This window comes from Panicum virgatum, chromosome 5N (assembly GCF_016808335.1).
Source record: "Panicum virgatum strain AP13 chromosome 5N, P.virgatum_v5, whole genome shotgun sequence".
NCBI classification, from domain to species: domain Eukaryota; kingdom Viridiplantae; phylum Streptophyta; class Magnoliopsida; order Poales; family Poaceae; genus Panicum; species Panicum virgatum.
In genome coordinates, this window is record NC_053149.1 from 3122800 (window position 1) to 3192615 (window position 69816).

General features: G+C 47.7%; 6 protein-coding genes and 1 long non-coding RNA gene across 7 annotated transcripts in view; 5 read left to right on the plus strand and 2 right to left on the minus strand.

Annotated features, from left to right (window-relative positions):
* LOC120673648 overlaps positions 1-433 on the plus strand; it is a 699-nt gene extending 266 nt beyond the window's left edge. Inside the window, exon 2 of the long non-coding RNA XR_005674711.1 lies at positions 1-433. This exon is cut by the window's left edge and continues 100 nt beyond it. This is a non-coding gene — a long non-coding RNA (uncharacterized LOC120673648).
* An 18258-nt stretch (positions 434-18691) lies between these two features.
* LOC120673647 lies at positions 18692-21676 on the plus strand. The gene is made up of 4 exons (XM_039954598.1): positions 18692-19524; positions 20482-20599; positions 20708-21030; positions 21295-21676. The coding sequence occupies exons 1-3, from the start codon at positions 19163-19165 to the stop codon at positions 20909-20911; spliced, it is 684 nt and encodes a 227-aa protein (XP_039810532.1). The 5' UTR covers positions 18692-19162; the 3' UTR covers positions 20912-21030; positions 21295-21676.
* A 4908-nt stretch (positions 21677-26584) lies between these two features.
* LOC120672292 (protein BZR1 homolog 2) lies at positions 26585-29273 on the plus strand. The gene is made up of 2 exons (XM_039952616.1): positions 26585-27026; positions 28167-29273. Exons 1-2 carry the CDS (start codon positions 26754-26756, stop codon positions 28944-28946), a joined length of 1053 nt encoding a protein of 350 aa, XP_039808550.1. The 5' UTR covers positions 26585-26753; the 3' UTR covers positions 28947-29273.
* Positions 29274-30380: 1107 nt separating this feature from the next.
* On the plus strand, positions 30381-32541 carry LOC120672293 (aquaporin NIP1-2-like). Its single transcript, XM_039952617.1, has 6 exons — positions 30381-30576; positions 30665-30831; positions 31319-31543; positions 31739-31942; positions 32026-32087; positions 32212-32541. Exons 2-6 carry the CDS (start codon positions 30673-30675, stop codon positions 32432-32434), a joined length of 873 nt encoding a protein of 290 aa, XP_039808551.1. The 5' UTR covers positions 30381-30576; positions 30665-30672; the 3' UTR covers positions 32435-32541.
* A 46-nt stretch (positions 32542-32587) lies between these two features.
* On the minus strand, positions 32588-38244 carry LOC120672294 (protein FLOWERING LOCUS T-like). The gene is made up of 4 exons (XM_039952618.1): positions 37519-38244; positions 37343-37404; positions 37165-37205; positions 32588-33149 (listed from the first exon to the last, which is right to left on the minus strand). Exons 1-4 carry the CDS (start codon positions 37720-37722, stop codon positions 32887-32889), a joined length of 570 nt encoding a protein of 189 aa, XP_039808552.1. The 5' UTR covers positions 37723-38244; the 3' UTR covers positions 32588-32886.
* An 11123-nt stretch (positions 38245-49367) lies between these two features.
* LOC120672936 lies at positions 49368-50483 on the plus strand. The gene is made up of 4 exons (XM_039953566.1): positions 49368-49548; positions 49624-50013; positions 50095-50316; positions 50394-50483. The coding sequence occupies exons 2-4, from the start codon at positions 49672-49674 to the stop codon at positions 50481-50483; spliced, it is 654 nt and encodes a 217-aa protein (XP_039809500.1). The 5' UTR covers positions 49368-49548; positions 49624-49671.
* A 12511-nt stretch (positions 50484-62994) lies between these two features.
* LOC120675197 (B-box zinc finger protein 22-like) lies at positions 62995-65035 on the minus strand. The gene is made up of 3 exons (XM_039956301.1): positions 64548-65035; positions 63893-64441; positions 62995-63678 (listed from the first exon to the last, which is right to left on the minus strand). The coding sequence occupies exons 1-3, from the start codon at positions 64731-64733 to the stop codon at positions 63382-63384; spliced, it is 1032 nt and encodes a 343-aa protein (XP_039812235.1). The 5' UTR covers positions 64734-65035; the 3' UTR covers positions 62995-63381.
* Between the last annotated feature and the right edge of the window lie 4781 nt (positions 65036-69816).

Genomic DNA, 69816 nt, shown 5'->3' on the forward strand with positions numbered 1-69816 from the left:
AGACCCAACAAACCAGCAATCCAACAGTCTGGTTGACTGAATGGGCTCCGGAACCTCGTGATGTTTACTAGAATAATCTATCAATCCCATTTGTTTCCCTCACCGTCAGGAGGTTGATAATTGCTGTGGCATTCTTCTTCCTTAACTTCTTTTATGTCATTCCAATAGCATTCGTACAGTCTCTTGCAAACCTTGAAGGAATAGAGAAGGCCCTTCCATTTGCCCATTATTTCCATTCTGTCACTTTATGTCTACTTTTCTTCCTGCTATGACACTAAATGATATTTGCCCATTATTTGTGTGTACTTATGTTAGCGATGGTAGCTTATTCAAAAATAGATAAAGTTGTTAGTACAAATATGTAGCTCTTGAACATCTTATTCACCTTCCTGTATTTATTAAGTTGCATACCTGTACATTATGTTTTATCAAATTGCATTGATGATTCTACTATTTTTTTTCTATGTCACAAAGAGTAAATGTGATGTGCATACCTGAAGGAAGTGCATACAGTTTTGTGAAATACCAAATATGACCAGTTTTGGTCTAGATGTAACCGCTTTTGGCACAATTAGCCTATCATAACATTGAGTTTAAGACCCACCATATCTTGCTTTAGTCACATGAGAGGTCTATGAAAGTTTCTATTTTGGCAAATTATATTTTCTTGGAATATCATCTTGAACATAAATAAGCTTTTATTTCGTCTTATTTGTCTCAGCCTAGGCTTTAATGCTTGCAAAGATGTGGTCACATCTTCAATGCCTTTTCACATGAGAGGAGCTATGTTTACTGATTATAATGGAATCTGAAATGCTCTATGATAGTGATCATGATGTCAGTGCCATGTTGACGCTCCTTAGCGCCCCCGATTTATATACCGCAAGCGCACGGTTTCGTGTAGCTTTTCCCTTAGAGTATTCCCCCAAGGTTTATCAATCCACGGAACCAAAGAGACAAGAAACAATCTACTAGCATAGAGATTCCTTTGTGTTGAGATGGTGAAAACGAATCTAATCTACTAAAAACGACAAACACCGAAGGTAGCAAGAGAAAGTTGGAGATAACCAATCTAGATCACCTAGATCATGCATATGTTGTAATTCCAGCTAGATGAAGTGAAGTAAGGTAGATGTGAATCTCAATAAAAAGCCTCTTTAAACCCAAAATCTCCAATCCGATCCCTCGATACTCCGCCTACTCTGTGGAGACGGCCTGTCACGACGCCCCCCCTTTTGAACGAAATACCCTGAAGCAAGTCGAACCCCCTTTGGTAGTTCCGTCATGAACCTCTAGCCACCATGACTACAAGATCATGCTAAGCGATCTATCTCGATAATAGATCTAGGATGAAGCAAACCCAAAGAAAAAACGAAATCGAAAGAGAGAACATGGTCGCTAAACATTCGGAATCACAAATAACTTCACCATGAATGATTGTACATCACAAGATCACAACCGACGCCCTACCTTGATCTTGATGATCCTAGCTCCAGAACTCCGACGTGATCTTCCTTGCAAGGTTCCCACGTCGGCTAGGGTGAACCCTAAACAACTAGCACGACCCTCGGCTCTCCGAGAGGTGTCCCTCTATCTTCTCTGCTCCTTGGCGTCGTCTCCCGAATTGATCTCTGCGTGAACCTTGGGGAGGGGTCTTTAAATAGCCTCAGGGAACCCTCGGTCAAAGGGGAGGTCGAACCGACCTAGAAAAGGGCTGGGCCGGCCGGCCCAATTAGCCTAGGCCGGCCGGCCTGGCTCTTTCCTTCGCCGGCTCGTGCTCATCTTTCTCCCCAAGTCTCCTGGAATCTTCTAGAGTTTATGTCTTTCACGATTGCACTGCATTAGACGTCGTTATCTTCGAGATTTCTTCGAGGAGAAGGATAGGATGGAAAATCCTTCCTTAAATATCTCTTTGCTTTGCTTAACCCCGAAGTATCTTGATCTTATCTTTTGGGCTTTGTCTTTTGGGCTTCATTGGAGGGTGGATGTGCATGAACGGGCCTCTAATCATCATGGCCTTTGATCCTTTGTTCGGGCTTTGGCCTTCGTCTTTCTTTGTGTGATCGCGTGATCGTGGGCCTCGCCATTTCATGCTCCAAAATTGGTCAAAAACCTGCAAAAACAAAGTACCTCCAAAATATATGTGCAAACGCGAAAACGACCAATAATTGGGCCGAGGTTAGGATGGTTAGTGATTCTGATATTAAATTCATGTCATTATCAAAGTTAAACAGGGGATAAAATGGATACTTAAGGAGCGCCAACATGCCATAACTATCATATTCAGTAATTATCCTTATTTTTATGCATTTGGTATTGTTATCATTATGAGTCTAAGAAACAAAGTGCTTATGGCCTATTGGCAATTAATTTTATTTCCGGTGGCTTCCTCCCTGCACTTGTGCATTAGGCACTTGAATATGATTGTCAGTGGTACATGGGAACCTACATTTTAAGTATTACCAATCATTTTCTCCCATGCATCTACTCAAATATCAAATTGTATTGTGTAGTTGAAAAGAACTTGATGCAAAATTGCTTGTAACATCCCGAAAACTCACTAATTTAAATCATGCTCTAAAACCATTTTTCGTCGTTGAGCTCGACTCCTCCTTAAACCCCGAACCCTAATTCCCAGGGTTTCTCCTGAACAACCCGACACCTGAATTCAATTCACGTCCGATCTTTTTCCCATCCAACGCGACGCGTCGCGTCCGGCCGCCGCGAATCTCGCCCCCTCTTTTTCCCTCTCTCCTTTTTCCTCCCTCCCCTCCTAGCCGCGTGCCCCACCTCCCGTGGCCCGCACACGCGTGACGACGCCACGGGTGGCCGACCGCGGCTGCGGTCGCCGCTGGCGCGCACCGCCCCCTCCTTTTCCTTTCCCTCTTTCCCTTTTTCCCATTTTCTTTTTCTTCATTTCTTTTTCCTATTTTTCCTTTTTCCTTCACCCTTTTCCTTTTTCCCCTTTTCTCTCTTTTCCTCCCTTCCCTCTTTCCTCTCTTCCTTCCCCGTCGCGCCTGCCCCGAGCCACCTCCCGCTCCCGGCCGCCCGTGTGCGCGTCTCCCCTTCCTCCCCGAGCGCTGCTCGACCATGCCGCCCGGCCTCGGCTGCAAGCCCGCGCACCCCACCCCGGCCTGCGGACCACGCGCCCACACACGCCGACCGTGCTCGTGCGCCCGCGCATGCACACGCACGCGGCGCTCGCCACGCTGAGCCACCGCCGCCCGTGCCGCGAGCCTCGGCGGCGCGCGTGGCCCACACGCTGTGACAAGCACCGCCCGTACGCACGCACCCTGCTCCCAGCCCCGCGACGCGCATACGCACACCGCACCACTCGCCTCTGGCGCCCTGCTCGGCCCGCATGCGCCCACGTGCGCCCGTAGCACCGCTCACCGTGCCCTGCCTCGCCGCTCGCATCGTCGCTGTGCCAAACAGCGTCGCCCGCCGCCGTCCCGCACGCCACCGCCTTCCCGCTCGCCCACGCGCCCCACGACGCGCGCCGCCCGCCGCTGGCGCCCTGCTCCGCTACTGCTCCACGTGCGGCGCCCCACCACCATCGCTGCCACCTCCCTGTGCGTGCACAGCGCCACCTGGGTCGCCCGCCGCTGGCCCGAGGCGTCATGTCACCGCTGTGCCGCATCGCCGCCCGCGCCGCCGTGTCGCGACGCCATTAATGCGTTCCGCACTGCTCGCCGGCCGACCTCACCGCCACAACCCCCGCACCGCCTTTCCTCGGCTATAAAGAGCCCCCCCCCCGAGCACCACATCCACCACCACGAGCCACCGCCGCCGCCCTAGCTCCTCCTCTGCTCCCCTAGCACCGCCGCCGCTTGCTTTGTAGCCCCGCCGCCACTGGCCGCCGTGGCCAGGCCGCCACACGCCACCACCGCTCGAGGTGAGATCGGGGATCAATCCCCCGCAGCTCCCTCTTCCTTTCCCCCTCAATCCCGACCGCCGTCGTGACCCAGGGAGCCCGAATCGGGCCGCCGCCAACGCGCCACCGCCTCCCCTGTTTCCTAGCGCAAGGGGGAGGAAGGGGATGGCAGTTTTGCCATTAGGCCCCCCTTCCTCTATTCTGTAAAGAACCCCTCCACCTTTGTGTTTCTTTCAAATAAAACCCCCTCTTTTATTATTTTTCCAAACAACTCCTCCACCGTATACAAACACTTTTAAATAGAACCCTGCCCTTTTATAAAATAACCCAAATACTTCTAATATTTCCAAACAGGCCCCTTTTTCCTATTTACCAACAAGTCCTTGGGCTCTCGTTTGGGCCCTGAACACCCATTAACCTATCATTTCATGCGCCAAAACAACTTCGATCAACCCCAAACGTTACCATACCATTTCTAATATAATTTTGGGATGTACCTTTAGCAAACCACTCGAAGATGTTACTTCTATCTCCATATTTTATGTGTCCCCGATTCGAGCTCAACGATAAACTTTTATTTCTGTGTCTTGATTGTGTGCTTGATTGTTTGCGTCATAGATCACGGTGTGAACGAAGGAGAGCCCGCTAGCGAGCAGTACTGCGAGCAAGGGAACGAGGACCAGTTCCGCGACCCCGAGCCCGAAGGACAGGACCTCCCCGAAGGCTACGAAGATGGCAAGTTCAATCCCATCCTTGATGCATGTTTCTGTCCTAGTTTTTATAAACACAACCCAATGGCCTGTTTTATAAAATTGCATATGTTTTGCTTGCATGAAAACACGGTTGGATAGCCACCCCTTGATTTGTGATGACCATTCCTTGACCACCTAGATTAGTGTCTGATTTTGCTTGGACGTTAATCGATATTAGAACACTTAGGACTTTACTCATAATACGATTTCTTTTATAAAGAAAATGTGTGCGTGTGGGATGGGATAAATGTGGTGTTTTTTTTGTAAAGAAAGTTTAGACGGGATGGATGGCATTTCTACGGATTTGCCATTTGGGGTGCTCGTGCCAATGTGGCAGGGCAAATAAGGGAGATATCCATCTTGTCGAGTCTAAGGACCGAGTTGATGTGTCATCTCACCTAACTCCTCTATCGTGCAAACCACTCGACCGTTGAATGGGCAACGGTGTAGCATGAATCCCACTAGTTGGTGTGATAGCCATCAGGAGGGCTGAGAACAACGGGTGACCAAGGAGAAGGGATATGCTCAGTGTGACTTATACCCCGGTTATACCTCAGAGTTAGGTCGATGACCCCTTGGTGAATCCCGTGATGGCTAGTCAGGCTTAGCTAAGGTGGGTAATGGCTATGTTGGGATCTACACCGACACGACGGTGTTCGAGATGTGGTATCCTACTTGTGGGTAAAGTTGCACACCTCTGTAGAGTTAAAAGCTATTCGAATAGCCGTGCCCACGGTATTGGGCGAGTTACGGTGTGGTCACATAACTAGTGTTTCTTGGGATGGGATAGTGTGAGTTGTTTTGGAATTGTGTCCGGCAGTTGTGCCGTGTGCTACGACGGACGGGGAGCCCGGTAGCAGTTTAAAACTTAAGCTCCGTGTTACTCAAAAACTGGTTTCCGAAATGTTTTCTGCTAAATAAACCCCCTGCATAAAATTTAGCTTTCAGCAAATGAAACCGTTTGCTGAGTACGTTTGTACTCACCCCATTCTTACTTTTTACAGAAAAAGACCCAGACTTCGTGCCAGACGACGCTGAGTAGGGTTATCGTTCTACACCCAACCTTGCCTGTGGAACCGGCCCTGTTCGAGATGTTTTCGCTGACGCACTACTCTGAGCCCGAGCTAGACCCCATGTGGGTTGTTGTCTGGTGTTATGTCGTAGCTTGGTTACTTATTATTATTATCTGTATCGAGTGTCCTCCAAGGTTTGTACGGTTTTGAACCATCTGATGTAATAAATGTGGCATCAGCCTCCTGGGACTGGTGTTTTGTATCACATTTAAGTCTTCTCTTATGAGGGGACGCTTCAGGTGGTATCAGAGCCGTAGGTTGGCCGTAGGACGTGACCCTAGGAGCGAAACCCGTTTTCAGACCCTTTACCTTAGGACTTTTCTATCCATAACTCTTTCTTGACACAAACACTTACCTTTGGTTCTTGCCCTGTTCTAGATGGCTGACAATGGATGGATTGGCGGAATCTGTCATGCAGAGCCCGGCCTTCCAAAGTTGTTGATACTCAGCCTGGAACGAATCGGAGTTGTGGACCCACCAGAGTTTCTCTATCGGGAGTACGACTCCAAGGGCACTCTTCGGTGTGACCTGATGATCTTCATAGCAAGAAGCACCCGCTAACCTGATGTGGACCCTTGGTTCATCTCCACCACTGGATTCTATTTCCCGGATACCTATCGGAAAGCCGCCCGTAAGGCCCTGCGACGGCTCCGAATGATCTACAAACATCACCTTCAGCGGACTCCTATGGGATTCTTCCCGCCAACTGAAGGAAGAGGACGCACCTGGATCGCCCGGATGAGAGGACTCGGAAGGGAAGAAGAAGACCTGGAAGACACAGTATCCCACCTATCCATCTATCTCACCGGCCTGGATGAGCTCTACCGCGAGCAAGCAGCACAACTGAAGCAACAAGTCCACAGAGCAGAAAAGGCAACCCAGGAGCTGGATGAACAACGGACAAGAACCATACACGCCGAGTATTCCCTAGCCGCCCTCCAAGTCCAAATGGAAGAAAAAGAGGCAGAGCTGGGAGAGCAACAGGCTAGAGCCACACGCGCCGAGAATTCCCTGGCCGCTCTCCAAGCCCGAATGCGAGAATACGAGGCTCGCAGAGGAATAGGTGGATGGATAGAGGAAGAAGAAGAAGAAGAACCCATGGAAACCCATTGGGATGTAGGTACTCAGACCGAAGAAGAAGAACCCGAGGAAACCCACTGGGATAAAGGAACTCAGACTGAAGAAGACATGATGGGTCAGTACCTTCCACTAAAGAAGCGCCCTCTTAGGATCTAGGGAGAGTTCCCATGATAGGAGTAGCACCTCAAGCTAGAACCTTGCCCTAATAATCGTGTATCCATGAAGTTTGTACCCCACCATGTTGTAATAATAAATATCACCTACTCCCTTTGTGTACCCCAAATAAATGTGCAAGTTTTTCACCCTATCTTTGTTTTCAGATGGCTGAGGAAGGATGGACCCAGGGCGACTGCCAAGCTGCACCTGGCTTCCCCAGCCTGGTGATCAACGCCCTGGAAAACCTTGGCATCACGGAATGCCCAAGGTACTACAGCAGAGAGTACGAGCACCATGGTACCCTCCACTGCAGGGTGATCATAGTCATCGCCAGGAGTGGTCGCTACCCCGACATCCAGCCATGGCGAGTAACCGCTACGGGATTTAGGCACCAAGACACCTATCCCTTGGCCATCAGAAAGACACTCCGCTACCTGTGCCGGATTTTCGAAGAACACCTAGTTCCCACGCCAATGAGGTTCTTTCCGCCGGCCATCAGAACCCTAGTTTGGGAAGCACGCATGAGAAGTCTGGAACGGCGCCGCCATGAAGTGGACCCTTTGTACCAAGTGGCTACCTACCTAGCCGCTTTGGATCAGCTCTTCGATGAACAAGCCCACCTGTTGAGGGAGCAGACCCATCACGCCGAGCAAGCAGAGCTCGCAGTGAGACTCCAACAGGTCCGAGCAGCTCAAGCCGAGGCAAGGGCCGCAGCCGCGATCAGTAGTGAAGCAGTTGCACAGGAGAGCCTCAGACAAGCCCGAGACCGGCGCATGCAAGAATGGACCAGGAGTGGAACCCCAGTCCCGGCCATCGGAGAAGACCAAATTCTACTCGGAACACCCGTCATAGGATGGGGACCACTCGTGATAACCCCGCAAGCCCCACCCGAGAACCCCGTAGGGTCTACTACCGTCGGTGAAGGAGAAGCTGCTATGCAGCATCAGGAGAACGGGAACTTAGAGGACGGCGAGCAAGGATTGCTCACAAACTCCGCCCCAGAAGAAGGCTCGCCCCGCAAGTAGAATGTCCGACCCTACCCTATTGTTGTACTCTTCTAGCCTTTCGGTTTAAGTTGTATCCCTAAGTATGAATCTGTACCCGGACGTGTAGTATGCGTACTAGTCGTGTCCCCGCGTTGTACCCCTACCTTGTTTTAATAAAGTTGTGTGTGCTTGTTTGCCATAATTGTGTGTTTGTTGTTGTGTGCTCCGGCAAAAGGTTGATTCTGCCTTGATTACACGAATTAAACAACTTAAACATCACCTAATCTTAACCCCAACCCACTTGTTCTACAGATGGTTTCCCGAAGCGTTACGAGGGCCTCCCGCGTTAGGGACCCTGCAGCCGCTGATGCAGGAGTACGTCCTAACGGGCAAAACCATCCTCAGGAAGAACAAGAAGTGAGTCAGGGCAGAGGAGAAAATCATGATGCACAGCTACCACCACCACCACCCTTCACGGACCTGGCACAAATAATCCATAACCAGACTCTCATACTGGAGACACTGGCCAATGCTCTAGTAAACAGGCAGCCACGAGGGCAGACCTTTAATGACAAGCTGACAGCTTTTCTGAGGGCCAAACCACCCACTTTTGCCGGATCCAGCAACCCCTTGGATGCAGATGATTGGATCCGCGTGATCCAGAGGAAGCTCGAGCCGTTTGGGTGCCAGGATCGAGATAAAGTCCTTCTGGCAGCACATCAACTCACCGGGACTGCCTTAGCTTGGTGGGAGAATTACTGCGCTGCTGCCAGAGATGCCTCCACCATCACTTGGAATGAATTCGTGAGGGAGTTCCGCCGTTATCACATCCCCTCGGCCACCATGAAGCGCAAGGCAGATGAATTCTGTGCACTTCAGCAGGGGAGTATGACGGTGGAAGAGTATACACACTAGTTTATGGAGCTGGCTCGCTATGCACCAGAAGAAAGTGAACGACGACCAGAAAAAGTAGGATATGTTCAAAAAGGGACTAAACCCAGAACTCAGGACCCTGCTCACCCCTCAGATCTATCCTGATTTCAACACCTTGATGAACAAAGCAATCCTCACCGAGAAGGCCAAGAGTGATGAAAGAAAAGATAACAAGCGTAAGTTCCTGGAGAGCAAGGCCCGCCAGCAGGATCGTTCCCAGAAGGCCAGAAGCTTCAGCTACAATGCACCAAGGTCCCAAGCCCCAATGCAGTACAGAACTCAGTCACAAGTGACGGGACCACGAGCCCCGAACACCTAGCCCAGAAGCCAGAGCACCATGAGGGCCCCACAGAGTAATGCGAGCCAGGTCACCACCAACAACAACAACAATGTAAGGGCCTGCTTCAACTGCCGTGAGACAGGTCACTTCATCGCCGACTGCCCCTATGCCAAGAACAAGCCGGCTACTTCAATTTTCTCCAACACTGTGAACGAACCCAAGCCAGTTCTGACCGGTGCCAACCGAGTGCCCCTCCGCGGCAACAGCAACAACAACAACAACCAGCAGAGGCAATCCCAGCAGTCTTTTGGACGAGCCCGCGTCAACCACATCGACGCGCAGGAAGCTCAAGGAGCTCAGGGCGTAGTACTCGGTGAGTACCTAGTCAGCTCAACTCTTGCAACAGTACTGTTTGATTCTGGAGCATCACACTCATTCATATCCTCGAGTTTTGTGGAGAAACATAAAATACCTACAGTACTACTAAAAACACCCCTATTAACCCGGATGCCCGGAGGAGACATCAGGTGTCAACTGGGTTGTCTACGGGTAAGGATTAATTTAAGTGGGGTAGAGTTTCTAGCAGATCTAGTAGTACTTAAGTCAGAGGGGATAGATGTGATCCTTGGAATGGACTGGCTAAGCAAACACAATGGCCTCATAGGTTGTACGGACAAGGTAGTACATCTAACAAACCCAGAAGGAGTCCGAGTGACCTGTCACACCCGAAAAAGTGGAGCAAACCCGATGGTATTCAGTATGGAAACCAAGAACTTGGAAGAAGTTCCAGTAGTGAATGAGTACCCCGATGTCTTTCCCGAAGAACTTCCCGGTATGCCACCAGATAGGGACGTAGAATTTGTCATTGATCTTGTTCCTGGAACCGCCCCCATAGCCAAGAGACCTTATAGGATGGCAGCCTCCGAGTTGGCAGAGTTAAAGAAACAACTAGAGGAGTTACAACGGATTGGCTTCATCAGACCAAGTTCGTCACCTTGGGGAGCCCCGGTTCTATTTATCAAAAAGAAGGACGGAAGTATGAGGTTGTGCGTTGATTACCGGGCACTGAACGAAGTCACTATCAAGAACAAGTACCCCCTCCCCAGGATCGATGATCTTTTTGACCAGTTAAAAGGAGCCAAGTACTTTTCCAAGATTGACCTGAGGTCTAGATATTTTCAGCTCAAGATTAGGGAGAGCGACATTCCGAAGACAGCCTTTGTCACCCGATATGGGCAGTTTGAGTTCACGGTGATGTCTTTCGGGCTGACAAATGCACCTGTCTATTTCATGAACCTCTTGAACAAAGTGTTTATGGACGAGTTAGATAAGTTTGTCATAGTCTTCATCGACGACATACTTATTTACTCGAAGAGTATCCAGGAGCACGAACAGCACCTGAGGGTAGTTCTGGAGAAGCTGAGAGTGCATAGGCTGTACGCCAAGTTCAGCAAGTGTGAGTTCTGGCTGGAGAAAGTAGCCTTCCTTGGTCATATTTTGACCGCGGAAGGGGTAGCAGTGGACCCCGAGAAGGTCGAGGCAGTCTCCAACTGGCAGCAACCAACTAATGTTAGTGAGATCAGGAGTTTTCTCGGATTAGCTGGGTATTATCGGAGATTCATTGAGAGATTTTCCAAAATAGCCCGGCCCATGACAGAGCTGCTCAAGAAGGAGAAGAAGTTCACCTGGACGGAGTCGTGTGAAAGGAGCTTCCAGGAGTTGAAGCGAAGATTGACGACCGCTCCAGTACTAACCCTACCATATATTCATCAGGATTTTGTCATCTATTGTGATGCGTCCCGACAAGGATTGGGTTGTGTACTAATGCAAGAAGGGAAAGTCGTTGCATATGCTTCCCGTCAGCTCAGGACCCATGAGCAAAACTACCCGACCCATGATTTGGAAATTGCAGTCGTAGTGCATGCACTTAAGATTTGGAGGCATTATTTGATTGGAAATAAGTGCGAAATCTTTACCGACCATAAAAGTCTGAAGTATATCTTTACCCAGCCAGACTTGAACTTGAGACAAAGAAGATGGCTGGAATTAATCAAATATTATAATCTGGAAATCCATTATCACCCTGGTAAAGCAAATGTAGTAGTCGACGCCCTAAGTCGGAAATCCTACGGGCCCAAGAATGACCATTTACGAGAGGAAATGGCACGATTAAATGTGCACATTGTCCCTCGAGGCTCCAGCCAAATGCTGAACGTTCAATCCACTCTAGAAGAAAGAATCAGGAAAGCCCAAAGATCGGACAAGGGACTGATGGAAATCCGGAGGTAGACCGGGGAAAATAAAGCACCAGACTTTAGAGTGGATAATAGGGGAACGTTGTGGTATAAAGATAGAATTTGTGTGCCCCAGAAGGGAGATTTCAGGCAAATAATCATGGATGAAGCCCACAACTCGGCCTACTCCATTCACCCAGGATCCACCAAAATGTATATGGACTTAAGACAGAAATATTGGTGGAATGGGATGAAGGCGGATATTGCACGATTTGTCGTCCGTTGTGATACTTGCCAAAGAATCAAAGCTGAACACCAGAAGCCGGCAGGATTGTTGCAATCCCTACCCATCCCAGTTTGGAAATGGGATGAAATAGGAATAGATTTTGTAGTAGGCTTGCCCAGAACACAGAAAGGACACGATTCCATATAGGTAATAGTGGACCGACTCACTAAAGCGGCTCACTTCATACCCGTACAGACCAGCTACGGCGGAGAGAAGCTAGCCAAACTCTATGTGGAAAATATAGTGAAGTTGCATGGTGTGCCCAGTCGAATCGTCTCAGATAGAGGAACCCAGTTCATCTCTAGATTCTGGAAGAGTCTACATAAAGCCATGGGCACAAAATTGGACTTTAGCTCCGCTTATCACCCATAGACAGATGGCTAGACAGAAAGGGTAAACCAGATTATGGAAGATATGTTGAGAGCATGTGTCCTCACTTATGGCAAGTATTGGGAGCAGAGTTTACCCTATGCCGAGTTCTCATACAACAACGGGTATCAAGCAAGCTTGGGCATGTCGCCGTTCGAAGCCCTTTACGGAAGAAAATGCAAGACCCCTCTGATGTGGTCAGAAGTTGGAGAACGTGCCCTAGTCGGGCCCGCCCTCATAAAGGAAGCAGAAGAAAGAGTTGCCGAGATTAGAGAAAAGCTGAAAGCAGCCCAGTCCCGACAGAAGAGCTACGTGGACAAAAAAAGACGGGAAATTTGTTTCAACCCGGGGGATTTCGTGTATCTCATGGTATCACCCATTCGAGGAACCCGAAGATTTCAGGTACAAGGAAAATTGGCCCCTCGGTAATTGGACCATACCGAGTTCTGAAGAAAGTTGGGGCAGTAGCATACCGTCTGGAGCTACCAGAAGAAATGTCCGATATACATCCAGTATTCCACATCTCGCAGCTAAGAAGATGCTTGAGGGTACCCGAAGCAGAGCATGTGCCAGTAGAAACGATTGATCTACAGCCAGACCTGCGATACCAGGAGATACCGGTCAAGATTCTAGACACTGTCACTAGGAGAACCAGAAACTCCGAAGTACGGATATGCAGAGTTCAGTGGAGCAGACACGGAGTAGAAGAAGCTACCTGGGAATGCGAAGACGCTCTAAAGAAGGAGTTTCCCCATCTATTTAGGAACCAGCCGAATCTCGATGACGAGATTCATTTTAAGTGGGGTAGGTTTGTAACATCCCGAAAACTCACTAATTTAAATCATGCGCTAAAACCGTTTTTCGTCGTTGAGCTCGACTCCTCCTTAAACCCCGAAACCTAATTCCCAGGGTTTCTCCTGAACAACCCGACACCCGAATTCAATTCACGTCCCATCTTTTTCCCATCCAACACGGCGCGGTGCGTCGCGTCCGGCCGCCGCGAATCTCGCCCCCTCTTTTTCCCTCTCTCCTTTTTCCTCCCTCCCCTCCTAGCCGCGTGCCCCACCTCCCGTGGCCCGCACACGTGTGATGACGCCACGCGTGGCCGACCGCGGCCGCGGTCGCCGCTGGCGCGCACCGCCCCCCTCCTTTTCCTTTCCCTCTTTCCCTTTTTCCCATTTTCTTTTTCTTCATTTCTTTTTCCTATTTTTCCTTTTTCCTTCACCCTTTTCCTTTTTCCTCTTTTCTCTCTTTTCCTCCCTTCCTTCTCTCTTTCCTCTCTTCCTTCCCCGTCGCGCCTGCCTCGAGCCGCCTCCCTCTCCCGGCCGCCCGTGCGCGCGTCTCCCCTTCCTCCCCGAGCGTTGCTCAACCACGCCGCCCGGCCTCGGCTCCAAGCCCGCGCACCCCGCCCCGGCTTGCGGACCACGCGCCCACACACGCCGACCGTGCCCGTGCGCCCGCACGTGCACACGCACGCGGCGATCGCCACGCTGAGCCGCCGCCGCCTGCGCCGCGAGCCTCGGCAGCGCGCGCGGCCCACACGCCGCGACAAGCACCGCCCGTACGCACGCGCCCTGCTCCCAGCCCCGCGACGCGCATACGCACGGCGCACCACTCGCCGCTGGCGCCCTGCTCGGCCCGCACACGCCCACGTGCGCCCGCAGCACCGCTTGCCGTGCCCTGCCTCGCCTCTCGCATCGTCGCTGTGCCAAACAGCGTCGCCCGCCGCCGTCCCGCACGCCACCGCATTCCCGCTCGCCCACGCGCCCCACGACGCGCGCCGCCCGCCGCTGTCGCCCTGCTCCGCTACTGCTCCACGTGCGGCGTCCCGCCACCATCGCTGCCACCTCCCTGTGCGTGCACAGCGCCGCCTGCGTCGCCCGCCGCTGGCCCGAGGTGTCATGTCACCGCTGTGCCGCATCGCCGCCCGCGCCGCCGTGTCGCGACGCCATTAAGGCGTTCCGCACTGCTCGCCGGCCGACCTCACCGCCACAACCCCCGCACCGCCTTTCCTCGGCTATAAATAGCCCCCCCGAGCACCACATCCACCACGACGAGCCACCACCGCCGCCCTAGCTCCTCCTCTGCTCCCCTAGCGCCGCCGCCGCCTGCTTTGTAGCCCCGCCGCCGCTGGCCGCCATGGCCAGGCCGCCACACGCCACCACCGCTCGAGGTGAGACCGGGGATCAATCCCCCGCAGCTCCCTCTTCCTTTCCCCCTCAATTCCGGCCGCCGTCGTGACCCAGGGAGCCCGAATCGGGCCGCCGCCACCGCGCCACCGCCTCCCCTGTTTCCTAGCGCGAGGGGGAGGAAGGGGATGGCAGTTTTGCCATTAGGCCCCCCTTCCTCTATTCTGTAAAGAACCCCTCCACCTTTGTGTTTCTTTCAAATAAAACCCTCTCTTTTATTATTTTTCCAAACAACTCCTCCACCGTATACAAACACTTTTAAATAGAACCCTGCCCTTTTATAAAATAACCCAAATACTTCTAATATTTCCAAACAGGCCCCTTTTTCCTATTTACCAACAAGTCCTTGGGCTCTCGTTTGGGCCCTGAACACCCATTAACCTATCATTTCATGCGCCAAAACAACTTCAATCAACCCCAAACGTTACCATACCATTTCTAATATAATTTTGGGACGTACCTTTAGCAAACCACTCGAAGATGTTACTTCTATCTCCATATTTTATGTGTCCCCGATTCGAGCTCAACGATAAACTTTTATTTCTGTGTCTTGATTGTGTGCTTGATTGTTTGCGTCATAGATCACGGTGTGAACGAAGGAGAGCCCGCTAGCGAGCAGTACTGCGAGCAAGGGAACGAGGACCAGTTCCGCGACCCCGAGCCCGAAGGACAGGACCTCCCCGAAGGCTACGAAGACGGCAAGTTCAATCCCATCCTTGATGCATGTTTCTGTCCTAGTTTTTATAAACACAACCCACTGGCCTATTTTATAAAATTGCATATGTTTTGCTTGCATGAAAACACGGTTGGATAGCCACCCCTTGATTTGTGATGACCATTCCTTGACCACCTAGATTAGTGTCTGATTTTGCTTGGACGTTAATCGATATTAGAACGCTTAGGACTTTACTCATAATATGATTTCTTTTATAAAGAAAATGTGTGCGTGTGGGATGGGATAAATGTGGTGCTTTTTTTGTAAAGAAAGTTTAGACGGGATGGATGGCATTTCTACGGATTTGCCATTTGGGGTGCTCGTGCCAATGTGGCAGGGCAAATAAGGGAGATATCCATCTTGTCGAGTCTAAGGACCGAGTTGATGTGTCATCTCACCTAACTCCTCTATCGTGCAAACCACTCGACCATTGAATGGGCAACGGTGTAGCATGAATCCCACTAGTTGGTGTGATAGCCATCAGGAGGGCTGAGAGCAACGGGTGACCAAGGAGAAGGGATATGCTCAGTGTGACTTATACCCCGGTTATACCTCAGAGTTAGGTCGATGACCCCTTGGTGAATCCCGTGATGGCTAGTCAGGCTTAGCTAAGGTGGGTAATGGCTATGTTGGGATCTACACCGACACGACGGTGTTCGAGATGTGGTATCCTACTTGTGGGTAAAGTTGCACACCTCTGCAGAGTTAAAAGCTATTCGAATAGCCGTGCCCATGGTATTGGGCGAGTTACGGTGTGGTCACATAACTAGTGTTTCTTGGGATGGGATGGTGTGAGATGTTTTGGAATTGTGTCCGGCAGTTGTGCCGTGTGCTACGACGGATGGGGAGTCCGGTAGCAGTTTAAAACTTAAGCTCTGTGTTACTCAAAAACTGTTTTCCGAAATGTTTTCTGCTAAATAAACCCCCTGCATAAAATTTAGCTTTCAGCAAATGAAACCGTAACCTTACCCTTGATTTACCTATGCATGTTATTCTGATATAATCCTCTCCGTGGGTGTGGTTGGACTTGCTGAGTACGTTTGTACTCACCCCATTCTTAGTTTTTACAGAAGAAGACCCAGACTTCGTGCCAGACGACGCTGAGTAGGGTTATCGGTCTACACCCAACCTTGCCTGTGGAACCGGCCCTGTTCGAGATGTTTTCGCTGACGCAGTACTCTGAGCCCGAGCTAGACCCATGTGGGTTGCTGTCTGGTGTTATTTCGTAGCTTGATTACTTATTATTATTATCATCTGTATCGAGTGTCCTCCAAGGTTTGTACGGTTTTGAACCATCTGATGTAATAAATGTGGCATCAGCCTCCTGGGACTGGTGTTTTGTATCACATTTAAGTCTTCTCTTATGAGGGGACGCTTCATTGCTTCAGGAAGGTAGATGCACATTCACTTTTGTCGTGGTGTGGAAAACCACAGCCATGCACCCGCCTAATCCTAAGTGTAGGATGTGCTTGGGGGCAGTCAAGGAATGCTCGATCTAGAGGCGTAAGAACACGAAAGCACACAAGGATTTAAAGTGCTTCGGGCCGCCGGAGCGTAATACCCTACGTCCACTGTGTGATGTATTGCCTGAGCTTGTGTAAAAGCTGGGGGAGGAGCTATGCCTGTCTCTGCATGTGTGAAGACTTGTGGAACCTCGTGGAACCTTCCTTTTTCTACCGTGCGTGCTCTCCCTTTTATAAGCCCAAGGGGAGCAGTACACTGAGCGGGACCCCGACAGGTGGGCCCGGTGATGTATTATAAACTACACTTTGGCCTTCAATGCCTCATATCCGGAGATCTTGTCGTCGGCTTCCGTGCGTAGCTTCTGACCAGGGATGGTCCTGGGCTGTCCTGTCGGAGTAGAGTCTAGCCTCTGGAGCCGCACGTCGAGGTCATGATGAAGTGCCGAACTGCTGACACAGTCTGCTGTAGCAGCGTGCACTGTTGCTCTAGTTAGACACTACTGCGTGCCTCGGTAACAGACGAGCCGCCTTGGAAACAGGTGGGCTTACTGTGTTGTCATGTCACGCCTATCCAACCCGTGAGTGGGTATCCGATGCCCTGCTCTGGCAGCGCACGCACCAACCACTAGCATTTAATGCGGCAGGAGGGCTGGCTTCAGGCAGAAGACTCGTGCCTGTGGGACACGTGGCGGCATCGAACCCGGGGGTCGGTAGCCGCGCCCACAGGGGCACGTGGCGGTTCTGGACCCCTGCCCAAGCGGGGAGCGGAGGTCCGGAGGTCGGCCCTGTGGGACACGTGGCGGCGCCGGACCCTGGGGTCGGCGGCCGCGCCCACAGGGGCTTGCGAGGGCTCCGGACTCCTACCCGAATAGGGTGCTGGGTCCGGGTCCCTTGGCTGGCTCGATGACTCAGGCCTCTTGGAGGTCCGGCTTCCACTTGTAGAGGCCCAGGTCCGGCCCGCGGAGGTTCGGGACCTGTCCGCGGGGGTCCGGACCCGTGGTCCGTGGTTGCCGCTCCTGAGCGCCTTCGTCCTTGTCTTGGAGGAGAGGGTACTCCTTTCTGAGTGTACCGACAGCTTTGCTCGATCTTATGTTTTTTATTACAAGTTGGTGTTGCCACTGTGTTACTATGTGATTAGAGCAGCCCATCTCCATTGTTTAATTTGATGTTGGGGGTTTGGCATTAGCATACTACTGAAAAGTTCATCTAACAATAGTTTGATCCTTGCTTATTTATTTGACTCAGTTCCATTAGTTGTGTATATTACAAGTTTGCATGTGCATTGTTGCAGGTTCATCAAAGGTAATTCATGATTCGATGTATCACTTGGACAAATTTAAATGACTATCATTTTTTGGAGTGTGATATATTTCCAGAATATGTTTGTGGTTATTTTAATTGATTTTGTTGTTACTACAAAGTGTTATAATTCCTACTTAGGATATCTCACAAAAATCTCACATTTGCTGCAGCCTTTTTTCTTTATATGTTGTGTTTTGCTAATCGGAGGCATAGAGTTCTTGCTTCAAGATAGTTTGTTGCATGTACCTTTTTTTCTTGCTTTAGATCAAGAATGTACGGAAACGATCATTTGCAGTATTTATTTCTGTTAAATGTCACCATCTATTAAGTTTGACGAGGTCACCTGCTGTCACGAACAAAAAACTACCACATTTATTTTCAATAGTACAAATTAGAGTTGTCCATTCATCATGGCAGTTTACTTACTGTCAGTCTACTTACTGCTATGTCCGGCACATTCTATGCTATAGCAAATGAGCCCTCACATGCTACACAACCATATACACGCACATTACCTGCAGGCGAGGCGTTAGCGCGGCAATATTTCTAGTTACCATCCTTGGCGACACTTTTCGACGTCCCTGGGAACTTGATTTTGCAGTCGCCCTTCCAAAAGCTGTCAAAGTTGACATGTTACTCCTGATCCATTGGCATATCTGGAAAACACGAAACGGACGGGTGTTTGAACGTCAAGTTTCGTCACCAGTGGACATCCTACGGAGGATTCTCAAGGATATTGATGCTTGAGCTGTCGCTACAAGAAGCTAAAACTGGAAGTGCAAGTGTGGCGTGGATGGCTTGCAAATTGTATTTCCTAATTTCTAACCCTTCTCTTTGCCTTCTCATGCATTTTCTTTGCCTTTGTATTCCGAGGCCCCTTCTTGTAACCAAACTCAAATTTCAATGAATAGTAGGTGGGACCCCCCACCACAATACCGTTCAATAAAAAAATATTTTTATTGGTATGTGCATTTTCCCAATACCATTCAACAAAAAAATATTTTTATTAGTATGTGCATTTTTTAAAACTTGACATGGCGAAGCCGACAGAAACATTTGCTTTATTTGTTCTTTATGGCGTTTGAAACATGGATCAGTAACTAGTTGAATCACGTTTCCTTTCACTGAGAAATAGGTAGCTTATGGACGTGGATGTTTGGCTTGTACAAATTCCACGAAAATTTTTCACGACCTGTGTTTGGTTCAGTCCAAATTGCAGTCTTCACGCCGAATCTTTACGCTGTGCCATTTTGTTGTGTATGAGCGATGTGGCGTGAAATTCGAGTCCTTCGAAACTTCAGACGATCCTCAATGTTCGAAAAAAAGGAAGAAGAAGAAAGTTAGAACACAATCATTCGTACCCCGTCCAATCTACACCGCGAATCCCCCGATCGGACGGTCGCAGATGCAGCCGCAGCTCACAGATTCCCCGCCTTCCTCTGCTCCCCAGGCTCCCGGAACCCTACAGCTATGGCGCTCTCCGCCGCTCGCCGACTCTCCTCCTCCGCCACAGCAGCCGCCGCGCCGAAACTCTCCTCGATCTTCCGCCACCGAAAGCGTCGATCACCAACAAATCTCTCCTCACTTTTCGGCGATCGGAAACATCCATCTACGCCGCCGGCCTCCGGCGACGAGCCGCCGTGGCGGAGGTCCACGCCCAGGCCCAAGCTGAGGGAGCCGTGGGAGGAAGAGGCGGGGGCGCTGCTCCGGCGACTCCACGAGGGTCGGTACCTGCCGGGGCCCGACTTCTCGTCGACGCCGCATGCCGTCCTCCCCGACACCGTCAAGGCCGCCGCCGAGCGGTTCGGGCACGACAACCAGGTGGTCGCAAAGTGAGTGCCGCCTCTCATGCTGCTGCAACTCTTTAATGTTCGGTGGCACCCTAGAGCGATTCGGTTAGTTAGTTTAGCCAGATTTGTTGACTGCGAACTGCACGAAAAGTTGATTTGTTATGGAACCAGAGCGAATTTTTCGAAATGTGTAGTTAGTTTTGTCGACGATGTTGGATTCGCACATAGCACTGTTGATCCCATCGCTTGGTAATATTAGGTATTTAGCTCTTACACCTCTAGGTTTGGAATCATTGGTACTGAATCTTGAGTTTGCAAGCTTGTTTATGCACTGACGATAGGGAAAGAGGTGTTTTTAACCTTCTCATACTGCATCATAACTTGTACACTGTCTTAGAAAATGGCGCGGTTTCGTAATGTAATGTCTGAAGTGGATTGTTTGCAAGTGGCGACTTGTAATTTGGGTGGCATCACTGTGAGCAGATGCTTCATGTTTTCAGTAGTTATGCTAAGCAAATGTCATGCTTGAAAGTAAATCCCTTGCAATTAGGACCCTTGAGGAGAACATTTGTGTTTCTGCTTCATAAATTGATTGCTTTTGTTAGTTCCATGCGTTTGGTTCAAGCTTGAATGCATTTGTATCATATGAGATTAGTTAAGCAAGCTAGTTGCAATGCATCAATATTATTGAAAACTGACGCATTGAATCTTTCTTCCTTTTGGATCCTGCGAAGTTATGATCAATCATTCTTTGGTGCAAAACCATTCTTGGTAAATGATAACATCCCATCTTCAATTTGATTCCTTGCTTAAATGTTGGAAGTCTGCAATATTGCTGTGTTACAGTAGTTAACAGGTCCTGGATAGCTATTCTGTTCTGTATGACCTTAATAGTTTCTATAAGCTAAATTGAGAAGAAAGGAAGATAATGTGGAGTGGCATAAGTATTTGCTGCCACTAAATCTATCTGTCGTTGATCATTTTGCCAATTGCTGGCAGATGGCTGTCAGGGAGCGACTTGAAGAAGGTCGCCTTGTTTGGGTGCCCTACTGTTGAACGAAGAACGGTTTTTGCATCAAAAAGATTGCGAGCTTTCTTCAACATCCAGGAAGATAAAGTAAGTGGACATATTCAGTTGCCTAGCTCTTAGCACATAATACTCGGAGAAAAACAGGAAGTAGTCTTTATACATGCTCAACTCTTTTAACATCTTGCCCCCTTTCAGATATGCAGCTCTTGTAAACTGAGAAGTTCGTGCAAGTTTGCTAACCAGGAAGTCACTAGGCATAATAAAGTGATTCTGTCTGATACAATGAGAATTATTAGTTTGTTTGTGCTGGATGCTTTCCCGAAGGAACTCCAGGTTACTGCTGAACTAAAAGCTAGCATTTGCAAGCTGCTAAAGGACACCATAAATCTTAGCAGTTAATTATCGAGCATCGGGAACGGAGCTTGGGGAGTTTTTCTGATCCTTCTAACCCACTGATGTCTGCATTTATTTGGAGCAATTTGAGGCTATGTTTGATACTTCAGTCACAATCACTCAAGGTTAGAGTGCTGACCTCTGTGGCTTCTCTCACTTGTTTTTTCTTTTGTGCAATTCTATGATGATGAATTATAGAGTATGTATAAAATCTCAGTGGCATTTGGCTGTAGCTCATAATTTTATTGATGTATCCTACCTTAAATTAGCTGATCTTTCTTGGACTTCTTTGTTAGATCAAACAAATAAGTTACATTACAGTACGTTTAATTTCTGGCTTTACTTACTTCCGTGGCATAAAACATTCCATTTTTCTTTTGTTTTGGCAGCTGTTTAAGCAGTGAAATTACACATCTGTCAACCGTACTCTGGGGTTATCAGGAGTGTAGGGGAAGCTAACATCCAGCAATCTGGGATAAGCACGGGGGCCTATGTTTGCTTGATATGTCAGACAATCTTTGCTATATCTGCTCTGAAGTATAGGAGCTCTGGCTGTTGACAGTGATGGGCCGATGGCAATACTGAAAGGAACAATTTGATGACATAATAGTTCATTCCCCTTGGATCCTGATGTGCACGTTTGTCAAGTTCCTTGTCTGTAAAGCATCACATGTTTGACAATTCCTTATCGAGATGATAATACTTGTTTAAGGTTACTTTGTATGGGAAGTCATTTGACTCTATTCGGCTGGCTTGTCGGCCAACCAGCTATCAACGTTTTTTTATCATACTAAATCAACACCAGTCAGTAATATTTTTTCTTACAACAAATCAGCACCAGCTATAGCGAACGGAGCCATTTGCACCTATTGCTGTTCCAATAACATTGCATATAAAGGAAAAACGTTGCTATTGTATTGTATCATATTTGCCATGACTTGTTCATCATTTGCCTGGACAGTAGCTGATGTGGGCAACACAAGTCACGGTGCCGCTACTTATTATATCATGGAGTATTTTATCTCGCTGAATTCCCGACAAATGTGATTTTTCCTCATGTGTTTTACTTATGTCAGAACTAATTGATTGATTGATTGATCCATGCAGTGCAGAAGCATATTTCTAGTTCATTTTGCGTTTTTCAAGGGAATCTTTAACATTTGATGTACTAAATGTAGACTAATCACAAAACTAATTACAGATCTCGTTTGTAAACTACGAGACGAATCTAATGAGGCTAACTAATCCATCATTATAGTATGGTTACTGTAGCACCACTGTAGCAATTTAGTGTCCAATCGAGTCATAATTAGGCTCATTAGATTCGTCTCGCGATTTACAGTTTATTTGTGAAATGCGATTTATTTTTCGACTACATTTAGTACACCATGCAAATGATTTATAAAAATTTTACGTTTTGTGTTTTTGCATCTAAACACGGCCTGAGATGAAGGTATGGCTCACCGGTATAGCGTTTCGCCTCAGCACAGCAGTCCATCATCAGTTTGACTTGCATGGGACCTGGTTTATCTTTTCTTTATTTTGCGAAGATGTGACGAGGTTGACCTACCTGCAGCTGCAGGTCATTTAGGCTGGACAAAAGCACGATTACATCTACTGTCACACTACTGAGGACAAATTTCAACCTCAATCTTCAACGATCCGTTTGTTCTTTTGTGTTCTTAGCCGGCAGTGCGTTTGGCTCAGCATTTTTATACTGGAAGCAGTGCCGTCGGCGTGCCCCGGCAGCTCCAATTGGCGACGGAGCGCCCGTGTCCAATCTCCCTGTGCGTGGCGGTAGCAACTGGAAACACGCCGGAAAGCTGGACGCCCTTTTCCGCAGGCAAATGCACCGTCACTTTCTCCTACCTTTTTTCCCGGAGGTCACGAGTGGACGGATGCTTTTCACACCCGTATCTTGCTGCTATGCTCGTCTCGTGGAACGCTGGATGATCCTGCAATCTGTGACGGTGCAGCGTGATGCTTGGCTGATCGATCGGATTGGAGCAGGCCCTATTTTTTTTTAACAGCGGTGAGTCAGTGCTTGGCGTGGCCGGAACGAGCTGCTCGGTTTCATACCGGCGGCGGCCTGTGCTCGGGAATCCGGACCGACCGGTGTGCCGGCGTCTTCAGACAATCAGATCCGTTTCAGACTGGTCACTTTCTTTCAGACCGGTGTGGCCGACGGTGATGACCGATGAGCGTGGCTGCCTCGCTCGTCCGTCGTAGCGCGCTCCCGTTCCGTTCGTTTCCGCTCCGCGTGAGCGGAAACGTAGGGGTCTGGAGCTTGGTTTCACGGCACGCGATGCTTTTGCTTTGCTTTCTCCCCCCCCCCCCCCCCCCCCCCCCCCCCCCCGATTTCTCGCCTCCTCGGGGGCCCGTTCCGTCTCGTCTGGGGGGGGGGCTCGCCCACGCCCATGGCGCCGAGCCTCGTGCCCGCGCCGCCGCCAGCGGGCTTCCTCGATTCCTTGCGTGCGTTGAAGCTTGTGGCCATCCTGCTGTGCTCCCGCTTCCAGTTGAGGACGTGAGCTGCGGCCTCTTTTTTTGATGAACAAAGGTGACCCTTTTTCTACGGGTTCACTCATGGAGCGCCGGAGGAGAAATGGGCAGGCACGTGCCTCCCTCCCGTGTTCCCTCTTGTACAGTAGTGGAGGCCAAGGCCTCGTTTGATTAGGCCTGAATTTTTTTTACTATTGACCATTAATTTAGAGTATTAAATAAAGTCTAATTATAAAATCACTTGTAGGATTTTTAGTAAATTCGCGAGACTAATCTAATGAGACCTCTGACGCATGATTAGAGGATGGTACTGTAGCATTACTGTAGCAAATCATGGATTACTTACCATTATTAGATTCGTCTCGAAAAATTACGCTCATCCGTAAAAAAACTTCGAAAATAAACTTTATTTAATATTCCATACATACATTCATTTTTTTTTGAAAAATTTTTGGCAACCAAACACGGCGCTGGATCCGTTTCGTCTGCCTCGGTTCCGGCCGGGTGCCCTCCCTCCGTCATCAGCAGAGCTCTGGCGGGCCTTGCTAGTACCCGGTGGCCCACCCGGCCCTGGCCGTCCCCATCCGGCGCCGTGCTCGATCCCTACGTACGAATACTACTGACTACTGTACGCCGGGACGCGACGCGAGGCTCGAGGGCATCCCGGAGCCCCCGCTGCAGCTGCTGGGGGACTGGGGCTGGGATTTCGATTTTCCGTGGGCAGGGCGGCCTGAAGGAAGGCAGCGACGCGACGGGCGGGCGTGACACTATCAAAATTTCTAGCCAAATGTCTCGCATGCGTAATAAATAAAATTTATTTATAAAATCTCTTTAGGGATGAGTGTAATTTTTCGCGATGAATCTAATAACGGTAATTAATCAATAATTGGCTATAGTGATATTACAGTAATTATTTTCTAATCATGCGATCAAAGATCTCATTAGATTCTTCAGGGTCACTAGAACGAGGTTCTGAAATTAATTTTGTAAACTAGTTTTATTTAATACTGTAATTAGTAGTCAAAGTATTAATTTTCTAGCATGATAGAAAACCAAGCAAGGCAACAAACGCGGCGTCACATGATTCCACAACTACGCATGCAGCGCAGGGCGCCAGCCTCTGCCAGTGCCACTGCACTCCGACCCGGCCGGCCTCGGCAGGCAGGCCACAGGGATCGGGCCGCAGCGGATGAGGGAGCCCGCTCCGCGCACAGGGAGAGCGGGGGCCTCCGGGTTCCGGGATCACGTGGTTGCATGTTGGCAGCGCTGCCGCGGCCTCCGTGCGCTGCTGCGCCTGCGCCGGATGGGGCCCCGCCGCTCACGTGCATCGCATGCTGCCGCTACGAGCCGGCCGGCTCGGCGGCCCCCGTCGCCGCACCGCACCGCGCGCCTGTCTGTCCCACCTGGCGTCACCACGCGCGGGGGTGGGGGAGCGGGACACAGCCCGCGCTGACGAGATGCCACCACCACACCAGCAGCTGCTGCGCCGCGCTGTGCCGCGACAGTGTACGTGCGGGCGCTCGCAACCCCGCACCGTGGCAGCGCTACGCGTACCATGGCCTCTCCCCACGGTCCAGTTGCACGGGCCAAAGGGCGCGACCATTTTTCTGAAAAAAAAGAAAATCATGGTACAAATTCGAGCTTACCGTTTTACAGGGCCTTTTTGGCTTTTTGCTAAGACAAGTACGGAGTAGTATTCGTTTACTGAGTGGCCTAGTCAAGCTTAGATTTTCTTTGGATTTGTTACGATAGAAAAATGTGATCTTTACGACGTTCCAGTGTTCCACGACGGGTGCGCGTAGGAGTAGAAAAAAAAAAGTCGCCCACGCCCTGACCTGCCTCGGCCCCGCGCCGCACACGGCACACGCCGTTCCCGACCCGAGACCCTGGCTGCCCCTGTTCCCATGCTGCCCGGGCCGCTGCTCGGCGGGGCCCGCAGCACCCCCACGTGTCGACCCCCGAGGGGTCTTCGCTCCCGCGTGCCTGCTGTCCGCGCGCTCGCAGCGCAGGCGTGCGGGCCCTGTTTGGTTTCAATAGTACTGTAGTACGCACAATTTCCGAATTTTTTTTTCAACACATGAAGTACTAAACGAAGTTTATTTGCAAAATTTTTTCACGGATGAATGTAAATTTTCACGACGAATCTAATGACAGTAATTAATCGATAATTGGCTGGCTACAGTGATGCTACAGTAGCCATCCACTAATCGTGCGATCAAAAACCTCATTAAGTTTGTCTCGCGAAGTAGTGCAGGATTGTGGAGTTAGTTTTACAAATTATCTTTATTTAGTACTTTTAATTATTAGTCAAAATTTTTGTACTAATCATGCTACTATAAACGGCCGCTGCTGCCATCGCCCCCGCCCGCACGCCGAGACGGGGCTTTAAAATAAGACGCTGGAGAGGTAGAAAAACATTAAAAAAAACTATATAAATAAACGGGACAAAGGAAAGAAAATAAAGACCTTGTTTGCATTCTATAAAAATAATGCGCACATTTCTCGATTTTTTTTTACTGAAGTACTAAATAAAATTTATTTGTAAAACTTTTTTAGGAATGTGTGTAATTTTTGGCGATGAATCTAATGACGGTAATTAATCGATAATTGACTACAGTGATGCTACAGTACCATCTTCTAATCGCGCGGTCAAAAACTTTATTAGATTATTTAAGGTTACTAGTGCGGAGTTCTGGAGTTGATTTTGTAAATTATTTTTGTTTGACACCGTACAGTTAAAATATCACTATTTATTATCACGCTACAATACTCGCGCGAAAAGGCCAAACGCGTGATCCCGAAAGCAAGCGGTGGGCCCGCTCACGTGTCCCTCTCTCCGCGGTGGGGCCGGTCACCCCAGCCCGAAAACCCCGGCCGCCAGGTGGGGCCCGGAGCCCACTGGCGCCCCACGTGCAGCGCCCTCGACGTGGACCGGGCCGCGCCGGGCGGGGTGGTCCCCGCGCGCGGCGGAGACACGCTTCGTGGGCTGCTGCTCTCCGGTCTACTACTTGCATGCTAGTGTGGGTTGGTGGTGGCGCTGCCGTTTCCCCGTTCTGCCCCCGCTCGCTCGCTTCACCCGCACGCCAGGGCCAGCCTCTCCGTCCGCGGCCCGCGCGCGGTGGCAGGCGCGTGGATACCCGGAAATCGAGGGGCCTTGTCACCCCACCCACCCCCCTCATCGCTCCAGGCGTGCGCTGCTGCCTTTCCGTGTGATCTCTTCTCGCCTCGCCTCACGCTTTCTCCCCCCCCTTCCCCACCTCGGCCGCCCGCTCTCCCACCCAACAAGCGAGGCGGCGACCCGGCCGGCCGGTCTCGTCCCCTTCCCCTTCCCTTCCTCAGCGAGCTCGGCATGGCGAGTGGCGGGGGAGGAGGAGGAGGAGGCGGCGGCGGCGGAGGGGCTCTGGGGGAGGCGGGGGCGGGGCGGATGCCCACGTGGAGGGAGCGGGAGAACAACAAGCGCCGGGAGCGGCGGCGTCGCGCGATCGCTGCCAAGATCTTCGCGGGCCTCCGCGCGCACGGCGGGTACAAGCTGCCCAAGCACTGCGACAACAACGAGGTGCTCAAGGCGCTCTGCAACGAGGCCGGATGGGTCGTCGAGCCCGACGGCACCACCTACCGCAAGGTACGCGCCGCCAGATCCCGTCTCCCCGCGGCTCCCCCCCCCCCCCCCCCCCACGCCCGCAGCTCCGGCTGATTCGCCCCCTCCTTCCCTCTCGATCTCGCCTCCCTGGCTCCATCCATCGATTCGCGGCGCCGCAGCTTCGCTTGCTAGGCTAGCGCGAGCGCTAGCTCGTCGGCGCATCGTAGGCCGGCGCGCACCGTGGATTGCGGGGGCGCTCGCTGCGCGGTGTGAACTGTGCAGCTAGCTAGCTTGCTGGTTTTTTCCTCTCTTTTTTGTGTCCATTTTTTTGGTGGGTGGGTGGGTGTTGCACGTGGCGCGGGGGCAAAAGGCGCGGGATGCCAGTCTGGGCCGCCGCGCACGGGTGGTGTGGTGGGTGGAGTGTTGACGCGTTCGTGGAATCCCGTTCGCGTCGCTACAGATTTTGCCGGAGATGGTGCCTGGTTCTCGTTCTCCTCCGGGGCTGCCGGGCTGGGTAGTGGACTGGATGGTCATTGGAAGGCGGAGGCATCTGCTACTCTGCTCCTCCAGCAGTTCGTGATGATATTCCAACATTTCGGTGCTGGTCCTGCAGCCTGCAGTCCTGTTCAGCCCTTCGGATCAGTACCCACCAATAGCCAATACGCTGAACCTATTTCAGTACCGAATTGCTTGTTTGGTTGGTGGAGTTCCACTAGTATGTTAGAGCAGGTTGACACCGTGTCATTGCTTTAAACTAGCTCGCAAGTCATCTGGCGCTAGGTTGTGTGTGCCCTGTACTGAGGCAAAATGTTGATCTTGCTTGGCACTTGTGTATTGTTTCTCTTTCGTATAAGGAGATATCACTGTAGAATTTTAGCAAATGGTCATCTCTGCATGTGTGTTTCAATCAATACTGGAGAATAGGATTCACTATTTTTATTAGAACTCCTTGAGATTTGCATTGCGAGCCTTGCACGAGCTGCTGCATGAGTGATCGTTCACTGAACTATTCTTCCTACTACTTGCTAGATAATATTTGATTCATAGCATTTCCAGCTATGCTAGTTCTGGCAGCAGATTGGTTCTGTTAGTCTATTCACCATGTTCTGCATTGAAACAAAGCTGAATGGTTTTAGTGAGTGACATAAGAAGTAATCATGTCTTTGTTTTTATGCCCCACAGGGAAGCAAGCCTCAAGAACGCATGGATGCTATTGGGTGTTCCGTATCACCAAGCCCATGTTCGTCCTACCAACTAAGTCCACGGGCATCATACAATGCGAGCCCTACTTCCTCCTCGTTCCCTAGCGGTGCATCTTCACCCTTCCTCCAGCCTAATGAAATGGCTAATGGTATCGATGGCAACCCTATCCTACCATGGCTCAAGACATTCTCCAATGGTACTCCATCAAAGAAACACCCGCTGCTACCACCCTTGTTGATCCATGGTGGCTCCATCAGTGCTCCAGTTACTCCACCACTAAGCTCACCATCTGCCCGAACACCTCGAATGAAGACAGACTGGGATGAATCAGCAGTCCAGCCTCCATGGCACGGTGCAAACAGCCCCTCTATAGTGAACTCCACCCCACCGAGCCCTGGGAGATCTATGGCGCCTGACCCGGCATGGCTTGCTGGTATCCAAATCTCATCGACCAGTCCAAATTCCCCTACATTTAGCCTTGTGTCCACTAATCCGTTCAGCGTCTTCAAAGAATCTATCCCAGTTGGCAGCTCATCAAGGATGTGCACGCCGGGGCAAAGCGGCACATGCTCCCCAGCGATCCCGGGCATGCCACGACCCTCGGATGTTCACATGATGGATGCCGTCTCGGATGAGTTTGCTTTCGGAAGCAGCACGAACGGCGCACAGCAGGCTGCTGGACTGGTGAGGGCGTGGGAAGGCGAGCGGATCCATGAGGACTCTGGATCGGACGACCTGGAGCTTACCCTGAAGCTCTAGGGCAGGCGCTGATGCTTAACTTCGCTAACTCGGAGGAATTGTTGCTGTGTTGTTAGTGTATTTCTTATTTTTCATTAGTCCTAATGTGGACCAATTGTGTGGTTCCATTCAGGTAGCTTCACTTGTTGTGGTGGTAATTGTGGTGTTAATTATTTATAGCAAGGGGAGAGAGCTTAGAGGTGAAGAAGGGCTTGCTAGGTTGGGGGGCGAATCAGCTCGGATGTACTGTATGAGCCCGGAGCCCTGAACAGCTTTCGGTTGTTGCATAAGCTTCCTTGTGCTGTTGTTGTGATAACTGTAAATTAATGTCAGAAGTCATTCAGAAAATCTGTGGAGCAAGTAACTCGATCAACAGCACATCGTGTTGTTGCCGTAACAACAATATCTTTCATCAGTCGTTAACGTCATGACAAAACGAGCGCTGTCAATCCGTCACGCGTGGGCGCACAAGCGCCACGCATCGTGTTGACCTCCCCCCGGAGCCCGGACGTCGCTCGCCGCTTGCCGTTGTCAGCGGGGTGCCGGTGCTCCCCCTTGCCGCGGCGACGGCGACGGGCGGCGGCCCCGCGTGCCCCGCGGTGTGCCAACAACAGAGTCGCCGGGGGCTGCCGCCTGTCGGCCGGCCGCGGCGGTGACCGGCCACTGGCGTCTGGCGAGGGGGTCTCCTCTCTCCGTCCAGCCTTGACCATTCCACCATGTCCTTGTACCCGCCCGCTGGTGCCGCCGCACGCGCTGCGCTTCGCCGTCGCTTTCTGAAATAACTGACCGGATCGTACCAAGTCAGAGCCAGCCGGTGCGCGATCCCAAAATTCCCCGCGGCGATCGTCCGCCCGCCCGGTCACCCATGGCCCTCGTGCGGCCGGACGACGCGTTCGCTTGCTCATCAAGGACCAACTGGGCTGTCGCCGATCAGGCCGAGCCGAGAGCTACGTGCTGGTGAAACGACTACGCGGCGCGGATTGCTTTGTTTGACCCGATCAAATTGGGGGAGGAGACAGGAGAGCTAGGTGCCCCGGTCACCAACCAGGCCTGCTGCGAGCAGGTTTGCAGGGAGACACAGAGGGGGTTGCTGGCCAAACTTGCCCAGGAATTTCAGCCGGGTGAGTCTCGGCTGAGAGCGACGCACGCGAATGGTGGTGCTGGTGGAGACTTGCGGTGCACCGCGAGCATCTCAGGTTGGGTCCAAGCACTGAACGTTGAGTGACGAGGTTGCGTCGGAAAGGACCTATCTTGACGATGCGGTTGCCCTGACTTCATCGATCAAGAGAAGCTGCAAAGTCTGCCAGCCATTTCTAGGATTGGTACACGCATGGGAATTTGTTCTGTCCCCCCCCCCCCCCCCCCCCCCCCCCTGGATGCTTCATATTTCAGGTACTGAAAACCTGAACACCTGTTACACTGACTGAAAACCTGTTCCACTGAGTCACTGACTGAAAGAGGACAGCAAAACCTGAAAAATGCTGAAACTCCACAAAATTTGACTTGAGATGGTCTCAGTTAGCCAGTTAGGTGAGAAAAAGGTGCCGCGATGAGCTTACCCGAATAATCTTAAAAACAATCCAGGTTTAGCTGTTGTTAGTTCGGTTCGGTTGTTGCTTTGTTTCGTTCTGGCACACGATACACATGTAGAGTAGGTGGTCAATCCGAGAAGATTTTGCAAGCTGTGCACCGCCATGCTGCTAGAGTGCTAGTATTAAATACTCTGGTCTTCGTTGTAGGGAGGGAGATGGCCGGCAGTGAGGACGGCGGAGGCGGCACCGGCGCCATGGAAGAAGGGCGCGACGCGGGGCGGCAGGCAAGGTACGAGAGCTCAGAGGATGGAGGCGGTGGCAGCGACAGATGCAGCGGCGGCAACGACATGATGTCCGTCCAGTTCATGCAGAAGGTACGGTCACCAATTCGATTGCAAAGTGCACTTTCCATCTGCTCTGAGCTCTGTATGACGTCGGGGATGCTAATGGTGGGTTACCAGTCCTGCGTAAGCTCTGCGGGCTTTTCATCCTTGTGGAGAAAAGATTGCTCTGCTCAGTATTCAGTACCAAAATTTTTGCCATCTTAGCTTTGCTGCTTATTGCTAGATGCATGCAAGCATAAATCCCATCATGGAGATAGCAATTCATGGAGCAGTTCAACAGTAGTTCTAGCTATGCAATGTATTGATCAACAGTCACAACACAGCACAAGGTGGTCAGCCTCACGTGTCCAACTTATTTGTACTCCGGGAGAAGTTTTCTGAAAGATTTTCAGTACAACCAACGCAGATCTGAAAGCTCAGAGCTGTAGATGCTACTAGTTCACAATGCATATATGAAGCCAAATTCAACTGAAAATGACGTTTTTTTTTTCGGATTGATGGATGGAAAAAAAATTAGATTATCGCGGAGATCCTGGGGACCTACTTCATGATCTTCGCCGGCTGCGGCTCGGTGGTGGTGAACCTGAGCACGGCGGGCACGGTGACGTTCCCGGGCATCTGCGCCGTATGGGGGCTGGTGGTGATGGTCCTCGTCTACTCCGTCGGCCACATCTCCGGCGCGCACTTCAACCCCGCCGTCACCGTCGCCTTCGCCACGTGTGGGCGCTTCCCCTGGAAGCAGGTAGGTACCCTACGCTGCGTAGCAACGTCCTCGTCCTCCTCTCGCATCGGTGCCACTCTTCACTATCTTATCTGTGATCTGACTGAACATGACGTCCCAACCAAACAACATCGGCTTCAGGTTTCAGCATCTCTCTGACAAAAACGGAAAATCAAAACAAATTCGGCAGGAATAATGCATCTTTGTGCTGCGCAGGTGCCGTCGTATGCGGTGGCCCAGGTGCTGGGATCGACGCTGGCCAGCCTGACGCTGCGCGTGGTGTTCGGCGGCGCCACGGCGCGCGAGCACTTCTTCGGGACGGCGCCGTCGGGGTCGGACGCGCAGGCGGTGGCGCTCGAGTTCGTCATCTCCTTCTACCTCATGTTCGTCGTCTCCGGCGTCGCCACCGACAACAGAGCGGTAACCACCGACGACATCACCGTCGACCCGTCCGTTTAAGTTCGCTCGAGAGAGCTGATGCTTTGACGGTCGTGCTCTCGCAGATCGGGGAACTGGCTGGGCTCGCTGTTGGCGCCACCGTCCTGCTCAACGTGCTCTTCGCCGGGTACATCCACCGCCAATATTTGCCTAAAGTTTCTTTTTTTAAAAAAAAAATCATCATCATCATCAATTCAGAAAATTGAAGTGGGCTGATGTTCTTAGTTGGGTTTTCCTGGCTTGGCCCACAGGCCCATTACGGGCGCGTCGATGAACCCGGCACGGACCTTGGGCCCAGCGATCGTGGCAGGCCGGTACAGGAGCGTCTGGGTGTACGTGGTTGGGCCGGTGTGCGGGACGGTGGCGGGCGCGTGGGCCTATAACCTAGTCCGCTTCACCGACAAGCCGCTCCGCGAGATCACCAAGAGCGGCTCATTCCTCAGGAGCGCGCGCATCAACGGCTCAACCACGTAGTAACAGTCAGCTAGTGCGCATAGCTGACAATGATTCCCTCAAGTTTGCATTGTACTATCAATTACTACACATAGTAATGGAATCATTGTGTTTTTATTTTGGATCTTTGAGTTAGAAAGCTCCTTTTCATTATTATTTCTCAGCAGTGATTACAGGTATTAATTGCGCACTATCTTGTATAACGTTGTATCTACTATACAAAAGCTAGCATGCAGCTCCATGAGAAATACAGCAGGTTAATTCGATCATACGCCATGATCAGTCACAAACACACCATATATGGACACAGCCTAAACCCTAGTACACACCATTTCATTCGTACAGTCGTCGAGCATGTCCTTGTTGCCTCCTGCATATATTCTGATGAGCAGGTCGTATACAATTCGCTATACGAGTCTGTCGTGACGACCATATATATATTCTACTGCAGTGGTAGACAAGTAGAGGAGCATTTAGGGCGCCGGCGGTGTCGTCCGCGGTGGCCGGATGACGAGGCGACGGCCGCCGGTGCCGCCCTCTGGCTGGCACGTGAGGAAGGCTGCGGCGACGGGGGCGCCCAGGCCGTGGGCCACGGCGAAGTTGCGGGTGCAGAAGTTGTGGCGGAGGACCGGCGCCACGTCCACGGAGCCGCGCGCCATCTGCCGGAAGAGCACGAACACCACGCGGTGGATCCCCGCCGGCGGCCGAGGGCTCTCGTAGCAGATCACCTCCCGACCTGCGTGCACGCATGCAATTGGAACGTACAATGATCCATCCACCACCCGTAATTTACTAGTAATTTTTCCCGATCGTGACTGAGCACCCGTGATGTATATATGCTATAAGCTTAATGATGTGTATCTAGCTAGCTTTAACCACTTGTACGCCAAACTGCGTTTCATTCCCTTAAATAGTATCTATTTTGTATGACAGGAGTAGTATTTTTTGCATGGAACATATTCTAGTACATTTGAAAAAAACAACAATTTGAATAAACTATCACCTCAACTAAAGAATGTTATCCAAACAAATCACATGTAAATGTTCAAAATATCGTTGCAGTGTGTTTATTATGTTTGAGGAGTTCTGCAGCTGCAGCCAAGTTTCTTTTGTAGAGCATTTCTAATGCTTGTTAGTTCACACTAGCTATTTATAGAGTGCACATGTTCATTTAATTAACATCTATACCAACTGGGCTTCAGTATTAATTCTATGCACATCTTCGTCATGTAACAAGTCTCACTACTACAAAAAAGGATCTAGAAACTGGTGCGACATTCGTTCCTAGTTCTCGCAACTAAAAATCGATTAATAGAGATGGATAACGTGTCCACCCCTACAAATGCATTTGTAGGGGTGGGTGAAGCTATGACCGCACCTACAAATTATTATCGAGAAAATAAAAAAGTTAGATAAAACTCTAAAATAGCAAATCGATTTGTAGGGGGGGTGAGGTCATGATCTGCCCCTACAAATCCATTTCTAGGGGCGGGTCACTCCGTCACCCGCCCTTAAAAATATTTTTTCCATTTTATTCCAAAAATTGATTTAAATCTTTAAATATAGCTGAACAAATAAAAAAAATCAAACTTCTACACTATGGTTATTGTAAACTATAGATACAGAAACAATATATCAAATATATTTAAGTGTATATAAAGATTAAGATAAAACTTGAAAAATATGATATGAGTTATATGAGATACTATATAGTCATAGCCATATGTAGGGCACGACTAGTAAATGATCTTGTGATACTAAATGTTCTCAAATGAATAATGCATATGCATAAACTTTTAGGTCTTGCCACTAAAATTTTGATATGGAACTACTGTACATTCTAGATCTGAGGTTGTTTGAAAACAAATCAAAACTTGTAGATTTTGAAACTAGAGAATTTATAATAGTTTTTGGACTGTTAAATTATCATAAATAAACAATTATGAACTACAACATTTTAGATCTCATCAAGCTCTACAATTTGGTATAAAGTTTGTCTTCATCCGAGATCACATGAAAAAGTTATGATTTTTTGCTTGAGAACATTTGTAACGACAGGCCATACCATATCACCCGCCCCTAGAAATGCATTTTTAGAGATGAGTGACGCCATCACTCGTCTCTAAAAATGACCACTATTTCCAAGATGGGTGATGACGTCACCTGCTCCAATCCTGAAAATAGGCTCATTTTCCGGGGCCGGTCAACTGCTATAGTAACATCGCTCCTTTTGTAGGAACTGGTTACATTTTGACCCGTCCCTAGAAAATAAAACAGGACGTTGCTACAAATTATATTTTAGTAGTGTCTATATTGTAATACTTTTACATTTAATATAAACAAGGTATATGGAATGCACTAAAAAAGGGAAGAAATATAATAATGTACTGCACAAATCCGATTGTACTGCAAAACGGTTGTATCTATATGTAGTAACCGTGATGTATAACTAGTAGAGGATCACACCCCTCTTGTTTCATTAAAAAAATATATATAAGCACCGACATATACATGCATTGAGTCAAAATAATGCAGAACACATCACCTTATACATGTATTTGGTATTTAAAGATAATCGTATATCTGGAACTTGTGTCATTTCTAGTTTTAGAACTATCTGGTGTTTTAAGCGTCAATTGACTATCCAAGCCCGTGTGTTACTTTAAATTATGGAAAATAATTTTGTATCAATAGAAGTCAACACACAAACCATGAAGTTTGCAGGCTTCAAGGGTCAGGAATAATGGTCGACGAGCTCGCTACAGATCATTGAAATGAATTTGTACGTAGAGATACTTGTACCAGTACGTCTCTTTTTTTTCTTAGAAAATCATCTATTATCTTATTATTTGGCCAACAAACAGAGCCTCCAGCCCTCCACGTTCGCTCACAAGGCCTAGAAATTCTCACGTTAATTGGAGAAAAATAGAAAAATAAAAATTACCCACCACTATCATTATGATAAAATTAGCCTAAAATACCCTTGTGCCTAATTAAAAATCACCCACCAATGCCATTATCAAAAAAATAAATATAAAATACCATTTAGCTATGTATCAGTTACAAACATATATTATTAATAAAAGCTAAATCTAACAACAATCAATCAAAATAAAATGAAAATAAAAATAATATATGCATAATATTATTAAAGCTAAAGCTCAACAAATCAAATTGTTATTATAGGTAGATCATATTTGAATTGTTTTAACCAACAATAAGGCATAATTTACAATAATGAACAGGGTGATGTATGGTATAGAAAAATAGTATAATTTTTAAGTAAGGATGCAACGACATGCAATTTTTTGAATTTTCAATACTAGCCGTGCAAATGCGCGGGCTATACGCCTAGTTCATATATAAAGTGAAGCGTCAAGCATTTTGAACTTTTGTTCGCAATTCGTCTATCCATAACACAACACAAACATAGCATATGTTTCTCCTTTTTTTTGAGCTGGTTTTCTAGAAGAGGCCATGCTTTATCCTTTTGAGTGCATTGTAAAATAGATGTGTGTGGCCCAACAATGAGGCGTGACACTTTTTTTTTCATGTTTTCCCTTGAATTCAAACACAGAATATTATCAAATTATCATGCGATAAGTAATGTATTAGTAAATGGTAGTTTATATAATTTATTTTAAGTTATCTTCCTCTCTGTCGAATTGAAAGTGGATAACAACCAATATGATATTGTGCTGCTGACGCAATACATTTCGAGTTCTTGACCGAAGTTTACATCATGATTTTCTCATCTACGCAGTAGGATCCAGGAAACAACTATCACTATCTAATGTTGACACTACTTTGTCGCTTTGTTCTTCGAGAGCTATCTTTATAGTATTTTAGTGCTAAAACTGTAAAAAAAATCATAATATAATTTATATTCGGAGAAATCATTAAACTATCATAGTTTACAATACATAAAGTACTATATCTAAGATAATGGATCACAATATTCTACATGATAGTATTCCATCATAAGAAGCATATATGAATGTTATAGTACATAAGAAAAAGGAATATATGGTGACATGTATGCTGTATTTCTTAAAAAAAACGCATTTTTGCCTTTGTAATAAAGTTTGAATTTTAAAATTAGCATGTCATTTTGGCTCATTGTCTTATGTACACTACTACAGAATAGGCCTTTATTCCAGGCCATTTGTCCCGGTTAACTTTGGACCAGGGACAAAATGTGGCTTTTGTCCCGGGTCCAATGGCTAGCCGGGCCAACGTGGGGGACGGGGGCTTTTTGTCCCGGGTGGAGCCACCAACCCGGACAAAAGGCCCCCCTTTTGTCCCGGTTGGTGGCTCTACCCGGGACAAAAGGCCCAACCCTTTTATCCCGGGTGGTAACACCAACCGGGACAAAAGGTGACCCTTTTGTCCCGGTTGGTGTTACCAACCCGGACAAAAGGCCCCTCCACGTGATAGTTTAAAAGGAAGTTATTCTATACTGAGTCACGTGTACTACTTAGGTGAGTTGGCAAGGAAACCATGCGCTAGGCAAGAGGTCTTGGGATCGAATCCCGTGGTGTGCAAATTTTTTTTAACGTCAGGCACCTTTTGTCCCGGTTCTGCCACCCGGGACAAAAGCCTCGAGGCTTTTGTCCCGGAAGCCTTGTCCCGGTTCCAAAACCAGGACAAAAGCCTGTTTGGAACCGGGACAAAAAACCGAATCTGTAGTAGTGGTAGATAGTCGAACTATTGTTTCGCAAAAAGAAAAGGATAGTCGAATTATTACTCACCATAGCCAACATCAGTTGTCCCAGGAATATCTGTCACCAACCTGCAAATGAAATGAATGGAGAAATCCGACTATAAACCATGCATATATTATGGAAAATCACCGTGTGTGTGTGTGTACGGCTATACGCATGTAAGTAATAAATAGAACGAGAAAATTCTAAAAAGATGATGAGTCACCAGTGCAAATACTCCCTCAATGTCGGGTTGCTCGGGTTGGGGGCGTCAGGATCCACCATAACCTTACATCCACATTAGAATCCATGGAATTAATAATCAAGAAATTAACAAGCAGTAGTAGTAAAAAACTAATAATTACAAGATCGATCGACGAGCAAATATTTTGGGCACTTTACAAGCGTGTAGCACTGCCTGAGATCGTTGCCCCCGACCTCGACGCGAGGCCTCGCCACCACCGCCGACGGCCGGAAGTCGGCGCCGTTCATGAGGCGGCGGCCGTTGTAGGAGACCTGTAGCGCTACTGTCGGCGAGAAGTGGTCCACCACGTCGCCGATCACCCGCCCCAGCACCAGGCTGTCCCTTGACGACGACGACGACATCTCTAGCTAGCTATATGCTGGTCGATCGATGCAAGCAAAGATCTATCGATGATGGCCTCTATATATAGTAGCTAGCCTATGGCCAGCTTGCTTGTCGCGCTGTGTATATATACAGCCTGCGAATGCATGCATCATACCTGGCCTCGTCAGCAGCTGGTATCCTCCTCCTCCTAGTCACCCTGTACATGGTCCGATTACAACCCACCTAACCCGTGTAACCGGCCCGGGCAAAACTGTGTCAGCTGGATATGCATGGGTTTGGTTTGGCTACGGTTCCTACCGGCTAACCCGTTCACGAGGAGATAACTATCCAAGGCGAGTCCAAGGAGATAACTATCCAGCTCAACGTGACTCTGGGCATGCCCAAGACCCAACTAACCGCCATCGCAAGGCGAGTCTTGAGATCCATCTTCCAGCACACAGAGTTGCAGAGTTGAGTCTCGACTCCGAAGGCGGCACCGCCTTATGGAATGTAGTAGATTTGTGGAGCGGCTATTAAACCATGAAAACCGGCTAACCCGCGGGTTTCCAAACCGCCCAGCTAACTCCGAAATGGGTTGGGTTGGATTTTATCCAAAAACCTGTGAACCCGGACCATGAACAGGGTGACCTCCTAGTGGTGGTACCGGTGGTGCATGCAGAATTGGGAGTGAATTTATTTTTTTAAAAAAAATTAAAAGCTCAGAAAATATAATGGCAGTCTGTCTCCTCTAACCATAATTAACCCTGCTTCTATATAGATAAGAATAATATAATAAGGTTCTATATTTGGGAGGGCTTATTCGGACTTCATCTGTTTTACGCAAACCGAGGCAATTTATTAGCATGAAGCCATTTTGAAATCCGGGCTAAAATGAACCAGAATCTAGGTGAGGCTAATTTTTTTTTTTTTGGCTTCACCAGCAAAGTCGTTTTGGGAGAAACTCTCCCAAACAGCCCATTAGCGAAAAAAGACAATAATAACTTAAAAAAGTTAGATGCATGTCTATGTGTGTACTTTATATATATATATATATATATATATATATTCTATATGTATGCACTTTTAGGATCGGTGACCCCACCGTCCAAGCTGTGCATACGAGGTCTGGTGCTCGTAGTACAAAGGTGCTCGATGGAGACAAGAGAATATTTCTGCAAGCCAATATAAAGGTACTTTTGTTCAAAAGGCTAGATGCATGCATATGCACTTTATCAGTATACGTATGCTAATTAAATGCGGCTAAATTTAAAAAATAGGTGAGCTCGGAGGCATTTCTATATTCATGTGGAACAACAGGCAAATATATATAGACCGAGTGAAGGAACTAACACTTGTATAATGTCAGTGACAAATAATCTGGTGTTTTGTTCTATGACGTTATTTTGAAAAAAAATAAGCTAGATACTTTTTTACTAATGAGAGCAATATATATCTAGACCGAGTCAAGGAACACTTGTATATATGTTAATGACAAAATATACTACACTTCTATACTGTGTCCACGAATGATATTTTAAAAGGCATTCAGGTAGAAAAGAATATATCTGATGAAAGTTTTTTTTATTTTGCTTATATATATTGATATACATGTGTGCATATATATAGAGGTAGATAGATATATGTGAATATAATCTTTTTTTTGCTACGAGTGCCTGGACTTCGAATAAACCCAAATAAACTTTATGCATGTGCTGGGTTGGAGATATTTTTCAATTCATCTATACTACTGAGATGACCCACGCATTTGCGGGCTAGTATTGATATTCTATATATATCTTGCATCTTTATCTATAATTATTATTCATAAACTTAAATCTTTCTCATCACATGCTACTTGCTTCAGCAATCAGGAGTGCTTCTCTGCTGCTAGTGCAGTGGTGCCTCCTTTTGCCTACATCTTTCCTTGTCAGTGATGTGGCCGCATGGCACGCGCACAACTCTAATCCTATCACGACTGCATATCTCCTTGATCTTAGCTACTACCATTCGCTAGTAGTAGTGGTAACATGTTTCTTATCTGTCAGCCCTTGCAGTAGTGCTGCCCACTGCTCAGTTCAACTGACTCAGTTGTTCTTTTGCTAGCTTCCCTACTTTATGATCCTCTTGGTCGTCTGTTGCTACTATGTTTAATTCTGTCGTCTGTTACATGGCGCAATGCCTCCATGACCTAGTTTCTGTTGCGGAACAATCGATCCAAGTTTCTTACTTTTTGGAAGCCAACAAATCTTCATAGTGCAGAACACAGGATTCCATTCAGAATTCCAGCAACCTATGTTCATATTCAAGCCTGATGAGCTTACTGTACCACATGATCGATGTTGTCCTAGTTTCTGATCTGCTTGTGGTGTTAATTTTATTTGAGCTTGTGATGTTAGTTGTGAGGTGTGGTAGTGTCTTATAGCAATGTCCGCAACAAACCTTTGGAGTAATGTCAAGGATCCTCCCTCGACAAGGACAGGAATGCAGGAGGATTGGGAAAAAGGGTTAGGTTGGAGGTGCAGTGGTTTTGTGCTTGCATTGTGCCTACGGACATGCACGTCCAGACATCAGCAGTATGCAGTAGGTGATGGACAGTCTCCAGACTCTACGGAGGATGAAGAAACTTGCGGCGCGGCGCTTACTCTTGCTCTTAGCCTCCAACTCTGTGATCCTCATCGTTGGCCCAACTTTGGCCATCCTCTCATCATAATCACTGCAGGCCAGGTGGTAGTCTAATATAGTGCAAATCCTAGAATTATTTTGTATATTTTGACTAATAATAATATAAACGTGAAGGTGCATTTGAGATTTTGGTAATATAATAAGATATACGTGTGGTGAAACATGTTAATTGTTTGTGTAGCTAGGATCCTATAGGTATGCACGATACATAGCTTGATATGCAAAATGATTGATAGGTTTATATTTATAAATAAAAATATATTTTAATGACACTGGTGAATAATTTATAAATATGTATATGGATATTTTAGGCTAATTTTTTCGTAATGGCAGTGATAGGTAATTTTAATTTTTCCTCTTTTTTTAATTAACGTGAGAATTTCTAGCTTTGAGAGCAAACGTAGAGGCTCCGTTTGTTAGCCAAATAATAAGATAATAGATCTCTGTTGACATTTCGTGATAGATATATGTGAATATAATTTTTTTTTGCTACTAGTGCCTGGACTTAGAATAAACCCAAATAAACTTATGCATGTGCTGGGATGGAGATATTTTCAATTCATCTATATCTCCATTGACATTTCGTGATAGACTACTGAGTCCAAAGTTGCTTCGATCATCACATACGCACACGCGTCTGGATACCGAGCAAGAAACAACGACACTTGTACGGGCGGTGTAGGGTTTAGGCACACATATGCTATACAGCGAACAATAGAAGGTGTCCGATCCGTCTGGCTTTCCGGCGTCGCGGCTACCTCCGAATCAAAAACTTTCTTTTTTGAAACTTTTCTCCGATCGAATCAATATATATGCGACCTTTTATGTTATGCTCTCTAGGTTCCAAAGGTGATAATAGCTAGTGCTGGCTTGCGGACACGATGCATCTGCCTGCCAATTGGCGCCGGCAGATAACAAAGCAATGGGCGTCGCCCTGCCCCGGAAAAGCATGACCCCGGCCGGCCAGGATTCTTGTGTATGCCAGGGCACCTATAGCATACCACGTAGCTCCGCCACTTTGTACGGGTCACTAAGCTGTCACTACCGGAAAACGCACAAATGCCGAGTGTCTCCGGTTTTGCCGAGTGTCAGACCATAGGCACTCGGCAAAGATTCACTTTGCCGAGTGCCAGACAAAGAGCACTCGGCAAAGATGTGGCACACGGCATGCCAAAATGTTACCGAGTGCCGGCCGTTGGCAAAGAAAGGCACTCGGCATAACTCGCCTTTGCCGAGTGCCAGCGGGCGAGCACTCGGCAAAGACGGCTCACGTGCCCAGCACGCGCGTCCGCCGTGCGACGGCCGTCAGGGTGGCTGACGACCGTTAGCTTTTGCCGAGTGCTGCAAGGCCGGCACTCGGCAAAGACTAAATTTCGCCGAGTGCCTGTAGGCGGCACTCGGCAAAGCCAGTTTCGCCGAGTGCCATCCACATGGCACTCGGCAAACAATTTCTATTTTTATTTTTTTTCATTCAAACTTTTTTATTATCAACTCAAATTTGAAAAGTTAATCCCTGGTAGCATATGATACTTTTATTAATTATTTTATTATATTCTGATATTTATTTCTGTTTGCGGTAATATTCTTTGAAATTATGTATAAATTATAAGTGGTTCAAAATTTCAAAATCTTTGAAAGGAAAAGTTATATTCATGTATCTGGATGAAAACTGATGACATATCAACGAAAGAAATAAATAGTTGAAGCATGTTTATCACGAAACTTGACCGCAATACTGCGCATGGACGTTTGGGAAAAAACTAAAAATAGCAAACAAAGTCTGAAAATCATGGGACTTGTTGAGATGTCATGGCTTCATGCAGGGATAGTGTGAAAAAAAAATTCAAAGCATTTCGGACAAGTGATAATGTACACTGCTTACAAACCAGAGGATCTCCGAAGAAGTTTCAGAGAGATGCAGAATAGTCGGATAGATTTATACTCAAAATAAAAGTCGCATATGAATTTAAATTTGAAAATTTTTGTTTAGACAAATAATAAAAAAGTATGTATCCTATGAAATTTGGGTTATTTTTTTTGAATTTGTTATATTTTTTTGCCACTCATTGGAATAATTGTATTTAGTTTGAATTTTAACTTTAGACGCATGAAATAATAGATTTTTCTTCATGAAATTATGATCCATAAATTATTGACTTATGTTGGCAAGTTTTTTAATTGATATTCATTAAAATTTGGGTATATTATATTCATACCCCTAGTTTGATCCCCCACCTCAGTTTTACCCCTAATTTCATTCCTACCTCAGTTTTACCCTCCCACGCGACACAGATGCCTCAGCTCTACCCGCACAGACGGCTTCCGTCCATCATTGACAAGTGGGGCCCACAGTTGCACCCAATATATTCATCTCTTTGCTCACTGACCAGCGGGACCCACGACGACCTCCCATTCTTTCTTTCTCCACGGGTGAGACCGATCCCGATCCCGATCTCCCAGCGGCGGCGGCTAGGGTTCTGGTCGGTCACGGCCGCCTGAGCCTCCTTGCCGGTCGCCCGAGCCTCCTCGCCGGTCGCCCGAGGCTCTCCGCCGTCCGCCGTCCGCCGTCCGCCGTCCGCCTCCCGTACTCGGCTACCTGCGGTTGAGGCTCCCCTGCCGGCCGTGTGCCCACCTCCCCGCCTCCTACCCGCCAGCCGCCACTAGGCTCGCGCGGCGCCGCTGATTCTCTTGCTTGGGTGCGCGCGGCGGAACCCTAGCCGCCGCCGACCGCCCGGTCGCTTCCCGGACACGCGCGGCATCGCGCCGGGCGCCTCCCCGGCGGATCTGGGCTTGCCCGCTTGCTTCTCGCCGGCCGCGTGCCCACCTCCCTGGCGGCTGCCTTCTCCCCGCCTCCTCCATGCCGGTCGCCACTAGGCTCGCGCCGTGCGCCGATTCTCCTGCTCTGCTGCGCGCGCGGCGGAATCCTAACCGTCGCCGACCGCCCGGCCACTTCCCGGCGCGTGGGTCCCCACATCGACGGCCTCCCTCGCGCGTTTCCCGGCCGGCGCCCTTCCTGTGTGCGGGTCCCCATCGACCGCCTCCCTGCGGCATCATCCTTCCTCGCGCGGCTCTGGTCCTGGCTCCGACGTCTTCATCATTGTTCCCGTCCTAGACGAGCACGGTATGTACACTTAGTTTCTTGATTTTTACTTACAACAGATGGATTGCTTGATGAAATTTGTTGGCGGAATAGCCAAACTCGTCCTCGAACTATCCTCTAGCGCTCCCACCCAGCTCGCCGCCCCCAACAATGCCGCTCGGATCTGCCGGTGGCCGACCGAGAGGTGCAACACAGGCAAGGAGAAGAGCGGCGCGTGGTGTGGTTGAGGAAGAAAGAGCTCCCGGCGCTCAAGCTTCGGATTCGACTGGCATGGACTTGGAGGTAACGTATTTGTGACTCATGGTCAGGTCATGTGCTTCAATTGAAATTGAGGATGTAAGGGTCAATTTGTGATGAGAATAATCTGTTATTCTAATTTGCAGCTTGGACGGCTACTTGGGGAGCATAGAGAAGGGATGGTGGTCAGAACTGGATTGAGATGCCACCACGGGCTGTACCCAATCTTGTGTTGTAACTGGTCAGGTTCAACTGTAGGTCGGAGGTTCTTGTCTTGCTCCCAAGTTGAGCAGCCATGCGAGTTCAAGTACTGGATCGACCAAGAGTTTTCTGGCAGAGCAAGAAGGGTGATCGAAGACTTGGTGTCTATGAGACAGACCCTCATGTAAGGCACCTCAACACCATACTTCTCTTTGATTTTCTTCACCAATTCAGCAGGACCAATAGATGGATTCTCTGTCAACCATGGCAACACTACATCAGCACACCACCTACTCTTACACAACTTCATTGAGGCTTTCCTTTCAGCACTTGGACAAGAGTGACGATGCGGGTTCACTTTCACTTGAATAATTCTACTATTCCTCATTGGCGAGGCATGCAACCTCCACTGACACCTCTGGAATACACAATGCACAATCAACCTTTTTGGCTCACTCTTATCAATTTTATAATCATATTCATTCTTAAGACAGTAGGTAGCAAGTGCATTCCGTAAAGCGACCATTGATGGAAATACACTGCCTTCATCAAGGGAAGGATTCTCTTTGTCATATTCAATGATTGGCATGTCATCGTCATCATCCCCATTCACAGCCATGTTAATATTCTCCTCCTCCTCCTCCTCTTCATCTGTTTTTTCGAATTGTGCAACACTGTTAACAAGCTCAGGATAAAGTCTCTCATCATCATTAGGCAACACATCTAATGGAGCCGGTGGATTTGCTGTCTCACTTGGATTCTGTGGCTGCTGCTCAGAAGTATTTGCTTCCATCCTATTTGATGAGAAAAAAAGAGGAATATTTGAGTGCACCAACTAATAGAAGCAATCAGTTCATAACCATTATTTGAGTGCAGCAACTAATAAGAGCAATCAATTCCTAATGAACTACTATGAGTACAACAAAGCAAGCCGATAAACTACTATCATATTCAGTACAACAAGGCAAGCAATTACAAGCTATCAGTTAGCTTATCCGCATCAAGATAGAGCAAAGAACTAAGAACTACCTTCAAGTTCAACACCGGCAGAGAGGAGCGCGCAGCAGCAGAGAGCTGGAGGGAGGAGCCTAACCGAGAAGGGCGGCTAGGGGAGGTTCCACCCTGTGCAAGCGAGAAGGCCAGCCAGGGGAGCTGCCTGGACCCGCGGAGCAGAGGCTACCGGCGGGGCGCGGAAGCCGCGTGCGCCAGGAAAGGGGCCGATGTCGGGGAGCCGCCTGGACTCGGTGTCGGGGAGCGGAGGACGGCCGGGCAAAGCAAGGAGGCCGGGGGAGCCACGTAGCCGAGGCCGGCGGTGCTGCAGGGACGTGCGCGGCGACATCGACGGCGGGGCGCGCGACGCCCGCGCGCTACAGCGCAGGCGGCGGGGGCGCTCGGGGCGGAGCGGCGACGCAGGCGGCGGGGCGGCGGCCGGTGGGGAGTCTCGGCTGAGCGGCGTCCGGTGGGGAGGCTCGGCAAGGCGGCCGCCGGCGGGGATGCGGCGGCGGCGGCCCGCCTGGAAACCTAGCTGCCGGCCTCGCTCGATCCAATCCGATCGGGAATGACCGCTGTGAAAGTGAATCGGGGGTAAGTTTTCGTGGGTCCCGCTGGTCAGTGAGACAACGCAGTAAATATATTGGGTGAAAATGTGGGGCCCACTTGTCAATGAAGGACGGAATCCGTCTGTGCGGGTAGAGCTGAGGCATCTGTGTCGCGTGGGAGGGTAAAACTGAGGTAGGAATGAAATTAGGGGTAGAACTGAGGTGGGGAACCAAACTAGGGGCACGAATATTGTTGATATAAATTAAATTTAACTATGAAATACATGGAATAATAGTTTTTTTGCATGAAATAATGAAAAATGAAAAGTCAACTGTTCTAATCTGAAAAACAAATAATAATGCATGAAATAGTAGATTTTTTGTTGAAGGTGTACATTAATATCATTTTTTGAAGCGAGTTCTTTGATTTTGCAGGAAAATTTCTTTGCCAAAAGCACTCGGCAAACTTTTTTTTTTGGTTTTTTATATACTTTGCCGAGTGCCGGGTCGCGGGCACTCAGCAAAGGTTTTTTTTTCTTTTTTTAATAGCTTTGCCGAGTGCTGGATCTTAAGCACTTGGCAAATATTGTATTCGTATTTTTTTAAATTTCTTTGCCGAGTGCCGGATTGGGGCACTCGGCAAAGAGGGATGTCCAGGCACTTAAGCGCCCGTGCCCATCACGAAATTCTCTCACTTCTCACACTCCTCCACACCCACCCGTGCCGCCGCCTCCACAGCGCCCGCCGTCGCCCATGACCGCCGCCAGCGCCCGCCGCCTCCCGCCGCCGCCGCCCCACGCGCCCGGGCCGCCGCCACCCCGCTCGCCGCCCCGGTCCGCGCCTTCCCCCATCGCCGTTCCGCTCGCCGCCCCGGGCCCCTCGCCGCCCGCGACCTGGCCTCCCCCCGCCGCCGTCCCACGCGCCGGGGCCGCCGCGGTCGCGCTCGCCGCCTCGTGCCCCACGCCGCCGCCGTCTGAGGCCCCGCGTGCCGCCCGTGGTCGCGCTGCCCGCGGCCAGCGCCGCCGCCGCCCGGGCCCCGCGGCGCCCCGCCGACACCTCGACTCCGCCCCGCCACCCTCGACCCCCACGGCAAGGTAATTAATTAGTGTATTTTGTTCATTTATTTAGTTTAATTAGTGTATTTGTGTATTTAGTTTAATTAGTTTAATTAGTTTATTTAGAATATTATTTATATGTTTAGTTAGTTTTTAAATATTTAGTTAGTTTTTAATTCTGATTGAATTTAGTTAAATTATTATTTATATTATTAGTTAGATGTTATCTACAATTCAATTAAAAATTAGATAGTTTATTTAGAGTCTGATTTAAATATTTATTTAGTTTTAAAGTATGATTTAGTATATTTTCGCTATTTTTTTAGTTTATTTAGTAAATCATGTTCGTAGATCCCGTAAACCAGTTAGGCATCTCCCGTTCGGAAGAGATACGACTGGAGATATGCAGATGTTTGCATATCTTTAATCGTATCTGTTTCGAATTGTCCACGCTTCTTTGGACAGCCCGAGGATGCGCAGATGAGGTCAGTTTCTTTGGTCCGCTCCGATCCGAGTCAGAGTTTCGGCATCACCTCCCTGTTGTTCTCGGGATACACAATCTCCCTTTCGGGATGTGCATCTTTAGAACAGCGGGGAGGTGCTGCCGAAATTCTGTCTCGCATAGGAGTGGATCATGGAAGCTGATCTTATTTACGCATGGTCGGGTGGGATTAGAACCTATCTTTACCTACTAGAGTCTAAGCCGAATTTTGATAGTAGTCGCTGATATCTTGGAAGATGGATGACCGTGAGTGGATGTACACCGGCCGGGTAACTCGAGCTAGCATGACCAATGAATGGATTGAGAAGACTAACGAGTTCTTGGAAGGGCATGGGCACAAGCTGAAGGGTCGAGATTCATGTGGTGTCCCTGCAATAGTTGTGGAAACCAGAAACGAAAGACAAAGAAGGTCATGGACGAACATTTTGTCAATTATGGATTTACGCCAGACTATACCCGGTGGATCCAATCGAAGAACCACTAATACCGGCGTTTTTACGCCAGGTCAAGACGGAGTCGAGTATTACGGAAGAGTTGAGAAAATATACGAACTCAAGTTTCATGGTTATGTACCGCTCACTCCAGTCATTTACAAATGCCATTGGTTTGATCCAACATTAACAATACATACCCCTAGTGTTGGCCTAGTCGAAATTCGACAGGATTCAACGTTACAAGGCGAAGATGTGTACATTGTGGCTCAACAAGCCATACAAGTTTATTATCTCTCATACCCGTGCCAAACCGACCACCGTCTTCGGGGTTGGGATGCTGTGTATAAAGTATCGCCACACGGCAAACTACCTCTCCCAAACAACGAAGATTACAACAATGATAGAGAGTTTTTTCAAGAAGAGGGGCTACAAGGGAGTTTTGAGATAGACTTATCCGATGACATTGGAATGGAAGTCGACAATGAAAGGGAAGTTGACGAGGAAGGTGGAGATGAGGTTCAAAATATTTAGGACTTACAATTACTAGAGCGGCTACGTTTAGGCAGAGACAGTGAAGACGACATCCCTCCTTCGAATTCTGCTGGTTATGTTGACATAGCTGATAGTGATGATGAGGATTATGATCCAGCTAATCCCGATTATGATGACTACTTCTAAAACATGTAGGATTCGCAATATTTAATATATATTATATTAATTTATAGTTATATTTTCTTTATTTTCATTTATTTGCAAGTATTGTTTATCTTGACTAATTCGTTCACTCCTTTTGATTTCAGGTAACTAAACAAAGATGCCAGGTGGTCACAAGATGACTTGGCTGAGCTCATTGTACGGAGGCAGTGGTGGAGGAGGCGGTAGTGGGTCCGGGAGCCGTAGTGTTCGCAAAGGCGGTGGAGGAGGGGGAGGGGAAGGGAGACGGAGAGGGAGGGGTGGAGGAGGAGGTAGTGGAAGTGGTGGAGGAGGTAAGGTGAGGAGGGGGAGGAGGGTGAGGACCCCTTCTTCTGTAGAGGACGAGGAGGAGGAGGAGGAGGAGGAGGAGGAGGAGGAGGAGGAGGAGAGGGTGGAGGACCAGGGGAGCGAGGAGGAGGAGGAGGAGGAGCACGTGGAGGGGGACGAGGAAGAGGACGAGGAGAAGGCTGAGGAGGGGGCGGCAGGAGATGAGCGGGTGGTGTGGTTGCGTGGACCGTCGCAACTCCCGCGACGTCCGATACCTCTAGCGAGACGCCCGATGATTCGGCCACTAGAGCCTAAGTAAGTATGTTAGTACTTATTTATTATGTTTTACATATATTTAAAATTGCAATACTAACTAAAATTTTACCTTAAACACTCTTGCATGGGGTGGTTTTTTGTGCAGCCTGGTGAGCACAAACGGAAGCCCAATGGTATCTTGGGTCTTTTGTGCCGGCTGCACTTCCCCGGGCTTGTGATGCATGCCGGGGTGCTAGAGCCGGCATACACGTGGGACCACTACATGGACAGCCCGGACGCTACTGATCACGAAGGAAGGAACTTCACCACCAAAGCGAGGCGGGTGGTCGGGGAGTTGTGGGTAAGTCATCCTCGCACTAAAATGGTTGAAATATCATATTCTGTTTCAATTTTTGGAATAATGATTGCAATTATCTTGTGGGTATATATGCAAGATTTCTACAGGTGCGAGGAAGGCTATGAGGCCCAGGCGAACGAGCTGGCTCACCAGGCTTGCTACAAGCTGGTGAAGGACATGCACTACGAGGCGCGTGTCCAGTCCGTCGTTGTGTACTGCGCCGAGTTCGAGAAGAGGAGTGTCAAGAAACCAGCCGCAAGGGACATCTTCCTCACGCGAGACCAGTACTTAAGGGTAAATAAATGCCATCTCTACTCATTTATCTTGTATTTGATATTACAATATGTCATGCACTTCATTACGTTTAGGTGCCTCCGAATTGGTGCGCAAACAAGGCCGAGTGCTGGTCTATGATGGTGGACAAGTGGATCAGCGAGGATTGGGCCCGCCAGCACGCCTTATGCCGGGAGCGCCGCTTGATGATGCCGGGTCCGGCACATCATCAAGGGAGCCTTAGCCTCGGCGAGTACAAGAATACTTGGGTAAGTTCACTAATTTCTTCATTCTTTCTAAAGCTATATTTTTAATTCTTACTAATCTTGTTGACTTCTTGGCAGTCGGAGTCTCATCCAGGCTAGTCTTGCAACGACTTCACGACATACGCCATGTCTCACATGGGCAGGGCGACGTCGGACGTGGCCTACAACCCGGCGGCTCCACCAGAGGCCTACACAAACCCAAGCATCCACGTGCGCATCAATGTGTACACGGAGGTGGGAAGGGCGCTCCACATGGAGACTTGGGATCCGACCACCGCGCCACTCTCCGGAGAAGCCATCATGAGGGCGGGACAAGGGAAGAAGCACGGGCAGTACTTGATCGCCAACAGCTTGGTCGACACGGTGAGTACGCCCAGTCTCTCGCAGCTTAGGGCAAGTACCACCGACTCGACCCCGCCCATACGCCCACGGCCTGAGACTTCAGTGGCCAGCGTGCACCAGAGACATGTTAGTTTAGATTTAGTTGCCGTTCTATGATTAAAATGAAACTTTGCTTCGTATTGTAACATGGAGGTTTAAATCTTGTAGGCCGAGATGGAGGCAAAGTTTGAGGAGGAGAGGAGGTGCCGATTGGAGATCGAGGCCAAGCTGGAGCAGGAGCGGAAGCTGAGGGAGGAGCAGTCGGTTATGTTGCACAGCATGGTCACCTGGATGCAAGGACTTGGCGCGTCGATGAACTATGCGACGCCGCCTCCTCTCTTCGCCTTACCAGCTCAGCATTACTTTCCTACAGGACCTTCTGATACTCCCGTGAGTATGCTTTGTTTGTAGATATTAATTATTATATCTTTGTTATTCTTACTCAATTTATATGTTTCTATTTGCAGAATCAGTCGTGGAACGCATCGAACGACCCTCCTCCGGACCAGAACTCGTCGGCGGCCCCGTGGCAATCTTGGCCACCCCCCTCCACCTAACCGTGAGTGATTTGTAGTACACTACTGGACTTGTGATGTGATGGACTTGTAGTACCCTTGTGGACTTGTGATGTGATGTGACGGACTTGTATTCGGACTCTATCTATGTGATGGACTTTCAGACTCGTTTTATGTGATGTGATGGACATTATCTTGTGTTATTTGTATCGATGCTATTGTCGCAATTGACCCTTATATATTTGTCGTTATAACTGCCTGTAATGACCCCTGCATTTATATATATATTTGTTGTATTTGTATCAAAAAAAAGAGAAAAAAGAAGCAAAAAAAGAAAAATAGGCCACTTTGCCGAGTGCTTAAGCCAATACACTCGGCAAAGTGGCCTTCCACAGGACAGCACGACAGTACTTTGCCGAGTGCTAAAACCCTGGCACTCGGCAAAGTTTCAAACGTTTGCCGAGTGCCAGGATCCAGCACTCGGCAAAGCGGCCACGTGGCGCCACCCTGGGCTGGCACTTTGTCGAGTGCCAGACGCCGACACTTGGCAAAGTTTGAAACTTTGCCGAGTGTTCGCCGTGAGGCACTCGGCAAAGTGCCGGCCCAGAGTGGCGCCATGTGGCTGCTTTGCCGAGTGCCAAGGCTCTCGGCAAAGTTTTTGCCGAGTGCCCGAAATCCGACACTCGGCAAAGATGCCTTTGCCGTGAGAGGCTTTGCCGAGTGGCGTTTGCCGAGTGGCGTTTGCCGAGTGTAACACTCGGCAAAGAGTTTGCCGAGTGCAAACTGGCCTTTGCCGAGTGTAACCGGCACTCGGCAAAGCCAGTGAATCCGGTAGTGTGTGTTTAGATCCCAAAATTTTACGTCAAAAACGTCACATCGAATATTTGGACACATGTATGGAGTATTAAATAAAATTTATTTACAAAACCTTTTGCACGGATGAGTTGTAAATCACGAGATAAATCTAATGAGCCTACATAATGCATGATTTGCAACAGTGATGCTACAGTAAACCATCCGTTAATTATAGATTAATCATGAATTAGTTAGGCTCATTAGATTCGTCTCGCGATTTACAACCCATCCATGCAAAAAAATTGTAAATAGATTTTATTTAATACTTCAAATTAGCAAGATTCTTTATCAAAATTTTTTGGCAAAATGATCTAAACACACCCATATGTTTTTTTGACGAGTGGAATATTCTGCATGCGAAAACCACTCTTTTCGTCCACAAATATAAGGACTTTTAGTATTAATTTTTAGGACAAATTAATAAGCTTCTGTATTGCCCAATGAATGGGCAAGCCAGCTCTTGATTGGACACTCAAAAAACCCTTAGGTATATTCATGGACATATATATGCTGAAAAGCCAGCAGGCTGATATATCTGAAACTATCCGAGGCATTATTATTGGACAGACATTCAATCATTCACGTGGGTAGGAAAATAGGTATATATACGCTGGTCAAGTAGTGACACGGACTGAAAAAGGCAAACAATGGTCTCATTGCCAAAAAAAATTTAAACTAGTTAAAACTGTGCGGCATTATTGCACATTTGCACTCCACCGCATGCCACGAGAGAGAGAGAGAGAGAGAGAGAGAGAGAGAGAGAGAGAGAGAGTAATATAGTTGTTGGGTACTCCTAAGGAAGAACTTGCTTCACAACTCTGTAATCTGTATGAGATGACAGTGAGAATAAGATGAAATTCAGTATAACAAAATTATCAGCAGATCTGTTGTGCTATCTGCTGCTAGAAAAACCCAAAGAAATTGTTGGCTTCACATTAATTAGGATGCGGCTGCCATTATCAACACGAGAAGGTTTATCATGTTCTTGCTTTGAAAAATAATCTGTTGTCTATCCCTGAATTAGCGATAGAAGGAAACTATATATGTGCTCTTCAGGCTAGAATTAAGGTTTGGTGATCTTTTTAGAAGATTCAGCGTGATTAGCACACCTATCATAGAAGGAAGGAGGAGACATTGGTTTTATGCCCCACTCCTGCTGTCAAGTCTGCCTGTGGACAAAAATCGGAGGAATAATGAGACCCACAATCTCTATCACGTGCACCTTGTATATGTAGCAAAACTAAAAGGAGCTGATGCAGAAGCAACTGTTGAAGGGGCTTCCTCATCCGAACTGCAGGCATAACCCATGATGTTGTCAATATAAAAAGGCTCATCAACTAGGAGTCGTACCACACAAGGAGTCAAAAGAATCAGTGGAGATTCGACACACGTATCCTCTCACATATTTTTGGTCCAGTCAAGAAAATATCTCTAGAAGGGATATATAAGGCACATGGTGATTTTGACTACTCCCTCCGTTCCAAATTAGGTCGTTTGACTTTTTTATACCAAATTTGACCACTCGTCTTATTCAAAAAATTTATACAAATATAGTCAAATTTAAACCATTCTTCAAGAACTTGTATTAATAAAGCAAGCCACAACAAGAGAAGTGATGCTTTGCACAAATTTTTGAATAAGACAAGTGGTCAAACTTGGGGTTGAAAAAGTCAAACGACCTATAATTTGGAACGGTGGGAGTACTTCTCAAAGCACATTTGGGTTTACATTATAAAGAAAAAAGAGAATATTGAGTCTTTCACAAAGTTGAAAGATAGTTCAAGGCGAAGATAGAGTGAGCTCAACATAAAAAGTTCAATGCCTCTGATAATGGCAGAGGTTATTGATCAAAAGAGTTTACTATTTATTATCTTAAGGAGCACAAAATGACAAGGACATCGACTTGTCTCAACATTCCACAATAAAATGGAGTGAAGGAGCGGCAGAATATGTTGTCATCTTGTTGAAAGTTGTTAAAGTGTTTTCGACGCCAATAATATACCTAAAAAGTTGTGGGCCTAGTGTATAACGACAACAATGACATATGTCTCACCTGGGCAGCCTCAACCCACCAAGATATATAGGATTCATGTCACCTCATGAGCTGCTGTGGAAGGTGATGAGGTCAATGATCAACCATCTCAAAGTAATTTAGCTATGTTTGCTATGCATTTTGCATGATCGTCTAAGGAGTAAATTTGAGAAGCAGGTAATTCATATATATTGCCACAGAAAAGCAATAGATGCTATATATGGTCCAACTTTTTTTAAGAAACACAGTACAGACGCAGACGCTCACAAACACGCACGCATACTCATCTCTATGAATACACGCACGCAACCCTACCCCTATGAGCACCTCCGAGAGACTGAGTCGGCAAATCCTCGAGATTGACGATGTCACCACAGACGCTCCGCTGTCGACAGGAACGTCACCTAACACTGAAAGCACAAATGCCGTTAAATCCTAGAAAATTCGCTCCCACGGGGAGTCGAACCCAGGACCTCAGGTGCTACTGAGCCTCTTGTAACCACTAGGCTACAGGCCCTTTCACATATATGATCCAACCTTGGGCCGAAAGTTTTGCACCTCAATAAATAATTATGGTTATTCGATGAAGATTTAATTCACTTTGTGGTCACATCAAAAGGTCAAGCTACGAGAATCTCATAATTCGAAAGTGGTCCTAGAAGAAATCCAAGAAGACAAAGAAGTTCACAAAGCAAAGGCAAGAGCCCTTGGAAGCGTGAGTTATGAAAGTGAAGAGTTGAATTCAGAACTCGTAGCGCCACCCCTCTAGGTGCCAACATTAGCAATTTCTCACCTCATAGCCGCTGTACACACATTTTTCTCAAAGTTTTCTGGCCAATTGTCTTTAAATTGAAGTGCCCATTTGAGCATTTCTCTCCACAGATTTCCCGGGGCCGATCTAAGTATATATATATTATATAGACAGAACCCACTATGGGTCATTTACTCCTATTTCTCTACGACCACATTAAAACACGTCACTTCTATTTTCATTACTATCAGGGTGTACTCTAAAATCCATCCGTCCATGTATCATCCCCCTCATCCACCACTAGCATCAACCATAATAATCATAATCCTCCACGACCCATAATGATCATAGCGCGAGTGTGTTGACGCCTTTCAGGATCAACACACGAACGCACTCGAACGTGCGGCGCGAAGAGGCAGCTCGCTGTAGCGCCTCCTGCGTAGACCGGTCAGACCGGTCCCTTGGAGCGGTCAGACCGGTCGCCGCCGGCAGATCGGTGACGAAGCCTACGAACGTTAGCCCGGGAAGACCCATCAGGGCAGGCGCACGTAGGGTTGTTCTAGGGTCGGCAGGCCACCTAGAACGCCCTCAATCGACGTAGAGATGACGGAGGAACAGCAAATTGTAGATTGGAAAAGGTAGGGCAAGATAAAGGTAAAAAGATAAAAGTTGTATTGATTTGATCGATTGGATACCCTAATCGGCCGTGACCCTTTATATTTATAGGGTGGGGTGAACTTATCCCACAAGAAATCCTATTACAGATCTAAATCTACAAAGAGTTCTAGTTGTACTCGAATTCCAGGTAGACCGGTCTGACCGGTCGGTGTTGCCAGACCGGCTACATGGTCCAGACCGGTCAGACCGCTCTCAAGCATTGGTCAGACCGGTCTGTTCGACCAGTGCCAATTTTGTTCGTCAACATATGCCCCCCTGTTTTTTGGTGATGCTAGCATGCCAAAAAACAAGCCTCTGGATCAAAATTGTCTAAGGATGATGATAAATATGCATCGGCCATATTTTGTTCTAAGGGCGATAAATTCTATCGGCCATATCTTGCTTATTTTTCATGCTGATGACAAAACAACTTGCTTAGGCCTCCATACCTGCTTCATGGTCGCCGACCTTGCTGGTACAACCTCCGCTTGCTGTTCTATAGACTCCTTCTTGCGCATCCGTTGCAGCCTTCTCTTTTGGGTGTGAGACAAGCCTGAAGGGCACCACCTCGGCTGTAAATACTTGTTGTCTTGCTTTATGTCTTTCTCACCCTCCTTGCTGCAATCAAGTTTGCTTTTGACTAGATTATTGCTAGCAACAATCAGTCTTTGAGAGGCACCATAACTTAGATATATAGAAGAATATTGAATAAAATATGGATGCATATACATTCTACTATAATCCATAGGTGTGTAATAATAAGGATACGACTAGAACCATGGAGCAATCGGCCCACCAAATGAATATGGCGCAAAAGCATTATTACCTTGTTGAACATGAGAAGCCGATTGCTCACGATGCTCCGATGATGGATTTGTATCTTTAGCTTGATCTGGTCGCTTCTTCTATTTCTGAGTAGCTCCTATCTCCTCATACTTGGCCAAGAGTTGCTTGAAACTCGCCTCTCCTTTTTGTTGTTTCTGGAATTTTTTTAGAAATCCCAGATGGACCGGTCGGACCGGTCTGAGCAGATCTGGCATCCTTCTTCTGTTCATGCCCCCCGAGCGCTGAATTCTTCAATGAATCTTTAGAGACCTTCTTTGCTGGAGCTTCCTGATGAGATTTCGAAGGCTCAGACCTTTCTTCACCAATAATTATATTTTTTCCTTTTGTTGATTCGGTTTGATTTGGCCGAATTAACACTTTAGGATTACTCAATTCAAGCACATGTGTATGTGCAGGGAAAGGATTCTGATCCACCTTCATTTGTGGAACAATTATTCGGCCTTCGTTAACAGCCGATTGAATTTGCCTTCGAAGCACATTGCAATCATTAGTCGCATGAGAGAAAGTATTATGAAATTTGTAATAAGCTCGCTGCTTTAATTCTTCAAGCGGTGGTATGACATGCGACATCTTGATGTACTCATTCTTATATAATTCATCAAATATCCTCTCACATTTGGATACATCAAAAGTAAATCTTTCTTGCCGATCTTTATGAATTGGCTTAAGAGAACCGCAAACGCAAGGTTTATCATTAGAGGACCAAACAAATTCAGCGGTATAAACATCTTTACATTCATCGTCCGAACAATTGGAATCACACCTGAGCACGTAAACAAGACGATTAGGTTTTTCATTGGACTTTTGAGAATCTCTAGCTTCTTTAGCTCGGCTTTCATTAGCCAGAGCCTTTTGTAAGACTTGACTAACATCTAGAAATTCTTGTCCCTCTAGCTTTACTTTATGAAATCAAGTAAATCAGCAAAAACTAGATCAGCTAAATCTCTATCAGAAATTGTCAAACTATAACATCGGTTTCTAGTATCTCTAAATCTTCTAATATACTCAGAAACACCTTCATGTATCTTTTGCTTAACCGATGTGAGATATGACAATTTAAATTCAGTTTCACCACTAAAGAAATAATCATGAAATTTTTGCTCTAAATCAGTAAAAGTGAAAACTGAATTGGGTGGCAATGAAATAAACCATGTAAATGCAGCACCCGATAGAGACAAAGGAAATAACCTCAATTTGTAAATATCATTAGTGCTAGCTTCACCACATTATATTATAAATTGACCTATATGCTCCAATGTAGTTCTACTATCATCACCAGTGAATTTAACAAATTCAGGAATTTTAAACCCTTGAGGATATGCAACATAATCGTAATTCTCAGTGTATGGCCTTTGATAAGATCGGCATTTGGCTTTAGGCTCTATACTACCTGATCCAACATCATCGGCGTTAAGCCAATTTGTGATCGGTGTACTACTAGGTTGAGCAAAGTTCGGCGGTGTGGAATGTCGCAACGAACTTGCTGCTCCATATGGCACATTGGCATGAGGTGATGCATTATAATTAATTCGGCTTTGCTGATTAGCCGAATTAGTCACAATAGCATTTTTAGTTGGAATTGCCGAACCACGAATTGTTTTATTGGTATTAGATGTAGACGCATTATTACCGACAGACTTCATACCAAGATGTATTTCAATTCGGCTAAAACGGTCATCAAACATATCAAGCATATTTTTGACCAATAAATTCCAACTTATTATTCACATGAGAAGAAACAACATCATCTATAGCATTAGCTATTTCAGAATTAAGGACAGGCTATTTGTTCTCATCGAAGTTTACCTCAAATTGTGAAGCATCGAAGGCGGCATCCGTAGTGACCTTCCCTTGTCGATCGATGGAGAAGTGCGAGATGTACTGGTTCATGGCTTCTTCTTCCAGCTTCTGGATCTCCTTCTCCTTCTCTTCTCTGATCTTCTTCTGGATGTCATCAAGAATCTTCTGTTGCTCAGCCGGAAGTTGTTGAACATTCGGCCTCCGGATGTTGGCAGAATCAACCTCACCAGGTTTAGGAATACCGGTCATGGCAACCGATTTATTTTTTCTTTTCCCTAGCGGAGTCGCCAAAAAGTATGTTGCCGCCTTTCAGGATCAACACACGAATGCACTCGAACGTGCGGCGCGAAGAAATTCAAATTTGAATATGATAAATCTCTTTCTCTCTCTACCCTCTCTTTCCTCCCTCCCTCCCCTGTTCTGCGCCGGCCAAGCCGAGGCCGCCAGCCACGCGCCGCCCTCCCCGGCCAGACGACCTCCCCGCCACCGGGCTCTCCCAAACCCCCCAATCCGCTCGGCCTCGCCACGTGGCGCCGCCCCCCTGCGCACACGCCGAGGATGGCCGCCGAAGCGCCACGGCGACGCCGTGCCGAGCCGGCTGACCACGCCTCGCCCCTTCTCTCGCCCGGGACCGCCTAGATTTTTCCTGCGAGCTCAGAGACATCTTCACCTTCTCCTTCTCCCCTCCTGAGCTCGAGAGCCGAGCCGTGTGCCCCTTTTACCCGGGAACGGCCGCCGCCGCCCCCTAGGCTCCCGCGGAGCCCACTCTTCCGCCCTTCTTCGCGCCCAACAGACCCCGCAGCAAGCTTCCTTGCCCTCCACCGGTACTTCCCGACCCGCTCGCCGTCGCCCACGACCGCCGGATGGTCGCCGCCGCCGCTCGCCGCCACTGTCGGCCGCTGCTCTCCGCGGCGCCGCCCGCTCCGGTCACCCCAGACCCAACCGAGCCCACCCCTAGGTTCCTCTCGCTCTCCTCTTGCCTTTCCCCCACCGGGCCCTCGCCGCCGGCGACCACAGGCGCCGGATTTCGGCCGCCCGTCGCCTCCCCTGCTCCAAAGTCCAGCCAGGGGCATATCCGCGAGGAAAATACTTCTTCCAGGGGCCTCTGCGCCAACAAGTTCTTTTTCCTTTTTGTTTTTTCCAAAGTAGTGAACTTGTAAAATTGATATAAATTCGTAGAAAAATTAGAAAAATATAAATTCAATTTATTTGAGTTCCTTGTTACTAGATCTACAACTTTCATTACATGCACATATTTATTATATATATATTTTAATCTAGAAAAAAGATTAGATTACATAGGCTATAATTATTCTAGGAGTTATGCTCAGCATATATGGGTGATTTTTGGCTGTTAGCTACTTCACGCCATGTTTAGCTTTGTGTAAAAATTTGAGCACTAGTTAACACATGTAACTAGATGAAATCCTAGTCTTGGCTAGATCTAGTAGAATAATTTACTTTTTATTTCTGGATGTTATGTTAAGGATAAATGTATGAAACTTTTTATGTGTACTTAAAATACTATATGAACACCATTTTCCAAGTTCCGTTATTTTTAGATTTGTGTAGCTAGCTCTGTGATTTAATCCTTAAAAATGGTACTATATTGTGATAAATAGTTGTTGCATCTGGAAAAATCTAAAACTTTTACCATTGCTTAGTCTTCAGAAGATAAGCTAGAATAAAAATTTTAAAGGCCAAAAACACTTTGTAACTCTATGTACTAATTAGTCTTGTTATATGTGAGTTAAATTTGTCAATTTTATTACTCCGGTATTTTGTCTAAAAAAACTCTAGTAAAATTACAGTGTGTTTATAATCATATGTAGACACCTCTGCAAAAATGTGAGATTCAGAACTATTGTATTTTAATCTGTGTAACTTTATCTTGATTCTAGCATGTGCTATTTTTGAGTATTTTTTATGTATCCATATTTTACTGTTTTGCCTGAAATTTTTACTACAAGTTGCTGATCTGATGTACTACCTTTTGTAAATTTTTTAGTTGCAGAAAATGTTCCTAACTTTTGAAGTAAAATAGTTAAATGACCTCAAGTATGTTAATCCGAAATAATCCGCCATTCCAATTCATTTTATGAAGTAAAGTAAATCTGAAAACTACTCTATAAAAGACTGCCCAATAAGTAGAAAATAAAATAGTTATTTTCTTAACTTGAGTTTTATTGGACTACAATTTTATCGTGAAGGAAAAATAATAACACCTAAATCGCTAAACAACTCGGAGCTTTGCATTCATACATATGCATTGTTGCATTTCATTTAGGGACGATAGATGAATCACGAGAAGGATGTGACGTTGGAGCCGAGCCAGAAGACGGTGAATGGTGGACACATCTAGAAGATGGATGGATGGATCCCGATGTGCATGACCGAAGGAAGATGCTTGCCGAGCAGTTGTTCTCTAACTAACACTGACCTAGTGTTATTCTCAGGCAAGCCCCGGAGCATGTCCTATCTATTTTAAAATTTATGTAATTTATTATTATTCTTATCTACTTGCGCATTTAAGTTTACAAGAGTTGCTTGGAACCTTAGCTGCATGATCCTAGGTACCTATGCTTGAACACTAGTATGTGTAGGTCGCTAGTTGGCTAGGCTAATGGTTCGGTAGAAGTCGAGTTATTTCTTGTCACTCGCGAGAATTATAGGAGTTGAATGTTTACTATATACTGCAACTATAAGGCTCACGGGCGGGGGTGTGGTACTTGTGATACCCGGTCTGTTTAGTGAAAATGGATAAGGCTGCAGTGTGTGGTAGTGGTGGTTAAGCTTTTGAACGTACTAACCACATGCCGAGAAATATGGTAATCGGTAAGTTTAAGTACTGGATTGCACTGAGGCCGGAACATACCTTCCCACCGTCTTTGAACGTTGTTCTCATGCGGCCACATGCGGGTGCAAGGAGGCTCACGACCCGGCGCCGTACCGTGGCGTGGATTCTTGTAGTCGAGGGCGGTGGGCCTGTTCCGTGTAGCGAGAATTGAAGGGAAATGTCGCGTTGGCGAATCGAGATGTCGATCCCCATGCGTGTGTGTTAGGTCTGCCTGGCCAGGTTAACAAATTCGATTCAAATCGTCCGCTTCTCACGGTTTGGGACTGCTTAACCCTTTTGCCACATAGAGTAAGAAGTGAAAGATGATGATGATGATGAATATGGTTGGTTGGATGATGAAAGATAATTGTTTCCCACCATGTATGCTATTGGATAGATGCTCATCTAGAATGGTTAATTGAACTAGAATTTGGAAGCTAAAACATGAAATTAAGGATCTACTCTTTACTGCTTTTCGGCAAAACAAACCCCTCAAGCCAAAAGCCCTGCATGTCTAGATTAAGGGTTAAGTATACCCTTAGTCGGGTAAGCCTTGCTGAGTATTAGTATACTCAGCCTTGCTTGTGGCTTTGTTTTTCAAATGGTACATCGGAGGTTACGGTTGACGTCATGTACGGGCTTCATCATGACGTCTGGTTTCGACGCTAGACTATCGTTCGTTTTTCGTCAAACTTGAACTCTGTTGTACTTTTATAAATTCAAACTCGGTTTGTAATAATAACAATCAGTTTTCATACTCTATACTGTAAAATTTGTGGAATATTGTATTATCTGGATTGCTTTGTCGATCCTGTTTCAAGTGGTTTAATCGGGACTTTACCCGACAGCACTGCCGGATTACTCCGTTTTAAGTGCGTGTTAACCCTAGTTACCGTTTCGGTGATGGTTAGCGCACTTAAGCCAGATTAATTTAGACGGGGCTGCCACACTTGCCCTCGCGCCGGCCAGACCGCAGCCCCGCACCGCCATGCACCGCTCGCCGCGGCCCGTGCCGTCGTGCACGGTTGGCCGCAACCTGCTTCGCCGCGCACAGCTCCTCATTCGGGCTCGCCGCAGCCCCACCCACCATGGGTCCGGGTCCGCGCCGCCGCTTCTGCTGGCTTCACCCGCCGCTAATGGAAGAAAAGAGAGGAAGAAAGAGTGAGAAGAGATGGAAGAGGATAAGGGAGAGAGGAGGAACTCGGGAGAGATAGAGATATGAGAGAGATAAGTAGATTCGGAGGTGTGCACAAAAATAGAAAAGAACAGGCAGCTCACCTTTAGTCCCGGTGCTGGCCTCCACTCGAGACTAATTCGCTCATTCTAGTTCCGGTTGGAGGTTCCAACCAGGACTAAATAGAGATCTTTAATCTCGATTGGTGACTCCAATTGGGATTAAAGACTCCTCTCTACTCCTCAATGGCTCCTAGTAGTTGAAACTGGGACAAAAGTTTCAATTGGTTCCGAGCCAAATGGCAGCCGAGATAAAATGTTGGGGATCAAAGACTGTTCTATAGTAGTGCCTCCATCAATAGTCCACGTTCCCACTCCTTCGTGCCTTGACGTGCTCCAGCATACCAACAATTAAAGGGGTGCAAAAAATGCTCTCCTTCCCACTCACGTCATTTGTCCCTTGGGTGCCTTCCATGGAGAATGAATCAAATAGTCAACCACCACATCTCTTCAGCTTCTCATCCACTCCAATTTCAGTAAAGCCACAGGTTGCAGCTACTAAGAATCATAGTAGTGTCTAATTATCGATGTGTTTCTCTGTTCTCCTAGCACATGCATCTAAGATCAACCTCTGGACCCTTTCATCATCCTCCAGTGGCCTTGATGATGGGATTCATGTATTCTCGCTTGGTCTATTCAGCTGGCATGCAGGAGTACCAAGTTTCCTGCCATTGCCACATCACAACGTACTCGATCTACCGCATTGAGGTAGTTCCAATGATAATTCCTTCCAATGTAATTCATCTTCCTTATTGTAATTTTGGCAGGATGATTTTTTTAATCATCTGATGACCCTCCTTATATGTTGATGTAGCTATATAAAAAATATTGTTTGCCCAGAATTTTTTTATTTTATGAATTGGCAAGTTGTATCTCTAGAGCACGAGCACCTGCTCTCTTTTTCCAGGGCATACTGAAGAAACAGAAGAAGGTAGCATTACATAAAGTTAGGAATTTCATATACTAGCATTTAATTGACTTTTTACTTATTTTTTCTTTTACATCCAGTGTCTAATTTATTAGCATGCCTCTCTGCAGGAAAACAACTTTAAGGTTTCACCTGAATTCCAATTATTTTGTCACTGATTTTCTTTCTATGTTCAATATAGTACTAAAGGGATCCATCTTTCACATGACATGTATGCATGGCTCTCTTCATATTCGTGTACTCACTCAACAATTGTTCTAGCATTTATTTGATATGATCCAAAATCCAAATATTGCCGCAACAACGTGAAGGGAATTCAACTAGTTTTTCCCTGCTCCATTGATGTTTTGCACTCTGGGCGCTTGTTTTTGGGCCTTTCGCCTCCTATGGGCTATATAGCTAGCACATGTCTCACAGGCCCGTGTTTGTTTCTGTCCTGGGCCAATTCTGTTTCGAGTTCTTTTGTTTGGACCCTTTTTCGTCTCGTTTTACTAAGGCCAATTTTGTTGATGAGATTCTTCCCTGCTTGTGCAGTGTAGTTGTTTGGCAAGTCAGTACACGAATTAATGCGTTGTAGGCCTCACCTGACCACAATTAACGGATGCCCGGTGTCGGTCAGTTGATGCTTATGCATCTCATGATTACCTCTTCTTCTGACATCTCTTTTTTTGAAAAGGATTTTTAAAAGGTTTCTTCTGACATCTCGAGCTAACAAAACCAACGTACACAGATCCCCTGGTCTTCTCCTCAAAAAAAAAAAAGATCCCCTGGTCAATCAGGCTCGACAGCTAGATCTCTGTTTGTCCTGCTTCATCTTCTCCAAGCAATCCTCACTCTCGATCATGCGCTGCCGAGCTAGGTAGCAGGAGCTAGCTCTCCACTTGCCCTACGAGCTACTGACTTCTCACCATGGAAATACACCCCAGCAAGTTCCTGTTTCTTGCAAGCCTACACCACACAACTCCAGTATCGAAGGAGCCACACTATTTTCTCACATTAACATCATCTCCGGCGCTTCGCGGGCGCCGGCTGCGTCTGGCCGACGCCGGCAGCGAAGCAACGGAAGGGGTTCTCTGGGGAGGAGATGTCCGGCACGGACACCGCGGCGGTGTCGGCGGCGGTGGCGCCGTGGCGCGGGCCGCCCTGCCAGTGGAGGCCCGAGGCCGTGGGCGGGGAGGGGAGCTCCGGCACGGGCAACTGGTGGAACTCCGGCACCTGCCCGAAGAAATCCTGCGCCGAGTCGGACGACGACCGGCCGGTCGGCGACCCGTCGGTGCTCCCGAGCTTCCCACTGTCAGCCTGCCAAATTGTATGGGGCACCGTCGTCAGGTTGGACTAGCAACAGTGTGCATCAGATGTTCAGAAATCCATTTGCCTCAAATTTCAGATTTTCAGGGAAGCGCAAGAGCAACAAGATGAACTCTGTACTACGAGCTAGTACAATTTTTGACAGGATAAACTAAACTGCGACCTTTTGACAAAAAAAACAACTGAAAAGAAGATGAGTACTGACCTTGGACGTGCCATTCTCGGTGAAGCCGAGGCCGGCGTTGAACTCCGAGAAGCCGAAGAACTCGTCCAGCGGCCAGTCCGGCATGCCCCCTGCAAAGCCTCCCTGGATGGTGAACGCGGCAGTGAGTGTCCGCCGGGGGCTCCGCTTCGACGGGGTTCTGCTCACCATCGGCTCCGCCGGTGTCGGCACCGGAGCGGCGAACTGCTCGTCGACGAGCGACCAGTCTGGCAGGTTCCTGGCGACGCCGACGTCCGGGCCTCCGGCCCCCCAGTCGATGTCGTCGTCGCTGTAGAGCGGCGCCGGGCTGCTGCGCGCCTTCTTGGCGGGCGGCGGTGTTGGCAGGGGAGGTGGTGCTGCTGCGGCGGCGGCGGCGGCGTTCGGGGGATCTGGCGCGGGTTCCTGGGCGTCGGGCTGCAGGCCGACCTGGACGCCGGTGAGGAGGAACCTTCGGTGGCCGGAGACGAAGGCGTTGGCCGTGTGCACGGCGACGTCGCAGCTCCGGCAGAGCAGCGCGCGGTCCTCGACGCAGAAGAAGTAGGCATGGGACTCCTGGCGCGAGCAGGGCAGGGGAACACTCGTCAGCCGTCAGGCCGATGCTCCGTGGCGCCAATTCGAGATTCTGATCAGGAAGGAGCTAGAACATTCCCCTACGTACCTGGCATATGTCGCAGCCGGGCGCGGAGGCGGCGGCGGGCGGCTGGAGCGGCAGGCGGTGGTGCTTGCCGGCGAGGCGGTTGGCGGCGTGCACGTCGCGGTCGCAGCGCGCGCAGAGGGCGGCCTCGTCGGCGCAGCAGAGCACGCGCGCCTCGGCCGCCTCGCACGCGGAGCAGAGCACCTTCATCTATCGACCGGGCGCCGGCGGCGGCGGCGATTTGGGCGAGTGGATAGGTAGCTCGCTGCAGGGCGGGAAGAGGGGAGGGGAGGGGAGGGGAGGCCAGCGCCGTGGCTTTTTCGGGTGGCGCTGGGTGGCTGGACCCCGACGATGGCGATGCTGTCAGCGTCGGCCACGCGGGCGGTTGGGAGGTGCGGTGAAGCTGCGTCCCGACAGAGGCGGCGGCGGGGAAGATATTATCGCGGGCTCTGGGGCAGGGCAGGGATGGACGCGGAAAGGGAGGCGCGCGAACACGACGCGGCGGCGGCAGTAGAAGTAGGCCGGGGATTTGACCGGCCGGTGGAGTGGAGGCCGGGCGGCGACGTCGCGCGCTCCCGTTCGCCCGGCAGCCCTGGTGGGCGGGAGTCCTTGGCTCCTTGCTGATTCGGCTTCCGCGGGGTAGGGCCCGGCCACCGTGGTAGGCGCGCTGCATGCTGGCTTGGACATCCACGTCGGCACTCGGCAGATTTTTACCGGCGCTGGAAGCAGCAATTCCAAGCCAAACCTTCCTTTTTTTTCTTATTAGCATTATTACATATATATATATAGTCATAATTTTATTCTTTTTGGGTATTTAGAAACTGTAAATGCCAGAACAAAGCAGTTTTTAAAGTTAAAATAAAGTTGTTAGATATTATAGGCATGTCATCTGCTACCGAAAGGAAACAGACACGGAAAATACGCGAGCCCGAGACTTAACCCACCTGCTAAGCAGGTTCCACTATAAGAAACCTACCCATTTTGATAATGGTGTATTGATTATGGATGTTACGTTGCTTTCTTGCCTTTTCTAGTCTATCTATACTATAAAAATTAAAATAATTAAAAATATTTCTCATCAAGATTAGGTCCACCGTACCCCTCACGGAGGCCCCACTTGTCATGCCAAAAAGCTTGACGAAAGGGAGGGGGAGATTGGTTTCGTCCATGTTTTCCACCAAAATCATATTACTTTTTACACCAGCAATTCCCTATACCCACCTTTTGTACCCACATATTACTTTACTTTAGCATACACATACTTTCCTTTGCACATACATTGGCCCCATAATTCACGTCATTTTTTTTGGAATGACAATAATTGATATTATTATTTATGGAAGGAAAAGAAAGATATATATTATTTAGAAGAAAAATAAATGACATTGTTGCATGATGGTTTTGGAGCGCACAAGTCAACTTATGTTTAATTGTTTGATGGGCGCGCCAAGATATATAGCGATAAACGACAAAGATCCGACTCGGATGCGTTTTGTCTTAGCATAGTGTTGAGACATTTGTTGTTATCCGAGTGCGTTTGGTTCATGGGATGAGACAGGATGGGACAATTTAAATTTAGTCGTCCTTTACAATAAAAATAAAGGATTGGTGGATGAACTTTCTAGGATTTATTTGGTCTATGTATTTTTATTTTTATTTTTTTGGAACAAAGGGTTGGACCTTCAAGAATCCTACATATTTCCTGAGGAAATCGAACATGAGGTCTAACCTCCCAGAAACTTTGCTTTATGTCTACCCTCTCCTTAGATAAAATCCTTGTGTTTTCCCTATATTATATTATGGAATCAGAACGTTTCATTGGAAAGATTGCAATTGTCATCCAACTCGAATTCTACCCCTTTTTTTCTGTTTCTAAGTGCATGTAATGTGTTTGAGAATATCCTGCATTCAAAAAGATGTTATTTTTTATACATGTGTTCAGTTGGTGATATATAAATGCGAGATAGTGATGCTCTACGCGCGGCCGGGGCTGCCGGGTTACCCCTGGGTATGATCTGGTAGGTGCCCATAGAAGAATGTGGGGATCGACGGCAGCCATGCATGCATCATCCGCTCCGGCCGGATCGGACGCAAGCGCATGGCCGTCGCCGTCCCGACGGCGACTCCGATCCCGGACCCGGAGCGTGTGGCGCGCTGTGCGTGGGAGCCAGAGAACGGCGCCACAGGTGTGCCGCTCGTGAGAGAGATCTGCCGGCCTTGGGATCGCATCTAGATCTCTCTCCACGGCGACGGCGACGGCGACGGCGACGGCGACGCTTACCTATAGCAGCTATAGCTTGGGCGATAAGCTGACCGAGGTAGCTAGGGGGCGCTGCGCGTCACCCCTGACGCACTCCTGGCGTCGGCAATACGTGTGTGTGATCTTTGCTGTTGCTTTTTTTTTCTTTTCTTTTTGAGGGATATCTTTGGTGTTGCTGAATACGTACTACTACTCTACCTTGGGCCCTTTGCGATTTTTATGAGGGCCCGAATCGATTGCTCTTGTCTCATGTCCATCAATGCGCGATGCCACGACCGGCGTCCCGGCGGCCTACATCAGCAGGCCACGCTCGTCCCAGACATGTGGAGAACAAGGAACGAAAGGCCCTAGATCATTTGGATTAGTCGATTCAGTCATGGGCCTGCCTGGCACCTGAAGCCCAAGCCCAACACAAGGATCTGGCTGTTTTAATTTGGGCCTTTCTGTATATATCCCTTGGGTCACCACGGTTGCCAGGGCAGTAATCTTGAAGCCAAAAGGGGGAGAAAAAAAATCCAATCTCAACCTCAAGTCCTCAAGGGTGAGAAATTTAAGCGATCGATCTGCTCAAAGTTGTTACTCTTTCCCCGGCTCCTTTTTCTTTTTTTTTGGGAGGATTAAATAAAATTGCTACTCAACTGAATATACATACCAGTGTCGTAGTATCCACGCCTGCATCTAGTGTAACCAAGCAAGCTAATAAAAGGAAGACACTCGCTCTTTCCACTTCAGATTACATCACCAGATCATCGGGGAAAAAAAACAAATATGAACATGGAGGCATTATTCATAAATAGACTAATGGTGTGTGTCTATATACATATAGAGAGAGAGAGGGGGGAGGGAGAGAGAAAAAATCAGTTACGAAATGCAGTAATTCTTTTTTATTCTTCTAATTAATTGCAATTAAATTCGGTTCATTCTTATCTTAAAAAAGATTGAGCCGAATTTAAATAGATCTTAATACGATCATGAGACTTGACAAATCAAGATTCTTCTATTCTATATTTCTAGAATATAGAAAAATATAATACAATAAATAAATAGAAATCAACACACACAGCAGTATCTGTTGGCATATGCATAGATTAAGCCACCGGTTGATGCAACGAGAAATACGAGGACGTACTACTGGACAGGCCAGCTAAGCTAGCAGCAGGCGTTTTTGTTCATTACTCTGAATTTCCCGACGCGATGCATTTGTTTAGTCCGTGTGTGTTGATTTGTCTGTCACGCTATTGATTTGTCTGTCACGCTATTTCCGCTCGTTAATCATTGCGACTTGTTGGCGCTGTCTGCGCCTAATATAATGATCTACTACACACATGGTGGCGACCTTTTCTTATATGTGCGCGCGCGTGTACCCTACACGTACATACTACTTGTCTTTTTCAGAGCCTACCCTGCTCCTCCATCAATCAGTTACTACATTTGCCTTTCTCCTCCCAAGCTTTTATTATAAAATCTTCTTTTGGCTTCTTTAAGGATAGGCTCCGCACTAGAAATATTCTAAGACGCAAAAACATGATATTGCAGTCATACAACTACATCCTTTGTGGAGATAATGTGGGGAAATATGTACATCTTTTCCTCCAATGTTCCTTTCCAAGAAACTACTAGCAACAAGTTGAGCTTAGAGCATCTCCAATAGATTACTCATATCTCATACCTTAAATATTCTCTCTATTCATTACCAATAGCTACTTTTGTTTTTTTAGGTAATGATTGCTGCAAATTTCAATCACCAATAATAGGGTAAAGGGGAAATCCCCTTCATTTAGGTAAGAGAGAGGTGTGTTTTGTGATTACTAAAAACTTATAAGTAATGGGGATCGGAATGGTAATCTGTTGAAGCACCTCCATCACCAAAACATCAATTTTTTGGTATTAGGGAGAGGGATGAGTAATCTGTTGGAGATGCTCCGCTCTCGGATACGGCAGAAGTTGTGGTGTCCGGTCTCCGTGACCAACTAAGATCATCCTTTTTCATGGAAGTTATCATTCTTCTAAGCTGGAGCATTTGGATAACTCGGAGTGACTACATCTCCAGAAATATACAGCCAAAGCCAGTAGCATGCTTTCTCTATCTTCAAATTTTTTTTGCCTTAGTTATCCTAAGAGCAAAGAGTTCACTAGCATCATTGATGACGGAATGGATATACAACCTCTTGTGATTTCACTCATTTTTTGTTCCCTTCTTTGTTTTGTGAACCCTTTAATTTGTAAACTCTCTTTGTTACCAAAATTCATATATAACCAGTAGGGGTTAATTAACCAGTAGGGGTCCAAACCCCTCCTGTTTAATAGAAAAACCTGAACATACTCTTCTTTCTCTCTGTGTGTGTAAGATGGTGGCTTTTCGTAAAAGAAGTAAAGAAAAAGTAGTACTCCCTTCTCATAATAAGTGTTGTTTTAGCATTCAAATTCTATCTCACAAAGAGTGTTGTTTTAACTTGTAATGAGATCCATCTAATTAAAGCAATATCGAGTAAAAAAAACTATTGTATTGGAAAATGCATAGAGCCAATTAGGCCAGATGATGCTTTATTAATTCCAGATGATGCTATAGTATATAATTAATATATACTATAGTATATATCCCTGCATTATTAATTCCAGATGATGCTTTATTTTCTAAAAAAATTCAGCTATTTTGCTCATTAGGCCATATTTGGAACATGAGAATAATTCATGGACCACGGTGCTCTGAGGGGACTACAATATCTCCTGAGAAACTCTTGAGTTACTCAGATTCGGTATGCTTTATATATGATTAATTGATTATCGAACTACAAAAGATGAGCGTTACGATTATAAAAAAACTGAAATGCACTATGACTGCCTTAGTTAACGTAGATAAACTTAGATACTCACAACGCACGTACACTCACTCTTATGAACACACTTATGCAAACTCAATATCTATGAACATCTTTGAAAGCAAAACGTCGCCTAAAACACTGAATTAAAATTCTAAAATATTCGCTCTCATGAGGAGTCGAATCCAGAATCTAAGATGCTACCGAGACTCTT

Bases quoted from the DNA above. Each gene is read 5' to 3' on its own strand.
- LOC120673647 (XM_039954598.1), top strand. From the start codon at position 19,163: ATGGCGCTCTCCGCCGCTCGCCGACTCTCCTCCTCCGCCACAGCAGCC. The intron at 19,525-20,481 runs GTGAGTGCCGCC...AATTGCTGGCAG, and splicing joins GACAACCAGGTGGTCGCAAA to ATGGCTGTCAGGGAGCGACT. The intron at 20,600-20,707 runs GTAAGTGGACAT...GCCCCCTTTCAG, and splicing joins TCAACATCCAGGAAGATAAA to ATATGCAGCTCTTGTAAACT.
- LOC120672292 (XM_039952616.1), top strand. From the start codon at position 26,754: ATGGCGAGTGGCGGGGGAGGAGGAGGAGGAGGCGGCGGCGGCGGAGGG. The intron at 27,027-28,166 runs GTACGCGCCGCC...TATGCCCCACAG, and splicing joins ACGGCACCACCTACCGCAAG to GGAAGCAAGCCTCAAGAACG.
- LOC120675197 (XM_039956301.1), bottom strand. From the start codon at position 64,733: ATGAAGGTGCTCTGCTCCGCGTGCGAGGCGGCCGAGGCGCGCGTGCTC. The intron at 64,442-64,547 runs GTACGTAGGGGA...TGCTCGCGCCAG, and splicing joins CCGGCTGCGACATATGCCAG to GAGTCCCATGCCTACTTCTT. The intron at 63,679-63,892 runs GTCAGTACTCAT...ACAATTTGGCAG, and splicing joins CCGAGAATGGCACGTCCAAG to GCTGACAGTGGGAAGCTCGG.
- LOC120672293 (XM_039952617.1), top strand. From the start codon at position 30,673: ATGGCCGGCAGTGAGGACGGCGGAGGCGGCACCGGCGCCATGGAAGAA. The intron at 30,832-31,318 runs GTACGGTCACCA...AAAAAAAATTAG, and splicing joins CCGTCCAGTTCATGCAGAAG to ATTATCGCGGAGATCCTGGG. The intron at 32,088-32,211 runs GTACATCCACCG...CTTGGCCCACAG, and splicing joins CTCAACGTGCTCTTCGCCGG to GCCCATTACGGGCGCGTCGA.
- LOC120672936 (XM_039953566.1), top strand. From the start codon at position 49,672: ATGTCTCACATGGGCAGGGCGACGTCGGACGTGGCCTACAACCCGGCG. The intron at 50,014-50,094 runs GTTAGTTTAGAT...TAAATCTTGTAG, and splicing joins CCAGCGTGCACCAGAGACAT to GCCGAGATGGAGGCAAAGTT. The intron at 50,317-50,393 runs GTGAGTATGCTT...TTCTATTTGCAG, and splicing joins CAGGACCTTCTGATACTCCC to AATCAGTCGTGGAACGCATC.
- LOC120672294 (XM_039952618.1), bottom strand. From the start codon at position 37,722: ATGTCGTCGTCGTCGTCAAGGGACAGCCTGGTGCTGGGGCGGGTGATC. The intron at 37,206-37,342 runs GTGACTCATCAT...TTTCATTTGCAG, and splicing joins TTGAGGGAGTATTTGCACTG to GTTGGTGACAGATATTCCTG. The intron at 33,150-37,164 runs GTGAGTAATAAT...GCGTGCACGCAG, and splicing joins GACAACTGATGTTGGCTATG to GTCGGGAGGTGATCTGCTAC.